This window comes from Glycine soja, chromosome 1 (assembly GCF_004193775.1).
Source record: "Glycine soja cultivar W05 chromosome 1, ASM419377v2, whole genome shotgun sequence".
Classification (NCBI taxonomy): domain Eukaryota; kingdom Viridiplantae; phylum Streptophyta; class Magnoliopsida; order Fabales; family Fabaceae; genus Glycine; species Glycine soja.
Genome location: NC_041002.1, coordinates 47,190,281 through 47,257,908, shown reverse-complemented (window position 1 = coordinate 47,257,908; position 67,628 = coordinate 47,190,281). Strand labels below are relative to the sequence as shown.

Genomic DNA, 67,628 nt, shown 5'->3' with positions numbered 1-67,628 from the left:
AAGAAGCTTAGAGAGGAAGCTTCAATGGAGGAATAGAAAGAGAGAGGGGGAACAAAAAATTGAAGGAGGAAAAGAGGGAGAGAAGTTGAACTTTGAAGTGTGTCTCACAAGACTCATTCATTAAAGTTACAACAAGTGTTACACATGCTTCTATTTATAGTCTAGGTAACTTCCTTGAGAAGCTAGAACTTAACTACACACACCTCTCTAATAACTAAGATAACCTCCTTGAGAAATTTCCTTGAGAAGCTTCCTTAAGAAGATTCCTAGAGAAGCTAAAGCTTAGTTACACACACCTCTCTAATAACTAAGTTCACCTCCTTGAGATGAGAAGCTAGAGCCTTAGCTACACACACCCTTATAATAGCTAAACTCACTCTATTCCAAAATACATGAAAATACAAAAAAGTTCCTACTACAAAGATTACTCAAAATGTCCTGAAATACAAGACTAAAACTCTATACTACTAGAATGGTCAAAATACAAGGTCCAAAAGAAGGAAAAACCTATTCTAATATTTACAAAGAGAGTGGACCCAACCTTAGTCCATGGGCTCAGAAATCTACCCTGAGGTTCATGGGAATCCTAGGGTCTTCTTTAGTAGCTCTAGTCCAATTTTCTTGGAGTCTTCTATCCAATATCCTTGGGGGTAGGATTGCATCATGTAGTACAAGAGAGGGGAATATATATACAGTTGTAAGTTGTAACTACCTAATCAAACCCAACTGACTCACCATACACAGAAAAACAATGTACAAAGGATAATAGAAAAACTGAAACTGAGATATACTCATTACATAGAAGAATTACATGATGAATCTGAAAATTTTAATTGGGAAACTGAGGACAATAACAAGGCTTTCAGAGTTCATTTTGACAATAGGTAAATTATGGACTTCAACTTAGACCTCAAGGGTATGCTTGGGAGTGGGGTTTTAGAGGAAAAGGGGAAGGAGGGAAATTTTTTAATTCTAGTAAATATTCTCTATTTTGATTAATTTTTAAAATAAAACAAATAAACTTATAGATTAGCATTCACTTAATGTCCTGATCTTTTATTTGTTTCATGAAGTTTTTTATAGCCTTTCTGTTTCTGTTAAAAGAAATTGGAGGGTGTTCATAATCTATATGCCCATATATATGTATTGTCCTGTTGTCTGTGTTTCTGTTTTCTTTCTTTAGTGTCTCGCCTTTCCTTAATTCCTTATCAACACCTTGTTTATTTTTGAAAACTTAAATGTCCTCATTTTTTTTACCTGTACTATAACTTTCCAAACAAATAGTAGAAAATGTTTCAAATATTCCCCAGAACTGTTTCAGTGAACAAAGTTCAAGCCAGAAAAAAAGCAAGCAGAGGCTAAAGAAGTATATCTTATTGTGAAGAGTAATCTCAATTGGTTAATTATCGAATTGTATCATTTTACAATAGAAAATTAGAAGTGGGTTGATTAGTTTATACGAACAATTATTTAAATAGGGTTGATGGTGTGGTTAATTACTGATCATATGTTAAGACTATGAGTCGATGACCAGCCTCAGTGCAGTCATTTTAAGTTCCATTATTTTTTAATTGTGCTTATGTTTAACTTTGTCCTTCTTTTAAAGGGAGATGTAAAATTTGCTGAAGTTCTTGAAAAGATGGGAGCTAAGGTTACATGGTCAGAGAACAGTGTCACTGTTTCTGGACCACCACGAGATTTTTCTGGTCGAAAAGTCTTGCGAGGCATTGATGTCAATATGAACAAGATGCCAGATGTTGCCATGACACTTGCTGTTGTTGCACTATTTGCTAATGGTCCCACTGCTATAAGAGATGGTATGGTTTAGCTGTTTGTTTTTGCTCAAGAGCTTGTTTTCACATATTTGTGGTCAAGAGCGGTTTAGCTGTTTTTTTTTTTAAATTGTGGTTAATGAAATTATTATAATTATACTAATATTGAAATTGGATCACTAACCATGTGAAATGCTTGAATTTTTAGCTTGAAAACTTCTTTTGTGGATGATTTTTCTTTTATCTATGTAGTGTGGGGCATCTATGTTGTTCCTTTAAGCTTTGTGTCATAGTTGTACAACCTGGTCTGTGGGCTGGTCCAGTTCTTACTCATGACTGTCTTTTGCAGCAAACTGGTTAAACTTGGGTGACCTGTTGACCCACCCAGATTGGCCTGTTCTTTTTTAAATAAAACTCCAAAAGGCTACTTATAAGATTTCAACATGATACTTGAATGACCACCCTTACTTTAAAGGTCATTATGCCATCAGACCCCTTGATTCTCTGTTCAGTTATGTTCTTATTCTTATTATTTTTTAATTTATATTATTATCCAACGATCTGATCTTTGTACATGATGCTGGACAATCATCAAAGCTAGTTTGGTTACATCATATAATACCTTTTTTTTCATAAATTATTTTTTCCCATAATATATTTATATGTATTTTTTTAATACAATATTCTGGGGAAATTTTTTTTTTCTGTTTTCTTTTTTCTGGTTTGAATACTATTTCAATGACTGGGCCTTATTATTTTCTGGTTTGGGTTATACAACTGTCCTTTGATGTACTTTTGAATGCTTCAATAGTATTTTTCATAATCATGGAAGGCACTAGAGTGCAGTGCATATTGCACAAGGTTCTTTAATGGCATCTTGAATTTGTTAGAACATGGAGTTATGATATACAACCATTCCTATGTCTTCATCTAATAGCTAAAGCTTTTGGCGTAGTTGGTTAACATGGTATTGGAATCTTATTTTAAAGGTCCATCTTATTCGCAAGTACAAGGCAGGTGGACCTGCGCATTATTCACGTGCCAGGCTCAAAGGGATTTTGTATGAGGGGGAATTTTTGGAATATAATATATAGAATCATTCATGTGGTTCACCTATCATGTGTCAACTCAAGTTTTTGTCCTAGTTGTATTATTGCAGTGTCTAAACTAGGCATGATCTTCTGTGGAAGGAAATTTAACCTAAGGAACTTGAATGCTTCTTGTTCTGAGATCTTTATTTTTTTTCTCCAATCTTTTTAATACTTGAAAGGTTTTAGTTGTATCTATAAAGGGTGCAGAATTAGGGGGTCAGCTTTTCTGTTGTAAGCGTGAATTAAGTGCATTTTATGTTGTTCCCTATTTTATACATTTGAACTATCAACCATATCATTTAGCAAACTTCTTTGTTGCTCAGATTCCCATTTATTCTTGTTTCCTCTATTTTTTAGTGGCAAGTTGGAGAGTTAAAGAGACTGAGAGGATGATAGCAATCTGCACAGAACTCAGAAAGGTCTTGCTAATTCCTTTATGGTTTCTATATTACTGGACTTTTTACATCTCACTGACCTACTACTGTCTTGGTATTTCAGCTAGGAGCAACAGTTGAAGAAGGTCCTGATTACTGTGTGATTACTCCACCTGAGAAATTGAATGTCACAGCTATAGACACATATGATGACCACAGAATGGCCATGGCATTCTCTCTTGCTGCTTGTGGGGATGTTCCAGTAACCATCAAGGATCCTGGTTGCACCAGGAAGACATTTCCTGACTACTTTGAAGTCCTTGAGAGGTTAACAAAGCACTAAGCATTTTGTACATTGAGTAGGGAAGAGAGAGAGATATATATAAATACTCACAAAGCAGTGAGTATATGGCTTGCTTTTGTTTCTAAACATTCCTTTATAAGGACTTGAGATAATTTGTATTGTTTAAAAGAGCCATTGGTTCTGTTGTATCAAAGTAATTTAATTTTCAGTACCGACTTGGCTCTACTCATATGTGGTGGTGTACATTGCATCTTTGCATTTGATTCCATATCTATTGGGATGGGACCATACATTTTTTGTTTATTATTTAAGTCAAACATATCAGATAATATGTGGTGACCAGAAAAGTGTCTAGCAATCAAATGGGTCTGTGATTGCATGTTTGAGTTCAGGACATTTATTAATGAGTGACAGAATTTTAAAAAGCTCGCCAATAGGAGTTGCCACATCTGATCGAGTCTTCTGTAAACACTAACTGTAACTTGAGTTTGATAATCAGATTCCCCCCGTTGGTAGGTAATATGTAAATTTCACTATAGATTCTTACTGAGGATGATGGTCTTGACTTCGAAGTGGTGAGTGTAATTCTCTAATCTAAACTTTATATATATATAAAAAAAGAATGTTAAAAACTTGAGTGACATACAGCAAATAGCAATGAAAGCATGACCATGGCCTTGGGGGGCCAAATGGCCATGTACCACTTTTCCACCTACTTGAGAGCCATGGTCCTGAATGAGGTCCTTTTGTTTCATTTTTTTTACAATAAAGAAAGTTCATATTCTTGGCAATAGCAAGGCAAATCATTTGTGGAAGTCACATGAAATTCACCATAGGCTTCATTGTTCAAATCCTTTAGTCACTAAGGCAGGGCCTATGTAAGAATTTTGACTACTCTTGTAAATGCTGTGCGGTAAAGACTACGGGAAAATATAAATTATTGCATATCTAGAGGTGAGGTTCATTTCTCCGATCCATTTCTCCAAGTAATAAAAATATATATAAATTATTAATATGGTATGATATGGTTATTTGTCCTTTAAATATGCGATTATAGGTTCAATCTTTGGTTAATCTATCAAATGCATCTCAATATTTTGAGAGAATAGTTTTTAGCTCTTGACTGAGAGATACTTTGAGTTAAAAAAATGTATTTATAAACTATTGTCTATTGAATTTTTATTTTTTTTGTAACACCACATGTGAGTATTTTACTAAATCCATGTTACAATGTACTGAATGTTTTACAATACAGTCTGGTTTGATAATAAAATATGCACAAAGTCCAGCTTATGTAACTCTTTCAATTCATGGAAAATGATGATATGCGAATTGAAAGAAAGAAAACCATAATGTAAGTGTATTTTTTTTTTCTTTCTCTTCTTTAATATTACTCAATATCAGATTGCACATGGGAAGGGTACTGGCTCATGTGGGATATTAATTTTTATCCCTTACCTAAAAAGAGAGAAAGAGAAAATAACTATTTAAAAAGAGTACCACCACCACCTTTTTCGCTTTTAAGTTTTGTTCTGTTTTCACTACTCTTTCATGCGTTGTTTGTTGGCTTCCGATAGTGACGAATATGATAATGATTTTACGTTGAGAAAAAAAATGTGCCATGTAAATTCCAGAGATTGAAATTTTAGCTTCAAATTAATATTTATTTTATTATCTTTTCAAATTGGTTGCATGTGAAAGAATTTGAAGTTCTTCAACAAGGAAATAAACACTTCAATGCTCAATCCTTAGAGTCAGTCACTAGATCCCAAAAGAATGTGATGTTTACACACATTAGTATATATATATATATAAACACAGCTTATATTATATTAATGAGTGATGCGCGAGGACGGTGGTGACACTACATGGCCAAAACAAGAAATGTAATTTAATTTTTTTTTCTTTAAGTATTACTCTATCCTTGAATATTAGTCTTAAATCTTCAAAGACCTTGCGAACGAAGCAATCTTGTCCTGATCCTGTGATTGTTCTACACTAGTCCTTACGTGTACCTAAGCACATGATACTTTGCTGCCCTAACATAAATTGTACCATAAGGATTCTTGGGGAGATGCTTTTGCCTTCATTTTCAAGTTTGTTTACACTTTCAAGTCGTTTTTTCAATGCATTCTCTTTCCTTTCTGGGACCCCTTGTCTTTAACACGCGCGCACACAAAAACTAGTAGACAATAATTAGTACTACTTGGGTTCCATTAAATTGTAACTACATATACATGTGTTTTTTTTTTCTTGGATCAACTGCATATACATATGTTTTATGAGTTTCATTGAATTTATATTTACACAAACAGTTATTAAAACATAATGTAGAGCCTTGTCATTAACCTGATGTTAGGATTATAATTTCATGCTTTGATTTTGATTGTACGTTTTTTGTTTTTATTGTAAAGTGTTTATTTTATTAAAATTTGTCTTGGAGTGCTGTGATCTTTAGGGTGCACCGTTCAAAAGAGAGACGACAAGGATAATACTAATACTAGTAGATTCCACGCATTCAACCCTAGTTAGTTTAGCTATGACAAATTAAGCATGGTAAGAAAAGGGGAGGAGAAAAGTAAGAATGAAAACATATAACAAATTGTGATTGAACTTTTCCATGCCGTAATGAAAACATTAATTTTAAGATAAGCTTCAACTCCTAAGAAGAGATATGTCAAAGAAACTTAGGATTTTTTCTCTATTTATAACGGTAAATTACTCATCCTTTTAAATGATTAATTTGCGTTGTTGAATTCGTTGTAAAGGGAAAATCAAGAAGTCTCTTCACGGGAAAGTTATATCAAAGTATCATATACTAGACTTCATGGCTAGCTTTTACTTTGATTATAAGTAATGCATGCAATTAATGGGCAAATAAATTATTTGAAACCAACTAAAGTACAAATAATTTTCCTCCAAAACCTCTCAAGTTCGCATTGAAATTAAATAAACCAATGCATATTAAGGCGTAAATCTAAACCATGTTTGTTTCATCTTGTATTGTATATCATAGTATTAATAAGGTACTTTGAATTTAGTTGTTATTGACCGTTAAATTTAGGGGTGAGTTGTTTTACTATCTCTTACTCAATTGCTTTTATTCAACGCAAATTCTAGTAGGATTTTCAGCCCAAATTAAAAGAAGTTTTACGGTTTGATTCTCTACAAACTTGAATTGAGATTTCTAATTTCAGAAATCAATAATTGCGGTCTTAATTAACTCTATAATCAAACCTTTTAACCCAATCTTTTTCTCAATTCTCTGAATTAAGACAATCAAAATTTAAACTCACACGAATCTCACACGCCTTCCCACGGTAGAGAAATATAGGGAGTCCCTTAATAGCAAAAGCCTCAAAATTCAGAAAATCTCATCCATTGCATTTGCACATTCAACAAACCACCCATTATTATGTTCCCTTAATAAATCTCACACTTAAAAACCCTCCTCACCCATAATTAACCCAAAAGGAAGTTTCCTCCACACAAAAAATATCCTTAAACAAAGAGCCTCTATAAATCTATTTTAAAAAAACCCCCAAATTTAAGGATCTCCAGCCAATCAAATTAGCATATTATTGCATCTTTTACTACCCACCCCACTTTGCATTGCATTTCCTCAATGAACAGAGCACCTTTTGTTCTTTCAGAGACAAATGGAGGAAACACTAACAACACAAAAAAATACTACTCAAATGCATAATCCTAGTTCATTAAATTAACCTCTTAATCCCCAATTTCTCCAATCTTCTTCATCCACATTTCCTCAAAATGTTCCAACCCCCCCCCCCCCCCCCCCCCCTCTCCCTCTCTATGATTACTATCTTTAAATTTTGAAACCTTTTTCTCTGTAAAACTATAAACCCAAAAGGGAGACCCATTCCTCCAAGAAACTAGAAGATTCCCATTTCCCACATACAAATATTTCTTTTTTCTTTTATTTTTTTTAAAGAAAAATAAACTCACCAAACATCTCCCTTTTTATTTGTTCCCTGTTCTCTCCATCACTTTCCCCATCTCAGAAACAAACAGAACCAAACCACCACCACCATTATAATACACTCCCTGCAAACCCTAGAAACCCAATAATTTGGGGGAACCTCAACCCAATCCCAGAAACCAAAATCGGCCTCGCAATTTAACGAAACCGAGGAAGAGAAATCGTGGGCACCCTTCAAAATTCGAGATTTCCCCGACAAAATGTCCCAACTGAAGCCAATGTCGCATATAGACAGTGCCCCTTCGACCCCAGGGAAGTTCAAGATGGAGAAAGCTTCGTACTTCAACCGCGTGCGGTGGCACACCTCGCTGGCGAAGCTCGCAGTGTGGTCCTTCGTATTCCTGGGCGCGATCTTGATCTTTTTCCTCCGGTCGCCGGCGTCGTCGCCGGTTCCGGCGGACCTCTCCCGGCGGTCTCTGCGGACCTACAACTGGGGCGGACCCGTCTGGGAGAAACGGGTCCGGGCCTCCGCCCAGATCCGTTCCCGAAACGGGTTCGCCGTTTTGGTCACCGGGGCCGCCGGTTTCGTCGGCACCCATGTCTCCGCGGCCCTCAAACGCCGCGGAGACGGGGTGCTGGGACTTGATAATTTCAATGACTATTATGACCCTTCACTAAAGCGTGCACGCCAGGGACTCTTGGAGCGCTCTGGGGTGTACATAGTGGAGGGTGATATCAATGATGAAGCACTCTTGAGGAAGCTTTTTGAGGTTGTGCCTTTCACTCATGTGATGCACTTGGCTGCTCAGGCTGGTGTGAGGTATGCCATGGAGAATCCTGGCTCTTATGTGCATAGCAACATTGCTGGATTTGTGAATTTGCTTGAGGTTTGTAAGAGTGTGAATCCACAACCTGCTATTGTGTGGGCCTCTAGTAGCTCAGTTTATGGACTCAACACTAAGGTTCCATTCTCTGAGAGGGATAGGACTGATCAGCCTGCTAGTTTGTATGCTGCAACTAAGAAGGCTGGTGAGGAGATTGCTCACACTTATAACCATATCTATGGTCTTTCATTGACTGGCTTGAGGTTCTTCACTGTTTATGGCCCTTGGGGTAGGCCTGATATGGCTTACTTCTTCTTTACTAGGGATCTTTTGAAGGGGAAGTCCATCCCTATATTTGAGGCCGCAAATCATGGAACCGTTGCGAGGGATTTTACTTACATTGATGATATTGTGAGGGGTTGTTTGGGGGCTTTGGATACTGCAGAGAAGAGCACAGGAAGTGGGGGGAAGAAGAGGGGGCCGGCACAGTTGAGGATTTTCAATTTGGGGAACACTTCGCCTGTTCCAGTTAGTGATCTTGTGAGCATTTTGGAGAGGCTTCTGAAGGTTAAGGCGAAGAGGAACATAATGAAGTTGCCGCGGAATGGGGATGTGCAGTTTACTCATGCCAACATTAGCTATGCTCAGATGGAGCTTGGGTACAAGCCGACCACGGATCTGCAGAGTGGTTTGAAGAAATTCGTGCGGTGGTACCTGAATTACTATTCTGGCGGGAAGAAAGCTGTTGAGTGACTGATTCTTTTTACCATGTGATAATGTCTTTGAATTCTTGTTCATTATGATTCTTGTGATTGTTCCTTAGCGTTTCTCTGTTCGTTGTACGATCACCGCGTTTCATGTGTCAAGGATGATGCCATATAAGGAGGAAGTAGGAACCTTGTTTCCTGCACTGGGGAAGTTTTGTTGTTGGTGGAGATTAAGGCCCAGGCACCGATTTGCTGTGTCCAAGAAAACCAGATACATCATATTCTCTTTTATTCTTTTTTTCTTGAATGTAATTGTTGTAGTTTTAGAAATGTAGCATTCATGACTGATAGAGCATATGCTGATTGGTGGCAATGTATAATAATTGTTAAGAAATGGTATTAAAATCACACAATAGTTTGATTTCCGGTTTTTGGACTGAATGAGTCAATAAGACATGTATTTTATTTGCTTATGTAATTTTTCAGCTATAAATGGACTCCTGTATTAATAATTCTTGCACAGCTCTACTACTGTGTTGCTATTGCTTTCATTTTGGAGGTGCTCTGTGGCACCAGGCACCCCTTTCTCATGGAAAAGCCAGCGTGTTGTATGTGTTTATCAGTATATTAATAGGAAGTTCTTGAATGTTATTGTAGATGCTTGATTTTATTGTTTGATTAATGGTTTGTAAGTTGCTAGATTTGTAAGAAGCACTTGCAGCTTGCTTTTAATGATTTGTTACCATTTGAAGGGATTAGTTTTTGAAATAATTTTTGGAATTAACTTGCAATTTTGATAGCATTTTGGTCTCGTTATCTGATATTCTTGATGCCATTTTCACAGCAGCCATTTTCTTTGTTTTGCTTGTGTCACCATGTTTTTGTCCGCTTATAGTAGTTCTATGTAAATGTGTGATGTCTTTCTTTTAAGGACATTCTTCTAATATGTGTGCTATTCCTTTTCGTTTCCATTTTCTATCTAATCTTTCTAAATTTAACTTTTCATTTTTGAATACCATTTATTTGTCTTTTCGTTTCCTTTTTGTATAGATTGAAGTTTTCCCCCTTTTGATAAAGATTGTACAGTGTTTAATCTGAGAGAGATCGTTTTGGTATGAGATGTTACTTCCAAGCACACTGTTACTGGATTTCTTAGAATCACCTTACCTTTGCCTTTGTTTATTTACATTTATTTAAGATGAATTTTCCATTTATACGAGTAATGAAGACCTTTTGGTAAAAGCAATGTTTCTACATATACTATTAAGCATGTCATTGTCGTCGTCCTAAATAGGCGAGCAATTTTGAATATTTAAAAGGCATCAAGATTTTGTCAAGTTGGAATCTACATGGTATCAATTGTTGTACTGCCTTTCTGCCATATTGCTTGGAAATATTTATCACTAAGATCTGTCTTCACTATTCAAGCTTTCTATCACATTAGCTATTTAGAAATATTTATCACTAATTAGGAAGCTCATAATCCTCACAATCAGTTGAAGACAAATTATAACGGAAACTATGAAAGCTGCTGAAGTTGGTCTTAAGTACTCAATATATATATGAGAAATCACTCACACCAAAACTACCTGAAATTTTTAACATTTCAATTTTGGTAAACTAATTTAAAAAGGATTGTTATTTGTAAATAAATAGTGTTTTATAAGATTTTTGTAATTAAATAAATAAAGAGAAATAAATGTATTAAAATAATAATTTGAGAGAAAATAAAAAGGTATTTTATATATGCATTTGATAACAAATAAAATAAAGTTTGTTTTTATAAAATAATAAAAATAAATAAAATAATAGGTTGTGAGTACCCTAGGTATAAATAGCGATATGTTAGGTCAGACGGTAACTTTTACGACTGTTCATTCTTTCAATTTCGTTTTCTCTTTCCTCCTCCCTAAAATCCTTTCTTTTTCCCGTAGTCCACTAAACATGTCTAAATTAAATGACGATTTCAGACTCATTCACCGTTGGATCGTCGTAAAATTTGAGCACCACGTTTGAAACCCAATTCCGAGCATTTTCACCGTTGGGAATTGTAAAAACATGTCAGAGCTAAGAGAAGTACCCTTTGCACCCTAGCTTTCTCTTTTCCCGTAGAAACCCAAAATGGTCTTACTAAAACTATGATCCTGGTTTCGTTAATCGTTGGATTTTCATGAAATTTGGATATGTTGTTCGAAATTCAATTGCTCACACTTTCACCGTTGGGATTTTCAAGATAATATTTGTGGAGGGAGAAAAAGGAATTGCATGAAGACAGTACAAGTTGAGACTTCAATCCCTTCTCCGTCTCTCTGACGTTTGGGAACTCTATCGGAGCAGTCGGAGGAAAAACTTGAGGAATCTCAGAAAACCGCTAGAGATGTCGTTATTGCTGTCGGAAGACACATGAGTCCGCTTAGAGGTAAGGGATGAGTTATTCACAATTAGGCATTAGTGAGAACATGTGTAGAGATCCTTAGAGGATTAAATTGGGGTTTTATTTTGGGATGTTTATTAAATTGCAATTTTTTCCTTTATAATTATAAATAAAATATTGATGTTCTGATGAGAATTGCTTGATAAATTGTGCTCTTGATATTTATATATTTTGACCTATGATTTTGATATAATCGTGTAATATTATTTGAGGGGTTTTAGTCCCCAGGTTGTGATAGTCTTTTGGATAAATTGTTATATTGAGGATATGAAATGATGATTCAAATTGTGAGTATGTGGTGAATTGAACATGTGATGAATGATGGAATATATGTATATTGAGATGTGTATTGTGTTGTGAGCTATGAATTGTGCAATCACACAACTGTAAGACCCTTTAAGGGCGACGAGTTTTGCGCGACAAGTATTGTGATGAGATCCATTGTGGGAACCCGACGAGTTTAATCACAAGCTTGACGAGTTAAAATGATTTGAAAATAATTGAGTAGTTGTGTGTATTGCATAGTTCATAGGTAAAGTGAATATGATTCATGAGGTGTGACAACATGCTATTTTGAGATTATACCATTGTAATTGAGATCGAGTGTATGTAATAAACTGAGTATGCACGTGATTGAGATGTTGTGTGCATTGAGTTATAAACTATGGATTGTACAATCAAATGACTATAAGACCCTTTAAGGGCGATGAGTTAATGCTAAGACCCTTAAAGGACGACGAGTTAAAAATATTTGAGAACAATTGAGGAGTCGTGTGTTTTGTACAGTTCATAGATATAGTTTGTGTGCTAAAATGTTTTTTGGGTTGGACCTGAATCAGGAGGGAGAGACCCTGACGGACTCTTCGGAGTGTAGGTCTTGGGGGGTCACCGGATTTGATGATATTGTGTTTTGACTATTTAATATCCGAATGTTGTGAAAATGAATGAGACGTGTGGTGAAATAACGTGAGTTATGCTCAAGTAAATTGTATTTTGTTATATAATATTTATACCTATATGTTGTTTTATTTTTCTCTATTAGTTATGAATGTGATAATTCACTCCTTGTGTGTTGTTTGTGTTTGGATCCTGTGATGATCTCGAACTTTGTGTTTGGGGGAGTAGATGAATAGGTGGATGACTATGAAGAACCTCATGCTAGAGGACACGGAAACACAACGCTCTGATAGGATGTGACATTAGGATATAGGTTTTATATTAATTGTATGAAGCTTAGACGACCTTGTTTGAGCCGAGATGACTTTATTATTTATTTGGACAAGTTTGAATATGATTTAAAAGGAAGGGAATGTGAGCCTTTTATCCCTTTGAAAGGCTTGTATTTAAAAATGTTTTAAAAATACTTTTAATTAATATTTGAATTTTTATTCCTTTATTAGTATATATGTGAGGGGTAGAGGGTGTCATATTTAGTGGTATCAGAGCAGGTCGAACCTTTCGGCCGGTGTGTTATGTGCTTATCCTATTCTGGTGTGCACTCTGTGTGGTTACTTATGACTAGTTTTGATGAACATGCTTGAATTGTTAATTGTATTTTCCTTTGCATGATCAAATGAGACTTAATAAAAATACTTGTATGTGCCTTGCATCCTTAATGTTTGCTATACCATAAATCCACTGTTGAGTCATGAGTTATGAGACTGACCATCTCTATAATTTGTGAAGTACGGTTGGACATTATGGCAAGCCGTTAGGTGATGCAAGTAGTATTGATATTGATTGATAATGTGTTAATGAACCTTTATCTTCCTGTGTGTATGTTGTTAGTTAGCTTATTTCTCTCTTGATGTGTAGATTAGTGTTGTAAGAACCTTTTGAACCATATATATATGTCTTGGATGAGTGAGTCCTTCTTGATGTGTAAACACATGATTACTTAACTCCCTTTATTTTGTGTGTAGTCGTGAATGTAGTTGTTGAAGTTTGTGATTCCTTAATACATCCTTATTAACTGTTTAATTCTTACTTCTTATATGTACGTTATATACTTGTTATAGGAACCTTATAATTCTAAGTATATATAGTTGTAGTATGGTGTTCTACCTTAATTGCATAAAGAGTATGGTTGTTTGTGATTTTTTGTTCTTAGCGATGCTAATACTCTATAGGTCGATTACTCATATCGAGATATAATTCATAAAGAATACTATTTGATTGTACCTTCTGATTCTAGGGCAACCTATTTTTGTGTTGCATGCTGAAGTCAAGTAACTTGATTACACATGCACGCTTGAGTATAATTCATTCTTTGTGTTATGAGCCTACGTCAAACAGTTGGATTATCGATGTTTCTGTCACAATCAAGCGATAATTGATGTCTCCATGTGTGCGTACACTATGATTATGTTTTTGTTTCTAGAATTCATTTGGAATGTCTGTTGTTGATTCTGAATGAGTGATATCTTGATTTAAAAATTATCGTCTCCTAATCATTTAAGTGTTCATTTTGTTATGGGTTGCTCATCTTCCAATCATGTCTAGTTAAACTACTTGATAATCTATCTTCTTGTTACTTCTACTACGAATAGAGAGAGACTTCATCCTTGTCAATCACGTTAAGAAGTTTTGAAAGGAAATACTTGAGTGGGCATTATCCTTGTTACCTATAGATGAAAGTCAACTGAGTAAGTCATGTACTTGTGTTCCTTGAGGATATACTTAGTTACCACTTAAGTGCGAGATTGAGAATCTTATAAGTGTAGTACCCATAGAAAATTGTAACCGTAGTTCCTAGGAGATAACTGGTAAAGAGTTGTTTAAGAATATAGAGTAGTTAAAAAAGTTGTGAAGAATAGTTAAGAGGTTTAATGTGGAACCTTAAGAAGAGTGTAAGGTAGTTAGTAAGGCATTAATTGTTAAGCATAGAAGGATTCAAGAGTGAGTGTTCTTGCGTAAGGTAGGTGACCTAAAAGATTATTGATGATAGTTGTATGATTAGCGAGATAAATATTAGTTCTTTTTACCTTAATATGAGAAAAGTTTGAGGATGCTATGATGACTACCTTAGTACCTGTTGTAGCCTCTAAGTGTACCTGGTCACGTCTAGACAAGATCAATGCCCTTGTGTGTTCATGGGATGCATGGATAGGATCTCCTATCGTGAGTAAGCCCTTGTAATGGTTTCGATTATTAGTGCTCAGTGTGTTTCCAGTTAAGTTGGATAATAGGGTGTATCATAAGGTTGTTATAGACTTTTGAGAATCATGTTTCGTGCTAAGAGTTTTGTTACGCATTTTAGTTAGATGAGGATAACCCTTAGAGTATGTCACGTTTAGGTGAGAGATAACTTTAAGTCCTTCCTAGGAAGAAGTTGTTTTGAGATGAGAGGAAACCTAAGATTAAGATGAAATTCCCTTAACTAGTAATCGAACAAAAAATTTATCATGGGATTCCTTGAATTAACCTAAATTCTTGTTGGAGATGACTCAAGTAAGTTTAAGTTTCCGGGTGAGATCCTTGTAAGGAGTAAGCCATAAGTTCATAGAAAAGTCAATCACTATAAATCGTTGAGTGATATCTTAGCCGCGTAGGTCCTTATTGGTGTAGTAAAATATTTGAAATAATTTTTAAGTTTAGAGGAGTGCTTGTAGGAGGATAAATAATGATCAATGTTTCTTGACAACTTAAGACTTATGAAAAGATTTATCATATGCGTGATTTAGAGTAGGTAACCATGGTGTTCACCATAATGTTTTGGGAGACATTACCGTTAGTTTGATACATTGTGAGGACCTTTGTAGTTGAATCCAAGATAAAAGAGATGGATAAAATTCTCAAGAATCTTGTTATGAGTTTAGTTTCAATCGTTAGAACTAGCTTAGTAATTAGAGCTTGAGTAAGAAATCGTTAGTATGACCAGTGTCCTAGTTATAGAGTTAGACATCGAAAACAACAGTTGAAACCTCAACTTCAAGTGCAAAGTTATAGGGTGGCATGAGTATAAGTGTGTGAAGATTACCTTGAGGTGAACAAGCTTACAAAAGTGAGGAGTAAACTGTATTGCTTATCTAATTAGCAACCAATTAGTATCAGGTAGGCAACCTTAGAGTGGAATCATTACAATTTCTTGAATCGTCCCATGTCTGAAAAAGAGTCGACCATATGATCAGTCGCGTCTCCTTATGTTTGTTTGTTCGTTTCAAATTGTCATTAGTGTTTCCTATGATATTATTCTACTCCAAATAGTATGTCATTCACATTCTAGTATCGTTGAGATGTTACTCTTGCAATAAAACTTAACTTATGAAATACTATCATTAAGTAAACGAGGATCCTCAGATTTAGTTGCCAAGTGCAGAGGAGTCTTATGATCAAAGTCACGGAAAAGAGTTTCAATTGTACACACATCTTGGTATTGGAAACCATATGTGTAATATATTTTTCTCGATCTTTCGGCAAAGTTTCGGGGACGAAACTTCTTTTAAGGGGGGTGAAATTCTAACATCCCAATTTTCGTAAACTAATTTAAAAAGGATTGTTATTTGTAAATAAATAGAGTTTTATGATAAGGTTTTTGTAATTAAATAAATAAAGAGAAATAAGTGTATTAAAATAATAATTTGAGAGAAAATAAAAAGGTATTTTATATGTGCATTTGATAACAAATAAAATAAAGTTTGTTTTTATAAAATAATAAAAATAAATAAAATAATAGGTTGTGAGTACCCTAGGTATAAATAGCGATATGTTAGGTCAGACGGTAACTTTTACGACTGTTCATTCTTTCAATTTCGTTTTCTCTTTCCTCCTCCCTAAAATCCTTTCTTTTTCCCGTAGTCCACTAAACATGTCTAAATTAAATGACGATTTCAGACTCATTCACCGTTGGATCGTCGTAAAATTTGAGCACCACGTTTGAAACCCAATTCCGAGCATTTTCACCGTTGGGAATTGTAAAAACATGTCAGAGCTAAGAGAAGTACCCTTTGCACCCTAGCTTTCTCTTTTCCCGCAGAAACCCAAAATGGTCTCATTAAAACTATGATCCCGGTTTCGTTAACCGTTGGATTTTCATGAAATTTGGATATGTTGTTTAAAATTCAAATTCGCACACTTTCACCGTTGGGATTTGATAGATAATAATTTTAAGGGAGAAAAAGGAATCACATGAAGACAGTACAAGTGGAGACTTCAATCCCTGCTCCGTCTCTCTGACGTTTGGGAACTCTATCAGAGCAGTCGGAAGAAAAACTTGAGGAATCTCAGGGAACCGCTAGAAATGTCGCTATTGCTGTCGGAAGACACATGAGTCCGCTTAGAGGTAAGGGATGAGTTATTCATAATTGGGGATTAGTGAGAACATGTGTAAAGATCCTTAGAGGATTAAATTGAGGTTTTATTTTGGGATGTTTATTAAATTGTAATTTTTCCTTTATAACTATAAATAAAATATTGATGTTCTGATGAGAATTGCTTGATAAATTGTGCTCATGATATTTATATATTTTGACCTATGATTTTGATATAATTGTGTAATATTATTCGAGGGGTTTTAGTCCCCAAGTTGTGATAGTCTTTTGGATAAATTGTTATATTGAGGATATGAAATGATGATTCAAATTGTGAGTATATGGTGAATTGAACATGTGATTAATGATGGAATACATGTATATTGAGATGTGTATTGTGTTGTGAGCTATGAATTGTGCAATCACACAATTATAAGACCTTTTAAGGACGACGAGTTTTGCACGACAAGTATTGTGATGGGAGTGGCCCTGACGGACTCTTCAGAGTGTAGGCCTTGGGGGTCACCCGGTTTGAGTGCTCCTTTAAGCCTATGTTGATCCCATATGGTTGGACCATTCTCGCAAAACACTCTAACCCTGACTGGTCTCCCTATGATATTACCTAGTGAAAGTGATTTGATTTGCTAGTGTGTGATTTGTCTTGTCATGTACTCCTAGGTGCCCAGCGAGGTTTTTCACTAATATGGTACCACATTGTATATATGATTGAGTCTTAGTGTATCTGCTGCATAATGCTTGTGTATTGTTCTATATTGATTGATTTAATGATATTGTGTTTTGACTATTGAATATGTGAATGTTGTGAAAACGAATGAGACGTGTGGTGAAATAACGTGAGTTATGCTCAAGTAAATTGTATTTTGTTATATAATATTTATACCTATATGTTACTTTATTTTTCTCTATTAGTGAGGAATGTGACAACTCACTCCTTGTGTGTTGTTTGTGTTTTGATCCTGTGATGATCTTGAATTTTGTGTTCGGGGGAGCAGATGAATAGGTGGATGACCATGAAGAACCTCATGCTAGAGGACATGGGAACACAACGCTCTGATAGGATGTGACATTATGATATATGTTCTATATTAATTGTATGAAGCTTAAACGGCCTTGTTTGAGCCGAGATGACTTTATTATTTATTTGGACAAGTTTGAATATGATTTAGAAGGAAGGGAATGTGAGCCTTTTATTCCTTTAAAAGACTTGTATTTAAAAATATTTTAAAAATACTTTTAATTAGTATTTGAATTTTTATTCCTTTATTATTATATATGTGAGGGGTAGAGGATGTCACAAAATGATTGTTTAACCTGTTAATTTCCTGTAAATCACACATGATTGGAATGTTCACGAATTTAGTTATTAGATATTCAAAAGGGACGCGCACATAGAAAATCATAATGCTGAGAAGTTACTATTCAATTGTTTCTTAGGATATGTTAGGCTATGACTTAGAATATTTGAATGAAATAATTAGTAAACCGCAAGATCTTGTGGTTTTAATATTATTTCTTATTATAACTTAAGTACGTGAAGTGTATGGTTGTGACTTGTGAACTCTAAGGGATACTAAAAGTAAAGTGAATACTTGCTTTGGGTCAAATCTGAATATATATGTTTCAGGTTTAAGCTGGTTTCTGGTGTATAACATGCTTAAAATGAAGTCCTTTTCATGTAGCCAAAACTGATACTTTGTGGAATCTCATAACAAAATTGGAATTGTTTAAATGTATGACCTAATACAGACTACAAGATACATAATATGGGTTGTTGATCTGTTTGGATAAGTTCTTTTAAAAATATTTCTAAAAGAAGAAAATAAAAATAAAATAATGAGATGAGCTTCTTTAAATTAAAATGAATTCTTCATTAATTAATCATTGGTTATTTTGTAGAAATTTTTCATATAATTTCTCTAAAAGATGAGAAGATATCTATAATAAATAATTATTAGTTAATGAAAAATTTATTTTAACTTAAAATGAATTCTTCATCAATTAATCATTAGTTATTTTGTAGAAATTTTTTCATATAATTTCTCTAAAAGATGAAAGGATATCTATAATAAATAATGATTAGTTAATGAAAAACTCATTTTAACTTATGAAAAAGTTTATTTTATTTTTTCCTCTTATTTTTCTCTCTTAGAAATACCTCCAGAGAAACTTACCAAAATGGTCCTAACACAAGAGATTATTAAGAATTATTCAAAAGCAACAAAAAGAACTTGAGTTATCAGAGTAATATAAACTTGTCATATTTCATTACACGAGCAACTTTTCATAATATTTGTTCTATTAATTGTTGTATTCTACATAATGCTCAAGTGTTGGATTGTATGCTAAACTGCTAATGTTATTGAATCTGTTTAAGATTTTTAATTTTGGCCGACAAACCATCTATTTATAATATATAATATATAAAATTTGAAGTGCAAGTTGTGGAGGTGACATATCAGCATGAGCATTATTCTTACTCATCAAACCATGTCAACATGAACATTCTTTGTTATCGAATCACATCATCCATCCTTTATACATCCATCCTTACCTTTTATTATAATTCGGTTTCAACACTTTTTAATTCAGTGTAAATTATTCATAAATAAGTGATATTAAACTAAATCCCAGAATACATTTCATTTAAGAAAATATAACAATAAAGAAAAAGCGACTATTTTTTTTTTAATTATCAATTTAATTTCCATATTATATTAAAATGCGTTAATTTGATCCCCAAATACATTTCATGAATTTTGCTAAATGCATCGAAGAGTCTCGCTAAGCAAGAATGATTCTTGAGAGGAGCAGAACTATGCTAAGCAAGAAGTTATACTCTAACTGAGTGAGAGCCAGTCCAGAAAGTATAGATTTTCTGCCTATGGTATCGCGCTAAGCAAGGAGTCTCCCTCACTAAGGGAGATGAAGGTGCCTATAGAGAAGAGTGGAAATTGGGAGGTGTAAATAGCAATTGCTTAGGTTAATTAGTGTAGAAAAACACAGGATATTATGCAATGTATTTTTTTTAGTTGATCAAAGCAGCCAAAGGCTCAACGTTATCGTACATATTCAAAATTGCTCTTTTAGTAGTTATACTGCATGTTTGGAAATCAGGTGAAAAAATATGTTTGACATAAAAGTACTTTTGCAAAAGGATCAAGATCATTACCTTTGCTTTCGTTTTGTTTTTATTCATTGAATTACATTGGAACGCACGCCGCAACAATTTCAAATTTTCAATTGCAAACCAAACATGCATATAGTTATCTGACTTTTTTTTTGGTTAGTCTCTTCAGTTATTCTTTTGTTGTCTGTCTTTTGCTCTTATCAGATTTGTCACTAGTAATGTTCTGTTTCTAAAGATTAGTCCTATTGCATAACTGTTAAATAAATACTAGATTAATTCATTCAACTTCTGTTGAACTTTTGGATTGTAAATTCATTCAACTTTCTTAATCTGTTCTACCAATACAATCATTGACTTCCATTTGCAGGCTGTTGAAATTATTTAAACCTATCCATTCAGTTAAAGATGTTCCAGATTCATAATTACCAATGTTACCATAAATTTGGCCCACTTGGATTAATGGTAAACCATGTACAAAAGCAACTGATTCACTGCTGAATTGTATAACTATCTATCTTTGCAAGTCTTAATTGGCTGCTCCTCCCGCCCGTTTAGCTAAATTTTATTTGTTTCATTTTTTGTTTTTGCAACAATATGTGCGGTTTGTGCGCATGAAACGTATTGAAAGAACTTGGGATCAGTTCTAGGATATGGTTTGAGCACATGACAAAAAAATATCTAGTCAATGGGATATTGTGTGCATGTAACATGAATAGAATGTCCATTTCTTTTGTGGTTTCACAATAAATGTAGAAGTAATAAGTGGTAATATAGTATTAAAAAAATCTTATTTATGGTTAGAGAAATGAAAATTTTGATATTTTTCTTTTGTTTTGGTTATGCAAAATAATTTTCCTTCTAGAATATTAAAGTTGGTGGTCAAGTTTAAAATGCAAAAGGAATGACAAAAGAGATGACTATTGCCATTATTGATAATTTGGCTTTCTATATTGTATTAAATGTGAAATCCAAATAAAAAACTTCTAGTTTCAAGTGCGTTTTACCCTTTTTACTTGTGTGTATTTATGATGCCAAGATTGTAGAAGCACTAAACTTGCTATGGTATAAGTTTTCTTTATTCATAGTTAAAAAGAAAAAGCATTACATCCCTAAGATTTTGCCTACAAAGATTTCTTTCTTCATGCTCAATTGAAAGACTATATCTCGAGTCATCAACTGATTAATTGAAATTTCATGAAAAGGCAAAGAACGGGGAAGTTTGGAAGCACAGAGTTCTTGAGCCACTTTGATGTAAACCCATTTGCACAAGGGTTGAAGTTGGATCTTCAGAGGTTTTTCTTTCTTTTTTTTATGAAATTTATTGAATGAGAGAGAAAGTGACGAGTTTATGGAGGGTTGAATGTAAGGTATTTGGTTCAAAGTTTGAATGTGTTTGGATGGAAAATAAAGATGATAACAATGGTGTTCAAGTGGGATTAAAGAATGAAGGTTTAGAAAGATGAAGAAGGAGAATGAAGAAGGGGGTTGGAAGAATCACTCCTCCGGAATTGGTGTCACACACAAGGTGGTGTTCCTTGATAAATCAATTTCTTAAATCACTCAAGTAACTAAGGAGATTCACTCTCACACTTTAGAAGGTGATTAAAAACTCAAATTCAAGGTCTATTTTTTATTAGAAAATGTGCAGCCTATAAATAGGAATGACATTAAATTGGTTACACAAGTGAAATGATCACCAATAACAACAATTGATGGTGTCATTAAACCTAATTAAAACTAGAATTGATAACAACAATTGATGGTGTCATTATACCTAATTAAAACTAGAATTAAGACACATAAACATATGGAAAATTGTGCAACTCCTTGGTCAGCCAAGAGGCAGCCACAATCCTAGAGTTTTCACCTTATTAAACCTTAATTTCTTTGAATTAAAACAAGCTCATAGGTGGTGCAAATCCCAAGAGTATTGACAACCACTTTAACACAAGTTTGAGCCTTTATTTCAACTAACAAAATGCTAATAAAACCACTCAACAAAAGTGGCACCCTCTACTCTTCTTGGAACATGGTGCAATTAACAATCCGAAGCTTCTCCATTTGTAACTTGGGCCTAAATTCAAATAGCATGGTTAACACTTGTTGAAGAACTTCCTTGGCATTCTTTGTTCTAGCCCTTGCCATAGGTCCTCCAAGTCCTTCTAAAGGTTCCTTGCCTTGTCCTCATCACTCTCTCCCTCTTCAAAAGGATTTGTCCTCAAATTGGCTTCTCCATCTACATCAAAAAGAGTTAAGTCTGACACATTAAATGTAGTACTCACATTATACTCACCGGTCAATTCAATCTTGTACACATTGTCATTTATCCTTTCAAGTACTTGAAATGGACCATCCTCTCTTGGTCGAAGCTTGGATTTCCTTTGCTCTGGAAACCTCTTCTTTCTCATGTGAACCCAAACCCAATCTTCGGGTTGGAAAACAACTTTTTTGCGCCCCTTGTTTGCTTGTTTAGCATAGCTCTCATTCCTCTTTTCAATTTGGGCTTTGACTCTTTCATGGAGCTTTTTCACATAGTCCGCTTTGACTTGTCCTTCCTTATGCTTAAAAATTGAAATATTAGGCATTGGCAACAAATCAAGAGGAGTTAGTGGATTGAAACCATAAACAACCTCAAAAGGAGAACAACTAGTGGTGCTATGCAGAATCCTATTATAAGCAAATTCAATGTGAGGTAAGCAAACTTCCCAATTTTTAAGATTCTTTTTCAAGACGATCCTTAGCAAGGTACCCAAAGTCCTATTCACGACCTTCGTTTGTCCATCTATTTGAGGGTGACAAGTAGTAGAAAATAGTAGCTTAGTACCCAACTTCCCCCATAAGGTCCTCCAAAAATGGCTTAGGAACTTGGAGTCCCTATCACTAACAATGCTTCATGGTAATCCATGGAGTTTCACCACTTCTTTGAAGAACAAATCCGCCACATGATTAACATCATCAAATTTCCTACAAGGAATAAAATGAGTCATTTTAGAAAACCTATCAACAACAACAAATATGGAATCCTTATCATTACTTGTTCTAGGCAGCTCTAAAACAAAGTCCATTGATAAATCAATCCATGGAGAATCCGGAATTGGTAAAGGGGTATACAAACCATGAGGCATTACCTTTGACTTGGCCTTTTTGCAAACAATACAACACTCACAAAATTTCTGCACATCTTTCTTCATGTTAGGCCAATAAAAATGCTCTTTCAATGTATCTAAGGTCTTTTGGACCCCAAAATGTCCCATCAACCCTCCTTCATGGGCTTCACACACAAGCAAGTTTCTAGTAGAACACTTGGACACACATAATTTATTTTCTTTGAAAAGATAGCCCTCATATTTATAAAAACCATCTTTAGAAAACTTTTCACAATTTTTGAAGATTTCACCAAAGGTGTCATCTCCTTCATACATTTCTTTCAAGCAATCAAATCCAATCATTTTTGTTTCAAGCATAGAAAGAAAAAAGTGTCTCCTTGACAAGGCATCCGCAACAATATTTCCTTTTCCCTTTTTATGTTTAATAACATAAGGAAATTTCTCAAGAAATTCAACCCATTTGGCATGCCTTTTGTTTAACTTACCTTGTCCTTTTAAGTATTTTAGGGACTCATGGTCACTATGGATCACAAACTCCTTGGGATAAAGATAGTGTTGTCATGTTTTCAACGCTCTCACTAAGGCATACAACTCCTTATCATAAGTAGAATAGTTAAGGGTAGGACCACTTAATTTTTCACTAAAATAATCAATTGGATGACCTTCTTGTAACAATACAGCCCCAATCCCAACATTTGAAGCATCACATTCAATTTCAAAAGATTTTGAAAAATTTGGCAAAGCAAGTATGGGGGCATTGGTTAACTTTTTCTTAAGAGCATTGAAAGCTTCTTCTTGTTTCTCCCCCCATTTGAAAACAACATTTTTCTTAATTACCTCATTCAAAGGTGCTTCCAAGGTACTAAAATCCTTCACAAATCGTCTATAAAAACTTTCTAGGCCATGAAAACTTCTCACCTCGATCACACTTTTAGGTGTAGGCCACTCTTGGATAGCCTTGATCTTTTCTTCATCAACTTGAACCCCTTTGGAACTCACTACAAAACCAAGAAACATAACATGGTCTTTGAAAAAAAAAATACATTTTTTAAGGTTAGCATACAATTGTTCCTTCCTAAGCACACACAACACCGATTTTAAGTATGCAACATGCAAATCAAGGGTTGTGCTATAAACAAGGATATCATCAAAGTACACCACCACAAATTTACCAATGAATTCTCTCAAAACATGGTTCATTAATCTCATGAAAGTGCTTGGCACATTAGTCAAACTGAAACGCATAACCAACCATTCATATAATCCATATTTAGTTTTGAAAGCGGTTTTCCATTCATCTCCTTCTTTAATCCTTATTTGATTGTAACCACTTTTCAAATCAATTTTGGAAAAGAAACAAGCACCATGCAATTCATCAAGCAAATCATTAAGTCTAGGTATTGGATACCTATATTTAATGGTAATATTGTTTAAAGCTCTACAATCAGAGCACATCCTCCAAGAACCATTTTTTTTTTGAACCAAAATTACTGGGACAGCACATGGACTCATGCTATCTCTTAGCCATCCCTTACCAATGAGTTCCTCCACTTGTCTTTGGATCTCCTTGGTCTCTTGAGGGTTACTCCTATAAGCTGGCCTATTAGGCAAAGAAGCTCCTGGCACGAGATCAATTTGATGCTCAATTCCCCTCAATGGTGGCAACCTACTTGGAACACTTGATGGAAACACCTCCTCAAATTCCTGCAAAAAAGTTTTCACACTAGAAGACAATTCAAAGTTGTCAAAAGTGTTAGTGGTCAAAACATAATTTTTGCAAATCAACAAGTATAGAGGTTGTTTTGAATGAAACAACCATTTGACCTTTCTTTTTGTAGCTAGAAAATTCTCCATCACTTTAAGTGTTTCACTCATCTTTTTCCTCTCTTGTGTTTCCCTCTTTTTGTCTTCACTTTTTGAACTCTCAAGTGTTTGGCTCTCTTTTTCTTTTTCTCTATTTTCTTGAAGAATTTTCTCTCTCATTTTTCTTTGATCCTCACACACTTCTTGTGGACTCAATGTTTTGAGCACTATCTTTTTTCCTTGATACGTGAAAGAGATCTTGTTGGTGAAACCAACATGTTAGCCCTCTTATCAAATTTCCATGGTCTCCCCAAGAGTAAGTGGCTGGCCTCCATAGGAACAACATCACAAAGCACCTTATCATTGTACTTTCCAATGGAAATATCCAACTCCACTTGCTTCCTTACTTGCACCTCTCCATCCTCACTAAGCCATTGAAGCTTATACGGCCTAGGATGTGGTTTTGTGACTAAATTCAATTTAGACACAAGTCTTGCACTTGCCACATTGGTACAACTCCCTCCATCAATGATCATCATGCAAACTTTGCCATTGATCAAACATCTAGTGTGGAAAATGTTTTCTCTTTGACTTTCCTCCATAGACTTCAATTGATGGCCAAGTAACCGCCTAATCATCAACAATTCACCCTCCGGTGTTTTCTCCACTTCCTCCTCATCATCCTCACTTTCTTCTCCCTTTTCAACTTCGGACTCACTAATGTACTCTCCGTCTCTAAGAATCATGGCTTTCTTGTTAGGGCACTCATATGCATAATGTCCTAAGCCTTGGCACCAAAAGCACTTCACATCTCGACTTTTTTTTTAGGATTGTTCTTGGAATTTTGGAGGAGTTTTTGATGGTATAGGTGTTGCATTAGAGGTGGCAACCCCTTTACCCTTGATCTTCCAACTAGAAGAACCATAATTAGTGGAACTCCTTTTGGCCACACCTTTCATTTTCAATTGTTGCTCTACTCGGATTGTTTTGTGAAGCAAATCCTCAATTTCAACAAATTTCTACAGCTCAACAATATCACGGATATCACTATTTAAACCATTAAGAAATCTAGTCATAGTTACCTCTTCATCCTCTTTTATCTTGGCTTGAATCATGAGCACCTTCATTTCTTTATAGTATTCCTCAACGCCTTTGCTACCTTGGGACAAATTTTGAAGTTTGAATTTTAAGTCCCTAGTATAGCTTGCCGGCACATACCGCTTCCTCATGATCCATTTCATCTCAACCCAAGTTTCCACCAAAGGCTCCTCATTTCTAGCTCTCTCCCTTTGCAATTTTTTCTACCACACAAGAGCATAATCCGAGAATTCTGCAACTGCTAGCTTCAATTTTTGGGCCTCCTCATAGGTGTTACATGAGAAGATATGCTCTATCTTGAGCTCCCACTCCAAATATGTCTCCGGATCACTTTTGCCTTTAAAGGGAGGAATGTTGAGCTTGACTCCTTCAATTCGGTTTGGCCTTGGACCACCACCATTTCCTCCTCTCCTATCTTCCTCATGACGTTCACGATTCTCTAATCTCTCAATTCTTTCATACAACTCCTTGTTGTTCTCCCTCAATAGTCTTTGCATTTGAGCATTGAGAGCATCCAACAAAAATCTTTGTGCCCCATCCAATTGATGTTCACCACTACCTGACATATTCAAAATAAAAATAATAATAGTTATAAAGAAAATAGAACCTCACAACACTCAATTATATCTCTCAAATATGACATTTTTTAAATAAAAAAAATTGTACACTCTTGCCTTTTTCCACTCTAGAATTCTCCTTGAATTCTAAAGCAATTCAAGATAAAGTTTACACAAAGTTCAACCACTAATTAGTGACAAGGAAAAGGTTTAAGGTTAGGCTAACAAAAGCTTAGAACAAGAACGAAAAATTCCAGCAACTACACAATGGGATTTTTTTTGAAGGAATTAAACTTCATAATTTGGCAATCCAAACCTTCTAACAACCAATTATATTACCTTCAAGAATTTTTTGAAAGCAATAAACATCCAAGAAGAAGACTCAAAGATAGTTACAATCACTTCTATCATGATTAAGAAATTCAAAGGTTTGATTACTTTCATACATTTAAAATCCTTAACAAAATTTATATTCTACACTTTATATATCTTACTACTCTATCTATTTTCTTTTATATATATATATATATATATGGATAACTAAATAAATGGATGGTTAAATTGTACTTAATGTTTACATTAAACGATTCTCATATGTATTTCACTATGAAAATTGAAATTATTTTTCTAAATTTAATTTTTATATTAAGATGTATATATATATATATATATATATATATATATAATTTTTAAATAGCATGTTTATTTAATTTGATATTTATTTATTTATTTGAGATGTTTCTTTACTATCTTAAGTATTATTTTCAATTCAAATTATTTAATAAATAAATAATTTTAATTCAATTAAGTCTATATCATACTTTCTACTTACAATATTTTTTTTATATTTTATTTACTATAATAATTTTAATCTACTAACAATTATATTTTAATAATTATTTTTCAGATAAGTATTCAATCAACTCAACTTCAAGTATAAGGATCTATATTAATTTGGACAATCCTGATTTTGCAAAGTTCAAGATAGAGTAAAATGAACTTCCTTCTTTTGTTTTATTTTATTATACACATTTTGTAACATTTAACAAACAAATTCATTAGTTTATTCTAATTCTTTGATTGATGTAGCTAAAAAATTATAAATTTTATTTTAAATAACTACTTTGTAGAAAAAACTGGAGCAACATCAAATAAAAGAACTATCCTCTCCAAGTTCTGCCAACATTGATCTTAACAAGAGAATGTAAAAAAATAGAAGATCTTTGCAAGATATGATGTTCATGAGATGGGTATCAGAATTACATGTATGCTAACCTACCATGACCTTCATATTCGTAATATTCAATAATACTTTATTTTTTCTTAGTTTTAACATATATAAAATAATAGGATAATGTGTTCACAATTCATGCATCAATCAATGAGATCAACGATTCGATTGGAATCTTGAATCATGTTACATGTGAGAGATGTCAAAAGAAAGTTACAAAAGAGGGGAATCAATACACTTGTAGAGAATGCAAATAGCTATCCAAGTATCCAACAACAAGGTTTAATGTTTTGTATATAATGAATTATTTTTTATAACATAATTAAATAAATATTAAAAAATTTAAAATCTTTTTTATGCTTAAGATACAATTGAAAGTCTATGATGACACAAGTGTAGCAACATTCGCAATGTTCAATCGAGATGCGTAACAAATTTTAAACACAATAACATTTGAATTCCTTCACACCCAAACTACAAATAAGGCTGACATACCCAGTCTTAAATACCCTTTGCAAACGCACTTTCATTCACTAATTAATATTTTTATTAAAAAAAGGAGTTCACTTCACCACAATAAATATCATTCATGTGAAGAACAACTTATAAGTTAAGCCAAAAGCTACAACCATCCAACAAGTCAGAAGGTGCATCTTCATCATCTAATGAAGAAGTTTATCAAATCTCACAAAGTCCATTAAGAAAAAAAGGCAAATAAACAAATTTTCACATGTCAAAGTCCAAATCTACAACTATCCAATAAGTCAAAAAGATGCATCTTCATCATCAAAAGAAGAAGAAAGTCTATTAAAGAAAAGTGTGAAAAAAGATCTGTCGTAAGTAAAAGCTCAAAGTTACAAGCATCCAATAAGTAAAAAGATGCATCTTCATCATCAAATAAAGTTTATTCAATCTCTGAAAGTCCATTAAGGAGAAAGAAAATAAACAAGTTGGTCTGAATAAGAGTCAATCTTACTTTGAAGCTTAGAAAGGAGCACACCAAAGAAAACAAAATTCAATAACAGGTCATTGGCAAAAGGAAATAAATACAAAAATTATATTTAAATGAACATTTTTTTGTGTTTTATTCGCATCATTTTTATGTTTTTTACCATTATGGTTGACTATTTTTTCTTTCATTAAATATATTTCTATGGCTGCTTTATTACATCGATTTCACTTTATTCTTATATTGCTCTTATCAAATTTATACATAATACTTATCTTCATGTTAATCAACTTTAGTTGAGTGGTCAGCCTTTAATTTTAAGAATATTTCCTTATAAATATATTGATAAATAAAAAATATCTTAATTTATATGTAATTTCTTTTATCTCCTTTAACAAAAAATAATATAAAATATCATTGAAAATTATATTTTTAAATTTAATTTATCAAACAAATAATTTATTTAATTATTTATCAACCCGGGCAATGTGCGGGTCTATGTCTAGTTAGCATGAACTTACAATTTTATCAAATATTTCTTGTGTTGCATTAGATGCCATTTGGCCATATCTCTTGGTGTGAGTCATCTTCCACTTCACATGTCTAGCAACTAGGGATGGAGGGTCGATAATCATTGTTGAATCCTTAGTATACTCAGCTTGTTGTTGTCTTGTCAATCACTGTGTCCCTTTCTTTCTTTCTCACTCATACGAGTCTTATTAAGAAAATACTTGCTTTATTTTCCTAACTCATATTCTTACTTAAGCATCGCAGTTCTTTGTCTTGCAAGTCCCCTTCCTATTAAAGGCATCTCTCCAAGCCGGTGTGTGAAGTTTGGAACCCCACTCAACCACGTACACCCTGATGTGTCATGATTTCAAATTTTGGTAAGAACAATATATATCTTTCATTATTATTAAATTAATTTTTTTTTAATTTTATAGTTTCATTTTCTTTTTATTTTTATCTTCTTTACTTCCTCACTAATAAAAAATTAACAACTAACAACTGCTTGTAAAAAAAGAATACTTATTTGACTATGTTGATGGTGTTTAAATATTGATCAAAGGAATATATTTAACTAGTTTCGAATTTTATTTAATATAATACTTTAATTATCACTTTTTTTCATTTTTTAGTTAATTGTGAAAATAATGATATTTAAGTGTTATTATTTTTTACATTCTTTATTATGGAGGTAACAATATTTTTTATTCTTTTTAGACAAGTATTCTTTTTTTATTTGTCTATTTTTTTTGTTAAAATATAGTATGAACAAATTAATAGCATATAGCAATATCTGTAGATTGCAGGGAAGGGAGTTTCAATTAATCTCATCATTTGGTCTATTACAAATTTCCAAAGTAGGGCCAGGAAAAGAAAGAAAGAAGCAAAAACATCTGAATATGATTACTTTGAAAACACTACTACTCTAAGAAAAAAAAAGTATAACAAAAATAGAGAGCTCAGAAACATGTTCATTCATCCAACTGTGTGGAGATGATAGTAATCGACCCTTCAATTACAAAGAATTCTCATCATAGCTCCCAATGATGATGCACCAGCCGGGAATCGAACCCGGGTCTGTACCGTGGCAGGGTACTATTCTACCACTAGACCACTGGTGCCATTTGAAAATATTAGAACAGAAAATTAATAAAAATAATAGTTTTCATCAATCTATTTATACCACAACCTCAGCTAGCGCTCTCAAGTCCGCTAAATCCTTTCCTACAAAGTCACGATGATGGCATGATGCTACTACAAGTTCAATGCATAATAACATATATAATATCCACAATTTCTAAGTATAATATTTTTTTTATCGGCAAAGATAATAGTATTAATATATAACCTAATATAATACCATATTTGAATACTTTTAAAATTATGTGACTACCTCAACCGTGATTTTCTCCAAAAAAAATTATGTTACTTCATATCAATGGTGGCCCTCAGGACAGTTTAGGTAATCGATTGTCCAGGGTTTCATTTTTAAAGTTTTTTTTTATTTAGTTTTAAAATTTATAAAAAATAAAAATACCTTTCAATAGATTTCTCTTAAGAAAATAATACTAGTAATTCGTCAATTAATGGTGATATTATCACTTATCAACAAAATTTATTCACAATTTTGAGAAAAAAATAAACAATTTAGATGTAATGTTCAACATAAAACAGAACATTATCACATTATTTTCTTCTATTCTTATTAGGTTAATATAATTACGAAAACAAATTTCTTGAACCAATGGTTATGATTCAAACATCAATAATGAATCAAAATCAAACTTTATGATATTGAATTGACATTTAATTGTTTTTACAATGCATGTATTACTTATGATTCCTGGAAAACCAAAATACAAAAATTGACTCCAAAAAACTGTTGAAACGAAAAAGTGATTTTTCTTAAGGTTTTGGGCATGGTTTAATTTTCAACATTTTTTTATCGATTCTAATCATCAAAATTATACCGTTGGATTCATTAACAAGTAAACTACGATAAAATTTACCATAATGAAAAACTTTATACTATATCTCTTACACACAAACTTTTATTAATACTTCTAGCAGAACATAATATAACTAAGTCTTATACAGATACATCATTTTCACACTGTAAGTGTAAACAATGTAAACACTTCATGTATTATTTATTCATAAGAACATAACAACACTCTATATCAACTGAAAAGTTGCATGAGTGCAATGAAGAAAGTATCACACACGTGATAGAATATTGATCATTTTGACATCTTTGCTACCATGGCAATCATACGATCAGGAGTGTCACGTTGTGGGTTGTATTCAATCATGTCTCCACCAACAATGTCACCTTTGTGATTTTGCAGCATGTTCGTAACATCTCGGAAAGAAATTAAAGACCTCCTGATTCATAATGGGACACTCCTACAGCATACCCTGGATCGAGACAATCCACATCGATTGAGATGTATACGCCTTTGACACCTTCTCCTAGTTTCTGCAAAAGGAAATTAAACAAATCATAATAAAGTTTGGAAACCAAAAAGGTTTTATATATACATAAGCAAATGCATGTTAACCAGGACATTGACGAAGGAAAAAAAATTATTGGATGCACAAAATTGAATTTTCTATGATTTTTAACGCTCTCTTATAATTTATACACTAATAAATTTTTCCTTTTAATTATTTAATAAAACTCTTAATATATATATATATATATATATATATATCCCCATTCCCTTCCCCCACCTAAACAAATAAAGAAGTGCATATAAATCATGGAAGCAAGGATAATATAAGATGCATAAGTAATAAAGGTCAATTCTTCAATAATTATAGCTATTGCTACAAAGCAATTTCCATATTTGAAATCTAAGAGTTTAATTTTAATAGATGGTAAGTAAAAGAGTTATGTTTTTAAGAGAGAGAGACCAGGTTCTCCAAAAATGGGCGATCTTTCGAAAAATGTCGCATTTCATACTGTTTTATCCCGAACTTTTTGGCTTGTTCACGCCCTTCTTTATTTATTGATCTTATGTCAACCTGAAATAATTAATTTAATGAATAAAAGGCATAAATAATTTGCGATATATCATGAAAATGATGGGTAAAGAGATATTGAAATATTTATCAACATCACTAACCAAGAGAAATTAGATTAGGGTGAAGAACTAACGAAACAAACTAACTAACAACATTTCTATATAATCTAATTACAAAGACAGAAATCAACGAAAATAATTAAAAAGTCATGTCTCTTTTTTTCTCTTGTCATTTCCCTGATAAATTCAGCTTGTTGAAACTATGGAATCTTCTTTATGTTTGAGTGCGTATGCGTGTGTGTGATATTAATTGGTGGTTAGAAAAATATGTGAAAGCATAAAAAGTTTGCCTACAAGAGTCAGCGAGCATATATAACCACCCTCCATGATTCGAGCAAAAGAAGAAGCGCGCGAATAATACTTTCCTTCAAATTTATCATAAAGATCAGGATGTGCATCAAAACGAAGAACATCAACCGGTCCCCCAAGGTTCTCAGGTATGGCTCTAACAACTGGATATAAGATTGAGTGATCACCACCAAAATTAAGGGGAGTAATGGATCCTAGGAATGGATATACATTATGAGAATCAAACTATATACAGTTTAGACAAAACAAAATAGAAACTTATGATCTTTCAAGTAACAAGAAATGCTAGTAAATTATTCTTTTCAACATACATTTTTTTTTAATAGTTGAAATTTATTAAAAATCATAAAATTTTGTGAGTCTCATAACTTATTTAATGAATTTCTATCATAATTTTGTATTTTCAATAAATTTTAACTAATAGGAAAGAATGTGTTATAATATGTATGTTTTACTCTATGTTTCTAGCCATCTTATTAATGTAATAGTATCCTTGTTGCTAAAAAAATGTTACAAGAATGCTTTCCGATCTAAGTGTCAAGGTTTAGGAGAAATAATAGTTGTGCAATGCAGGGACAGTCAAAATTGGTCTTCATGCAACTCTTAGATTTTTTCTACTCATGCTCAAACTATAGTGTAAATATATTTTCTGTTTATTAGTTAAATTAATTAATTAGGATTTGTGACTTTAGGAGTTGTGGATCAAACACTAGTTGAAATGCATAAGCAAAAGTAATTTCTATGACCAATATCAACAGTTTTCTATGTCATCTTTTAATTCCAATGTAATGTGAGTGTTTAAATTAAAGCATAATCTCACAAATTAACAATTTACCTCTTTCATCACTAGCTTGACAAAATCATTAACAACTTTCATCAGTCTCTCATCTTCTATCCCACAATCTCACATTTCTTGAATAGGGATATCACCAACATCAGCCATTATTCGCAAGTCCTTTAAATCCTTTCCTACAAAGTCAAAATCATGCTACTATGCTCATCCATTAAATATCATACAATTTCAAAGTTCAATTTATATTGATAATGAGAGATCAAATTCTATTCTTAAATCTTTATATATAATAACACGATTTGATGCAAAGAATCATCAATAACCATTACAACAAAATTTACAAATTTAGACTATGGCAAGAAAAAGCATTTGCTAGATTACCTTCTTCAGTTGTGGAGTTTGCACTACCACACCAAATACCCTCCCAAATGAAAGGAGGTGCAAATGAAGGTCCTTCACGAAACAATGAATTATGTCCCAAAGGAACTCCAAGAAGAGTTGAAGTTGCTACAGCACCTCCCAAACTATGCACAAGTTCTTTTTGAAGAAAACCAATTAACACTACTGAAAAAATGATATGTAACAACAGTTTTTAAGATCTTTTAACGATGTTTTAGGACCGTTGTGGTAGCTGATGTCGTGAAAAGTTAATATTTTTCACAATGATTTTTAAACTGTCTTAAAATGGTATAATTTCTAAGGCAGTTTTATCTTGGAATCGTCTTAGAAATTATTTTTTTTTTAAAATAAAATAAAAAATGAATGCTTATGAGATAGTTCCTGGAAAAACCGTCTTAGAAGCATAATTTTTTAAGACAGTTTTTGAGTAAAAATCACCTTATAATGTATTTTTAAAAAAAAATTAAGGATTTTAAGACAGTTTTTTCGCAAAATCATCTTAGAATATCTTCTTTTTTTATTTTTTTTAAAGTTGAGGATTTTAAGATGATCTTTTCAAAAACTGTCTTAAAAAATCTAGACTTTTTAAAATGATTCATTGAATAACCATCTTAGAATATTTATTTTTAAAAAAAAATTAAGAGATCATTCTACTAATATAAAACAATTTTCTTTTACATAATGATTGTATCTATGTGCTCAACTAGATGAAAGAAAAGAAAAAAAAATAATAATCACATTGAACTATGCATCTAAATCAGCTTGCCCTTCAATGATACCAATAAATAAGCTCTTTCATCCACTCAACCAAAGCCTTCTCTCCAAATAGGCTCAAACTCTTCACGAAATCCATAAGCATTTTCAAAATTTTATGCGAATAACATCTTCTAAACTCTGCAATTAAATTATCACAACATACATCAACACTGCTTACATTACTAAAATTAAACACTAATAGATTAACAACTGAATTCATAAAAAATAATGAGGGAAGACAATTATAAATACCTTTTTTAATGAGATCAGGTATGTGTCTTTCCATTTCCTCATGTGGCTTCAGCAATTCAGCTTTGATAGGAAAAACCTATAACGAAGATATTTAGTATTCATTATTCACTTCCATTTTCAAGATGAAATAAAATAAATTTATTTTATTTAAATATAACTAAAAAGTTATAAAGGACACCTTCTCATAACATATTTTACACAAAGAAAAATCAGCCATAAGCATATATATTATAAGAAAAAATGATATGGATCTGGAAAGACATATATAAGAAATAAATAGGGAGTATATATATATATATATTTACAAGCTTTAGGAGAAACCATAAAAACTAAGGTAGTTCCTAAACAAAAATTAATTGAGGAAGCTTCGCCAAGTATCCCCATTGAAAAACCTTTATTCAAACCTTTCAAAGTTAGTGAAAAGGCTAAACGAAAAATTAGGGAACTTAGAAAAACTAAATCCTTAATTGAAGGCGTAGGTGACAACCATAGTGAATTACTAAACAAGATTGGTAGTTTACTTAAGGTCATTCCAGATACTCCCCAAGCCTCGGAAAATACTTCCAAAATGGTAACAAGAAGTACCTCCAAATTAATTAATGTTATTAATGAAGATAGTGACCAAAACTCAGATAACACAACTGAGATAGGATCAGTGTCAGAAAAGAATATAAATCCAATTAATTCCAAACACTGGAAAACACCCTCCAAATTATATTATCAACGTCCAACTGCCCCTGACCTTCTATTAGAAGAAAGAGGTGAAAACAATTTTAAGAGTTTTAGTGCAAATAACATCTATGAATGGAACATAGATGCACAAACGGAGTATAATATCATGAATACACTCCAACATATGACCATGGTAGCTACGGCTTACCAAACCTCCCACGAGTGTTCAGAAGAAACCATTATAGATATCTTTAGTTCCATTTGATCCGGTAGGTTATACCTATTGGGATTACGTTGATGCTTGGACTAAGGTGTTTTGGCACCAAAATACCCGCTTCAAGCATTCATGGCTGATATATTTCAAGACCAACACAATTTACAATTTTCCCAATTGGTTTTTGCAATGGTGGGACTTCTTTGGACCAATCCCAGAGATATTCCCAGAAACGGTCCAACAAGGATTTGCCCAATTTAAGAAACAATACAATTCGCAGGAATCACGAATTCCAGCAGATCTTCAATACTTTTCAAGCTTTGCACTGTCATGGATATTCTCATGGCAATATCGTTATAGCAAGACTGAAAAGACAAACCAATATCCATCACTACAAAGACACGCATTTGTAAAATGGTGGACACAATTTGACTCATCCAAAGCGGATCCAGAACAAGTAAAACTCTGGTTTCGATCCCATCCAGAATTCCTCAAAGCAGCTGATCCAGAGACTTCTGTGTTTTTGAACCAAAAGTCTCATCTAACAGCATTTTTAGCAGGATCGACATCAAAGGAGGTCTTAGCTAAAAATCTGAAGGAAGTTCTGCAAATGTTACAGCAGGAAGAAGAAGCTTCATCCTCAAAGAAGGAAGAAACAAGTTCTGCTGAAGAAGAAGAAGAAGATCCCTTTTACCAAAACGAAGATGATTGTTTTGGTATCTGTTTAGATTAAATTTAATTTCGGTCACAAAACCGTCTGTTTGTAATTAATATGTAATTAATGCTAGACAATACTACCTGTCCTGTAGCCATTAAAGTCCCGGTCAAAACTACTTGTCTTGTAACAAACAGTCAAATAGTTGTGTCTTTGATTTTGACATAGAATACATCAAGGGCACCTCAAATTCACTACCTGACTACCTTACCCGTGAATTCTTACATATATATATATATATATATATATATATATATAATTTTGCTGATATTTTCCAACTAAAGTCACAAAGTTAATAATTTAGTTTTTTTTCACATGATGGAATCTCCAACATAAAATTCATTTTATTTATCAATAAATTATTATGATTTTGCAACTTTTTATATTGACACAAGTCTAATAATTTAATCTAAAAAGTTGTGTCAAAAAGTAAAAATATAGGAAATATTAAATAAAATCATATAAAAAATATATAGAAAATATTAAACAAAATTAAAAAAAAAAGTGAAAATACATTCGCTTATTAAATAACTAAATTAAAAAATTATTTACAATTTTTAAAAAAAAAATATAGGAAAGTCATAAAACAAAAAAAATTAAAAATTTATGATTCACGACTTTAAAATCATAAAAAAAAAAAAACATACGACTTTAAAATCGAAAAAAAAATCTTACAACTTTTAAGTCATAATTTTTTTAAAAAAAAATAAGTTGAAATCTTAAAATGTTTTATGACTTCAATTTTAAAGAATAGAAATCGTAATAGATGTTAAATTAAAAGTTGTAAATTCCGTTACAACTTATTCCATGGGGGTATTAATTTGAAATGTACCTCTAAATGTTAAATTAAAAAAAAAAAATGACTCCTATTTGATCGTTTGACCTTTCTTTTTCTCGTCCTCTCAAATCTTATATAACTTTGGTTACTTTTAATTTTTATATTAAAATATCATTTTTTTGTCTTAAATTTTAACTACTTATACCCTTATTATTTTCAATTTTTCGAATTTAATGATTTTACTTTTAATTATTTATTTGTGTTACTTATATATATATATATATATATATATATATATATATATATATATATATATATATATATATATATATATATATATATATAATTCTTTGTTGATGCAATTTGCATGTAATACGTGTTGACTATATTGTGTAATACAATCACGTATCCGTATGTTATTTTTCTTTTTGGAATAATTTATCTCCCCGAATAGTTTTTTAACAATTTCAATTATTATTTTTCAAATTAGGTGGTCCTCGTAGGAGCTAGCTCTTCACTGTTCGATATATATCAAAATAATGGATGGTGAAGATGAATTATTTTCTATATACTAATAAGAATTGCAAACTATTAATTGACCCCTCCGAATATTGATTTAAATTTATATTTTTCATGAGCTTTTACTAATAAATAAATTTTGTTGCATAAAGGGTGAGAGGTTTGTGCAGTCATGGAGACATTTTATTATCACTATGTTTGGATAATTTTTTTCATAAATATTTATAGAATAATAAAATAAAAGGATAAAATGATTTTTTTTCTTAAAAGTTACAACTGTTTTAAAAAAATCTTTATAAGCACTTTTAAAATAAGAAAACAAGAAAATAAGTTAAATTAAATTTGGCTCATAAATTAAAATTAACTTCCACACTTAACTTTTATAAAATATTTTTTATTTAATTTCTCAAAAATTAAGATGCATAAGTTGATTTTAGCTTGTGAAAAAGTTTAAATGTATTTTACTTTTTTTTTCTCTTTTCTATAAGTATTTGAGGATAAGTTTATTCAAAAAGTCTTTATACATATTTAAGTTAACTATATGCATGTTTTCAAGGATTGAAAATGAATCAAGTAAGATCAATTTGAATGAAACTCAATTCAATAAAAAATGATTCGGCTCAAAGTTTGATATGAAGCTCTTTTCTCAATTCGTTTCAAGCTTAGAAAAACAACTCAGTTTATCTCAAATCTCAAACTAATTTTGAATTAATTCAGTTGATTGTCCAATAGACTTCATCTTTTTTAGTGATTTCTACAACCATTTTTTTAAAAAGCATCTTTATAGCTTGTAAAGGCAAATATCACAAGGAGGTTGAACAATAATTTTAATAATTTTTAAAACCTTTTCAAAATACAAAGTTATCGTTTGAAGTAGCTTTTGAAAATAAATAATATATTTTTCACAAAACACTGAATTAGACTATGAAATTAGACTTTGGAAACAAAAACATATTTTAAAAAATCAAAATCAAATTCGAATCCTAGATCAGTTTAAGCATAAAGAAAGCAAGATAACTATAAGACACATGAAATCATATTAGTTCATCTCAATCACCACATCCAGTTATTGATAAACACAAAAGTTTCATTAACTTCTAAAAGTAAAAAGTAATAATTATTGTCACTTATGACTCTATAAACCAAGCTTGAACAACCCAGTATTCTTTGTCCTACCAATTCACTGCTAACTCTAAACAATTCAAAATATTTAAAGTGTATTTGCTCACTGACTAAATCTTAATCGTCTCACAGATGAATATAAACCCTAAGCAAGCTCTTAGTCTTTTCTCTCAAGATGTTTAAAGTATTTTAAGAGCTTTTGATCTTTACAAGAATATATAAAAAGCTTTTTATAGAAAAAATTCAAATGTTAGTGCATAGGTTCATAACTCATCTCTTTAAAGCTTCTAGTATTTATAGGCATTCTTAAGTGTTCATCGTCTCAAAATGGATAGATTTCTTCACGTGAGCTTGCGTCCGATGATTGTGGCCGTTGGAAAATTTAATGTTTGCATTAAATGCATGTCTCATTCATGCTGGAAAACCACTCTCTTTAGTTTTTGTGAGGAATACTTTAGTAGGAAACCACTTCATTTTCATTAGAGCAAGTCTATTATAGCAGGACACGTCTTTTGATACTATTTGGCAACTCCAAAAGTGCTTGGACTTCATGGATTCTTCATTGGATTCGACAAATCCTAGAAGAATATCTTATAAGACAATTCTTGCAAAACAAATCTCAGACACAAAACATTAAATGAAGACTTAAATTCAATCTTTAATACTATATCAAATCATGATGTACATTTGGTGAAAAACACCCTTAATAAGAGATAATGTTAGTGACTTTAGTAACGAGGATCAGGAACACGATGTTCACAAAAGTGGAGAATCAAGCAATCAAAGTCAGTGTGGGTCATCTTCATATTTTGAAACTGTTAATAGCCAACTTTCAGAAGATATACAGTCCTCAAATCCTTATTAGAATAGAGGGAGTGACAGTATGAATGACTTCTATGACCTTTAGGAAGTCATGATATTTGAATCAAAACAAGTAGTTGCGTATGCCATTAAGCAATTTCATTTTCTACATTCATTTAATTATGATGTAGAAGAGAAAAAGAGTGACAAGTATGTTGTTAAGTGTATACAATATGGTAATGAATGTCAATAGAGGGCGAGAGCATCCTTCAGCAAAATACGCATGAGGTGAAAGATAAAACAAATAAATGGTATTCACATCTGCACAACTTCACTCATATCACAAGATCATGTTAAGTTAGACTCATCTATAATTACTAATAATATTGTTCATTTAGTCAAAACAAATCCTGGTATCAAAATCAAAACCTTGATTGCAAACATGTTACAACGCTTTGGTTATATTGTGACATACAAAAAAACATGGACAACTAAACAGAAAGTACTTGAAATTGCATTTGAAAGTTGAGAAGAATCATATAGTTGTATGCTTAAATGGACAACAACTACTCAACACTTTATACCAGGTACAATTGTTAGATGCAAAACATCCAATTCAATAAAGGATGGTGAGGATGATTCTTCTAAAGTGATTTTTAATAATGTATTTGGGCTTTTAAGCCATGCATTGAAGACTTTTAATATTACAAGCCAATTGTGCAAGTGGATAATACATTTTTAATTGAAAAATATCATGGTACTTTGTTGATTGTCATTGGACAAGATGATAGTCAAAACATTCTTGCACTTGCTTTTGCAATTGTTGAGAGCGAGAGCAAAGAAGTTTGAATGTGGTTCTTGCATTATTTGAGAAGATATGTTACACATCAACCAAATTTGTGTATTATATCAGGTAGGAAAATCAATTTGCTAACAACTTTGTGATCAAAACGAGTTGGGTGGACTGGGTCGGATGTAACTTTTGTGTATTACATTTGTCACATTGCATCAAATTTTAATAAAGACTTCAAAAATGTTGACTTAAAAAAAAGTCATCAATATGGGTAAACTTCAAAGCATTTCATGCGTCAAATAAATTATTTATTACGTGTTCAGCGTATTTATTACTCATTGCTCTGTCTTTTGTCATAGGATGAGATGAGGAAACTATGATTTGAGACAAAGTTGCTCACAATGCAATTAAAGTTTTCACGTGCAACAAATTGGTTAGACCAAATTCCCAAGAGTAAATGGATTCATGCCTATGATGAAGGAAAACAGTATGAGCATATGATTACCAACCTTCCAAATGTATGAATTCTGTTTTGAAAGGAGCCCGAGGATTGCCTATTATTGCCTTAGTCAAGGAAACATTTAATAAAATAAATTACTCATCTGTTACTAATGACATGAAAATCATGAATATGATAAAGGTAGGACATAGGTACTCTGAAGAGGTATATGTCATGATGCAATAAAATCGACGCATTGCTACCTCGCATTATATTCGGATGTATGCTCAAGAAAAAAGGGACTTTGAGGTTCAAGAAATTGCAAATACGTGACTTGGGTGATGAGCAATGGCATGCACTATCAAATTGAACAATATTTTCCAGTGGAAAAATGTTTCGACTAATGACAGTCAATAATTACAAAAGCAAGTAGAAAAAGGTTTTGACTACCATCTTGTCCACTGATAGTCAACAAAGTAACATAATATTTTCTAGTTAAAAATATGTCATCTACTTTCACAATCGGCTTGTAATATTGAAAGCCTTTAATGCATGGCTTAAAAGCCCAAAATACACGATTAATAATCACCTTAGAAGAGTCATCATCACCATCCTCCATTGAATTAGATGTTTTGTATTTAACAATTGTACTTGGTACAAAGTGTTGAGTAGTTGTCATCCATATAAGCAAATAAATGTATGATTCTTCCCAACTTTCAAATGCAATTTCGAGTGCTTTCTGTTTAGTTGTCCATGTTTTTTTGTATGTCACAATATAACCAAAGTGTTGTAACATGTTTGCAATCAAGGTTTTGATTTAGATACCAGAATTTGTTTTCACTAAATGAACAATATTATTAGTAATTACAAATGAGTCTAACTTAACATGATCTTGTGATATGAGTGAAGTTGTGCAAGTGTGAATATCATTTATTTTTTTTTATCTTTCACCTCTTGTGTATTTTGCTGAAGGATGCTCCCACCCTCCATTGACATTCATTACCATATTGTGTACACTTAACAACATACTTATCACTCTTGTTCTCTTCTACATCATAATTAAATGAATGCAGAAAATGAAATTGCTTAACGGCATTCACAACTGCTTGTTTTTTATTCAAATATCATGACTTCATAAAGGTCATAGAAATCATTCATACTGTCACTCCCTCTATTCTAATAAGGATTTGAGAATTGTAGATCTTCTGAAAGTTGGCTATTAATAGTTTCAAAATATGAAGATGACTCACACTGGCTTTGATTGCTTGATTCTCCACTTTCGTGAACATTGTGTTCCTGATCCTCGTTACTAGAGTTGCTAACATTATCTCTTATTATGGATTCTTCACCAAATATCTCTGAACAAATAAAAATGCAAGTAAAAATACGAATAATTTATGGAGATCTAACGTTAAATAAAAACATATTGGAAAGATTGTAAAAATGACTATAATGACTTCTAAGGAAAATGTAAAAAGATGGAGAAGATCACTATTGAACTCGAGTACCAAGCATCATCCCTTTTATAATGGAGATGAAAGTCGTTGGTTTAGCATGACTTAAAAGTAATTAAAACCCTCCACAATTTTGAATTAATTTATAGTATTTTTTTATAAATTATAACATTTTTAAATACATAGTAATAATTAAAACCCTAAATTTTTTATGTTATAAATATTTAAAACATAACATTTATAGATAAATAATAAGACTAATTAAAACTCTAAAATATTTTTATTTTAAATAATTTTAACTTATAAATTATAGCATACATTTTTAAATAAATAACTAAACCCTAATGACGACTTTAAAGCCCCGACCATGCTCATAATTTCTACACAAATTGTTAATTAAACCAAATAAAAAACATAAAGTCGTAAAGTTATTGCAAGCTCGTGAAGAATCACAGCTTGCATGATAAGAAGTATGGAAATGATTCTACATATGCGGCAACTTGAAGAATCTTCCTTCCTTCAATGGTGAAACTTATGAATCACAAGTTGAAGAACTAGAAAGACTACACATTCAAGAAAAAGCAAACCTACGAGATTCTATATGTTCAACTTACCATTACCATGTGCCATGAGATTGTGTACATGAAATTCAATCAAGTACATTGCAAAAGTATGAGATTCTTTCTCACGTGAACTCAAAGGCATGAGATTCTCACTCACTAATGACAAATGCATGACACCAAAGCCTACTTCACGTGAATGAGTCACTAGTAAAGGTTATTTTTCTCATGTATTCTAAATTTTCTCCACTTGGTCTTTAATTTTTCTTCATTCTTATTTTGTGAAACTTATTTCTCTTTCTCACATCCCACCTTTTTCATCCTTCTAGTATTCTCTTGTTTTCTTCTTTTGTGAAGCAATGACACATGCACAACCTGAACATATTGATGGCTTATTGTTGCGCTTACAACACAATCATATTTCCAATCAAGTGTGGGAAGGCGAAGAGAAAATAATTCGTCCAAGGTGTAATTTTGTCTAGGCTTTTATACATTTTGATCGTATAGATAATTGTTTGAAAAACCTAATAAATGAAGTTGGTTTTGGTTGTGTTATAACTGTTAGACAGATTGATATTAACCAGCATTTGGTCACTGCATTGGTTGAACATTGGAGACCCAAAACTCACATTTCATTTTCCACATAGGGAGACAACCATAACTTTAGAAGATGTGGTCTTGATGTTGAGCCCCAAGATTGATGGACTACCTGTAACTAGTGTCGTTAATGGTGATGTATGTGTTGCTTGTGAAGCCTTATTAGGGGACATTCTACCTGATAAGTATATAAAGGGAAAAATGATTTATCTAACCTAGTTGTGACAATTTTCAAGAACTTGCTGATGATGTTATGATTGCACATGCTAAAGCTCATATCATGATTTTCTTAGGCGGATGCTTGATGCTAGATACATCAGGAGCAAAAGTTCATTTTATATATCTCTTTTTGTTATTAAATTTTATAGAGACAAGTCATTATAGTTGGGGTGAAACAGTATTAGTTTCCCTTTTTCGAGCTCTAGATCGGGCTGTAAAACCTTTACAAGGATGTTTGTTGTTGCTACAATCATGAGCATAAGACCACATTAAATGCATTGCCCCACATATAGATAATCTATCTGACAAAGAAGTACAACAAGGATTTGGATTTCCTCTTGCAAAAAGGTGATCTCAGTCAATGAGCCAAACAAACATTCTCACCCATGCAATTACATTGATGTGCATCGTATTTGATAGACTACATATGAATGACGTTTATTTTTTTTATTAAGGATTTGGATTTCCTATTACACAAAGGTGGTCTCAGCCAATGAGCCAAACAAATATTCTCACTCATGCAATAGATTGATACGCATCGTACTTGATAGACTACATATGAATAAGGTTCATTTTTTATTATTTATATTAAGTATTTCTTTATGTTTCCTATTCATTAATAAATGTGACAATAATAATATATGTCTTGCAATTCTTGTGAACATATCAAATAAGACGATTAATTAATAATATTAAGGTATCTATGATTCTTCGTGCAAAAATATCTCTCATATGTTTTGCAATTGTGAAATGACATGCAGTAGACAAGGTCATGAGACAATTTGGACTGCGACAAAATATTTCAAATGATCCACCAAACCTAGAAGAACTACACGACATAAATATTAGAGGGAAAACATATATATTTTTTTCCATTATCATCATTATCACTGGACTAATAAATGAAATCACTGGAATGATTATATTGTTCAAGGTGAAATTGACCATGACATTTTGCATGAAATTTCATAATACATGCAATGGTATATACATCGAACTAGGCGATATATATCGCGTAAGGGGACACTATCCACTGAGGTTGTAAATTTACTGAAGAATTTTGATAAATTATTGTTATTATTATTTCTAAGAACTAGGTGATTCTTAATTTACAGTATTGTCCTGATCATTGTTCGACGGCCGACAAGTGCACCGGATCGTGCAAGTAGTATAAAACGGTAAGAATCGAGTATCGAACTCTCGAGGAACTTGTTTTACTTGGTAAAGTTGTGGTTCAGTAAATAAGCGTCTTGTTATAAAAGGTTTGTGTGTAGTATGGACACGTGTGTAAACTAACTAAACAAAGGTAAATAAAAGGTGAGCAGTGATGGGTGTGAAGGTAGATGGTCAACGTGTTGGTCTTCCTACTGGGCGACTGATGTTACTAAAGATGTTCTCTACCTAACAACGTTTTTGTGTTCTATGTTGTCTTCTGGACTGCTAAACCCCGATGTCTTATGCATGTTTAGCCTAATCCTAGTAAAGCGTCATCCTCAAATCCCTCTTGTTGGACTAAACTTGACCAGAACTGCATTAAGACATACATACCAACAACTAGGTTACCTATCCCGATCCCTCGTGAAAATAGGATAAACTAGCCCCGTCCTATCAAGTTCTAAGGATCAAACCATTTCTCAATGTTGAATGACCCTAACTGAGCATTCATCTACGTGATCAAGGCAAAAGCATACTAAAAAGGAAGTACTAATAGCACAGAGAACACATGCAACATCATTAGATAGATATAAGAGTATTTACATCAAGTACCCCATAGGAAGAACCAACTGAGGATTTAGCTCTCCATAACTGGGAAGCTTCTCGTACAAAGATGAAAAAGAGAAAATAAAAGATTAGGAAGTACAAGTGGTGAGGATGTCTCCTTCACCTCTAGAAACCTCACAATCACTCAAACTCTCATCCAATTCTCTGCATGATAACTTCCTCTTTAATCTCTATTGTCCCTCAGGATCTTCACACCAGAAGTTCTCTCCGCCACTCAGACGAATGCTTCCAAGAACAGAAAAAACGCCAAAAATTGAGAACTCCCTTCCATTTCTGATTTCAGGCTATAAATAGTGTTGCTGATTTTTGGTCGTTCGCTCAGCAACATTCTGGTTCGCTTAGCCAAATTAAGTGACATTTGACTTAGTGCGCCTCTTCTTCGCTCAGCCTGGAGGTGCAAGCGGTGCGCTTAGCAAGTTTGACTCTCGCTCAGCACACCTGTATAGGTCATCATCTTCCAGGTTCTTCTATGCGCTCAGCCAGTCATGCTGCGCCTAGCGGATCATGCGCTCAGCCAGAGGAGGATGGTTCAACGAACTGCAAAAATCAACTTCACCAAACTTGCTTATTTTACCTGAAATTGAAATGGAAATGTTATTAAATACACAAAAGTGGGATACTAAGTACTTATTACCTAAATTTACAAAAAAAGTACTTACAATACTACAAAAAGAACTATAAATGGAAGGAGTCGAATATAATTTACACAGCTTTTTTTTACACAAAAGTTAGTCGTATTAACCGACTAACAATCATCCCCATCATCAGTCACATGTTGAACTCAGTGTACCTCTAGTGCATGTTTCTAGATACATGCCCCAACATCATTAATCACATGCAAAATCTATTTAAAAAATCAACGGACTTCTCTGGATATATGCCTCAAGGATGTCAACAAAGATTTTAAACATCGAAATTTTCATCATATACGTCTCAATACTCATTTCAAGTTCCTTCTACCTTAAATGTTTTTGAAGGAATCTCACAAAAGTTTGATATCACTTTCAACACTTCGTCATCTGCATACAACCTCCCACCATCAAGCTTTTGTTATCATCCATCATTATCTACTCAAATGTATGGCATGGGTTATGATGATGAGGAGGAAGATGATGATAACAACAATACCAACAATAATGATGATGGATGGTCGTGGTCGTGGTGGTGATGATGTTCTTCAACAACAACAAACAGTTGCACGCCATCATCTTAGAACAAGAGGACAACAACCACCAATAAATTAAGTACAGTAAGATGAAAGATCTTGATGCATATCAAGAAGAACTCGTTGTGGGATATCATCCCACTATTAATATTTTTGTTAAACAAATATATGTAGTACAATTTAATAGTTTTATTTAAATTTAAGTCTTTTGCATTATTTTTCTAATTTACAAAACAAATAATAATACTTTACATTAGTAAAAAAGATATATTAAATAAAACAATATACAAAAAATATTAAATAAAACTAAAAAAATATTTTAATTCATTAAATAATTAAAATAAAAACTATTTATGACTTTGAATTCATAAACAATTTATGACTTAAAAAAAAACTCCCTTATCACTTTAATGTCGTGTTGAAAAAAAATTGAAGTTATAAAGTTTTTTACGGCTTCAATGAAAAAAGAAAAAAAAGTAAGTCGTAACATAGTGTACAACTTTTTCATTTTTGGGTATTAATTTAAATTTTATCCCCATTTGAAAATTTTGAAAAAAAAATTATCTCATTTCTGTTGTTTCGCCTTATGTGATTGATTGGTTAACTCATCAAAAGCAAAGTCATGTTATCAGTTCTACGGTCCGAGGTCCATAAAATACACGTGGCAAGCTACGTGGCACTTCAATACACATGCAGTCTTTCATGTCAGTCCTGGCTCCCAAATTATCAGGTTATCTCTAACCACTTCATTATTTGAATATGCTATAAATTCCTTATCACGTGACAAATATTCATTTATCTATAAGTCACACATTATCTATAAGCTACAACTATCTACTCACTATTATCTACAAGCTAGCAATTATCTACAAGGGTTGTTACGCCACCGTAAGAGTCCCTATAAATGAGGACACGTAGGTCCTACTCTACTCTATAAGTATTTGGTTCTATTTCACCCTTTTAATCACTTATTCTCACCTAACTCCTAACTCACGTACGTACTTAAGCGACAGAGTCCTTTTTTGTTTGTAGGTTCTCCCTCTTGTCCTCTTAATATAGGATACTTTCGGTCTAATGTGCGAGATTGTAGAGCCTACCTTGCTCACGTTCACCTTGACGTGGGACAACTTTAGATTTTGGTAAATACATCAGTCTTCTAGTGTAGGGAGATTTTGAATCTTTCAAAGGATGTTAAGATTAACCATATTTGTAGCTGTTGCCTCTGGTTTTTTTTTTCTGGCTTTGCCTTTTCGACACTTCAGTTGGTAGCATGATCTCTATTTCACAAGAATTGCATGTTAACCTGATAAAAGCTTTCAGATGAAGAACCGGATTCTAGGATCCCTGAGTTGTCAAATGAATAATTGAACAATTAAAGGATTTGCTAATTGCTAAAGAGTAGCGATTGTACTTTTTAGATGGAGAACCAGATTCTAGGATCCTCTGATTTCCTACTTTATCTGGCAATTGAATAACAGAAACGGAATTGTTAGTAAGTTTTGAATTGTGGCACATATCTGCAGTTGAGTTACACATCTGTTTTTGTCTCACAAAATTGAATATAGAGAAGAGGAAAGACCATTTGAAAATAGTGTTATGGATCAATTAGCTTGAATTTTTATGTTATTCAGTGTGGAACTTGTATGCTTAACTTAATCATGATGGGGGGCAACAGCAGAACTGGAATATTGTAGAACACTATCTCATTATTATAATGAACTTTGGCTGCTCTTCATAACCATTAACTAAATAGATATACATATTCTCTGGAGAAATGAAGTCCTGTACTAAATTGCAAATATTAACAAGTCTATACTTGAACAAACCCAAAATGTGAAACATTTGCTTCCACTGTAACTGTACTTCTTGCATTCTGGAATTAGTATAATTATTGAAAATCTTGTGTTATTTTGCAGTTCATCAGTTGCTTGGATTAAAAGTGTCAACATTCCATAGCCTCTATCATTTTAATGTTGGAGGTCCTGTCTTCGACAAGCGTATAATGAGTCTGTCAGCATATCCAGCCCTGATGTTGATGCTTAAAGCTGCTCTATGACTTCAAATTGCCATTCAATGTTTTGGGAAAGTTACATAATAAAGGGCCCCTTGGATGAATCTCTCTTAGAACACAGTTTCTTTAAATTGTTATGTGTACCCTTGTATATGTGAATTCCTCTAAGTAGGTAAAACCTTGTCTGCAAACACAACTATGCATTTGATAATTTTTTATGACCTTAGTAACAAACTACCTTGTATAGTGAATGTGCAATAGTTGTCATGGTAATAAATCTGAATAGTTATAGTAGTTAAAGGACTAGCATATGTAATGATGAGTAAATGGTAAATCATAGAGCTGTATTCTTAGCTTCAGAGATTCGTTTCTTAGTTTGACCAAACAGTAAGTAGCATATTGTTAATTTGTTACTACATTCTCTCATCTATATAAGCCGCATTGGCATTTTGTATCTTACTTTTTCTATTCAGTGTAATCATAGAGCCTCTATCATTTTGTATCTTAATTTGAAAATGTCTTTAATTTTTTGCTACTTGGTGTCAATATTTTCTTCTAATTTTCTGTCATTCTTCTTTACTTTTACTCAAATTTCCTCACAGTTCTCTCTACAACTATGGTATGGTATTCTCAACGTCAACTTTTTCTTCACGATGATAATTATAATTATTATTAATTTCTCAAATTTAATTTTATTGAATCAAATATCACACGTTTCTTCAAATTTTCTCTACTCAATTTTCTCTATCATATCGTTTCCTTATTTGTCTTCTGTAATGATTAAACTTTAGCATCCTGTTCTGTTAGAGCTCGTAACTGGCATGAAAGATGTGCTTGGAAAAACGGCTCATCAAAGAGGTAGGGTACTGAGTCAGAAAAATACGTAATAAGAAGGTTGCACTGTTGGTGGAGGAGTTAACAAGCAACTATAAAAGGACAAAAGTGGGGCGACACAGCTTTTCTTTTTTCAACAGATCATTCATTGAAAATCAATTTTTCAAATGCATATGCAAATGCTTATATTTACCTAAAATTACGTTAGTTTCAACATGATTATAAAAATTCAACTTGAATTCAAATTGGCACGGTTAATTTTTGAATGAAAATTTGATTGATTTTGAAGTGAGAGGCTTTATGTTTGGATGTTTTTATTATAAAAACAGAGTAATAGCAAAATTCCATATAGTTAAATTATTACAAATAGTCAAATGTTGTTAGTGCTGATTGCTTAACATGCCATCCAGCCATACTAGTTTCAGATTTCAAAATAATTTGCTGGCCACATTTTTTCCCCAAGGAAATGAAAAGCCCACATGGACACAATCAATCAGAGAAATAGTTTTCAAATTCAAGTTGATTTTGCTTGAAACGTACACACTAAAGTTGTCATCCCTTGGAAAATTGACCGGTATTTGTCATGTTAAGGTGCATATAACTTGGTCATCAAGTTAAGTTGAAAATTAAAATATATACATACACATAAAATTAGTCCCAGTAGAATTTTCAGTGCATCTGCTTACGTTCATCAAAGTGATATCTACATCAATTTGTACTGTGCAATGATTTCAGGAGGTAACTGTACATCCAAAATGTATACAGTCACGAGGGATAACTTTTCTTCGTTAGAAATCAATATTGTACATAGACAAGATGGATAGCTTTCCAGAAGATCCTCTAGCAGCATACTGATATATACAAACAAACCAATAAATCAACAAATGGCATTATTCGCAGTTCTTGATGGAGCCTGGAACACATATATTGGTGACAATTTGCATTATTTTGTACAGAACTTAATTTAGTTATCACCGGTCAAGCAGCAGTCTGAGTTTCCTTGGTATGGAAGAGTCAGATCTTTCATGTTGTACAACAGTTCCATATTTTTTGAAAAAAGGCCCATAGTTCCACATCAATGTATACCATTATCTCAAAAGTTAACTTCTCTATGTTACAATTCCAGCAATTCCACTACTAGCAAGGATCTGATGCCAATACAGATGGAAGTATGTGAAACATAGGAATAAGGGGCTGAAGGAGCGTAATGTTGTTCAGGAAGGTGCTTGAACAGAAGTCAGTGGAGGTTTTTCTAAAATTTAAATTGCTGAATGTTTCCAAGTTCCCTAGTCAAAACTAGTGTTAAGTTGATCATAAATATGTATGATTCACCTCATAGCTTGAATGACATAGCTTCTGGATATGAGAACTGGCTTTCAAGGATTTTAACCTTAGAACTTGAACTAGCTCCAACTTTCATGCACTGAATTGTAACTTCTGCCTATATCAAACATAGAGAAACTGCAATGACAATGAGTCAATTGCATAAAAAATGCCAAGCATCATAAGAACACTGAGAAATTTCAATTTCACATGGAAGGGATTGCTGCATCCAATAATGAGATCAAATCAATATTTGAAGGAATCTAAGAAAAGTCCCAGTGTAAGACCAGCCTTCCAATAATTAAACAAGGAAATAAGGCTCCTACTCTTGCTAACTAAAGGAAGAGAAGCCCTGTACATGAGAGCCCCAATGCCTTCCACAACCGCCACAGCCAAAGCAGCAGACAGAATATCCCAGTCACCAGTTTGTCCAATAACAGTGGCAAAGGCCGTTGCGCAATAAAATCCAACCAAGAAGAAAAGCAGCTTCATCGGAAGATTTTTCTTTACCTCCTGAATTTTAGAACCTAACTTGGTCTGAAACTCTTGAATCACTCTAATTATGCGGGTCCTTCCATTAGAGCCATTTGAAGTGGAAGGACTAAAACTGCTGTCATTTAAGCTGCTTCTAACTGACCAAATCATCCTCCTGAAGAGGAACAAAAAGACTTAATATCCTAAGAAAAAGTTTAACAATAAAAAATGATTCTCTTTATATAATTAACTTGTGATATTTACCCCCGAGTGTTTGAAGTGTTTCAAACAGAATGCATTTGCGTCCAGACATGTACATGTTTCATATTTATATCTCAAAATAGCTGAAAAATATCAGCTTTTTTTATGATAAAGCAACATTTACCTACCCTTTTAGAATACAATCTTTGGAAGAATACAGATGTTACTTTATAATTTTCTCATCAAATTAAATCTATTAAGATTTTTGTAATGCAACGCATTTCATCGATCTTATGAAGATAACTGCACCATATCAGAAAAAAAAAAAAAAAAAAAAAACCTCTTCTCATCATCTGTTAAAGACCTTAAAAAGATCCTTTCTTATTACTTTCAATTAATCACACCCAATCAAAGAATTGGAAAGTCTAACCCAAAAAACACTAGAGTAGAACTGTCTAACAACAAAGACAGCTTTATAATATAATCCTGTATTATAATTTATAACTATGCATCTGAGCTCCATGTCAGCATTTATTTGGTAATTGGTACAGAAACTCCAACTATGCAACATATATCTAAAGTCATCTCATTATATGTCCTAGATTCTCTCGAGAATGGAATATCATAAGCATAAACTGCTGCTGACTTACTTGAAATTGACAGTTAAACAAGGTTGAGCAAAACCGAAGAAGCTTGGACAGCATTGCTTCTGGCCAAACGTGGTTTTGTAAAAGAATACAGCAAGACCAACTTTAGAAACTCCTGAACCGACACAATCGAGAGATTTAACTTGTGCACGAGTCATACAACTGGATGACCTCATTCTAGTTGCGAACAACATGTAAAGTCCTCACTCCTGGAGATAATACAAGATGTAAGAAACAAGAATAGGCAGGCAGATTACCACCAGATGCAGAGAATGACAACATACATAATCACAAACAACTGAAAAGTTCCAAATCAACTATATTGGATACACTGAATGGAACAATATGTAATTGGGAATTACCATTTTCTCGTGCGAGATTTTCACACAACATTACATAAAAAGAAAGATAGACACAAAGAACTTAAACAAGAACCACAAACTTTTCACAAGACAAGTTCATGTAAAACTCACATAAGAGAATCCCTTCATGTCAATAAAGTGCCAGGAGATGAAAATTTAATATACAGAAAATATGAAATACAAATAGTCTTATGCAAATCTTTGCTGAACATAACACAATTCAACAGCTACCGAACAGTGCCTTTCAATTTTTGGATTGGGTATTTTTTTCTATCACCTATGTATTTTACAGTAATCTGACTCAATTCAACTCCTCTGTAAAAGATTTTAACAAAAAAGAAATACATCCTAATTTGGGTTATGTTAATTGAAAATGAAGATTAAACTATCCAAAAAAATATATACAATTTTGAAATGGAGCCGAAATCATTGAAAGCAAAGAGCAAAATGGGTGTTTGAGTAATGAAAAGTTGAGGCTTAAAAGTGAAGTTAGAAGCTTACTGTGTGTATTGTTGGTGAGAGCAAAGTGAGAATTCAGTGTGAAATTAGGGTACGAAGTTGTTTCAATTGAAGCTCTTATCATTTCCGAAGAAAACGTACACTTCGGAAAGGAGTGTGTGAATACTGCCACTGGCGTGTGGTTTGGCCACCGGCCATCCCCCTTTCCATAATTCTTTAGTTTTTTTTTTTAATTAAGATAAATTATGTTTGTGGTCTTTGACTTTTTAACATTTATGGTTTTGGTCCTTCAATTTTTCCATCATATATTTTAGTTTTTGTTGTTTATTTTAACTATTAAGTAATAACATGACATTAAATTTATTATTATTTTATTAAATTTTTCGTGAGGTTTTTAACCGTTAGAAATTACTTGCTTAGGCATACAAAAAATTCTTATCTACAAATATCAAACCTAGAGACAACATTTTCAAAAAATTTCATCTCCATTGAATTGTGACTTAAGATCTATAGATCTCGTGAGAATGGATGTTGTAAGGGGTCGGATGTGTTTTGACTACAATCACCTAAAAGTCACTCACTCTTCTTCCTTTACACTCCACTTCACACACCCTTCTTTCTCTCCATTTCACACCAAATCCTTCATCGTGTTGGAACACCTTCCAATCCTTCATCAACGAATTCAACCCCAACATCAACAATCGCACCTCTTGTAGTTTCAGAACCAAGTGGATCTCCAAGTCTGCCTTTGAGGTGTATAGTTTGTTTCTCTCAATGTGTTTGTGACGGTAATGTCATCTCTGATGCAAAGTGTCGCAACCTAAGCCACCACCACCTTCGCAGCCACCAAAACCAACCACCGCGCGCTAGACACCACCACCTTCATGACATCATAGCCACCAAAACCAACCACCACGCGCCAGACACTGTCACCTCTGTAAATGTGTGCGACCCTTCTCCCTACACCATTGTAATCGCGTGTGACCTGTCCCCTTACACCAGCATTTGCATGTGCCACCACCATCACCACCCCTCCGTAAACCTCAAAAGGTACTTGTGCGTGTGTTTGAATTTTGATTTTTGGGATAATGATTTGTGTGCTTGAGTTTGAAGTGGTTACATGGTGAATTTGGATTTGGGGATTTTGTGTGTATGTAAGTGTGTTCGGTTCTGAATTTTAAACTGTGTATGAAATAAATTTGGATTTTAGAATAATCAGTTTTGGGATATAGCAAAATTTGACAGCTAAAAGTCACCAAAATATGTCTGACCTTTCAAAAAAAGTTATCTTAGCAATTTCTTGTGATTTTTAGTTGTCAAAAAATGATTCATATTAAAATAATAATAAAAAAGAGTGACAAATCATCACTTAACAGTCAAAATAAACGGCAATAACCAAAACATTAGATGGAAAAAAAGTTTTAGGACAAAGATTAATCTTAAAAAAGTTAAAGGACCAAAATCACAAAAGTTGAAAAGTTGATCAAAAACATATTTTACTCTTTTAATTATTTTTTTAAGTGTATCTCTTTCAGTGTTTTTAACTTTTTATTTAGAAAATTAAGCTTGGTCATAAAAAGGTTATTTATTTATTTTATGATAATGTAGGTGGATTCTACTAGGGCGGGTTTGTCATGGAGTAGTGTAAAATAATTTAATTTTATATTGTTATCCAATTATAAATTATCATTTGTACAAAGACAATTGTTACAATTTATAAAAATTAACAAATTTAACATACATGGTAATAGTTTGTGATTTGATTGATTGTGTAAAACTATTTTACATTATCACTATCACTATCAGTATATAATCTTTTTTCTCTTGGTATAAACATTAAAACATAGTTTGTAATGATATTATTGAATTAAATGCATATCTCATTAACCCAAGGGTTAACGCAATGGTATAAGGTCCCATTGTGTTCCCATGAGTCGAAACAATCTATTTAGCGGGAGAATTCATGTTCGATTTTCATTGTGTGCAAAATTTTATTGGACCAGTGACAGTTACACATCACAACCGAGATTAATCTCTGATTCAATAATACAACTAAATTGCCCTAAAACTTAGTCTATAATAAAACCAGTCTAACTAACTAAGCCTGTTTGATCTTGATAACTATTTAATATAACATGATATTATATTAATATTATATATCTTAAAATATATTAACTAAAATGAGGAATGCTAGCAAAATTATCATTCTGATAAAGTATTTAAAAAATATCAGAAAGAGTGTCGCTTATAATTTTGTTATGTACAATGTTAAAACTTATATACTAATAAACTAGGTTGATATGTTTTTATCTCTTATTATTGAGTCTTCATCGGATTGACTTTTAGTTTAAATTAATGGCTTGATCAAAATTTTAGGTCAAGCAAGAATAAAGATAAAAATGTCTTGTCTGATTTCAAGGAACACTCTTATTATGAAAAGGAAAAACTTCCCTAGGACATCTCCACCGATGTTATTCCTTAATCTTTCCAATAAGCACCACCACCTCTTAAAACACAATCGTTCGAGTGCAATCTTGTCAACCATCTAGCAATTCTACAAGCACCAATACCTTATTTACTTTTATGGGCCATATGTCGGCTTATGTCAGCTTTTGTGATAAAAAATAAAAAATAAAACTATATGTAGGGATATAAGACACATTTAATAAATTTTTTATAGTTATCAAGTTGGAGATTCGTGCAACATAATATTCTGGTGATTCTAACATTATGTTTAGATTATTTAGATTTACTTTTTATTTTATTTATTTAATAAGTTTACTAATGAGTTGTTCTTTTTTTTCTTTCATTTTTTTAAATTTTGGTGGATCAATCTTATCTAACCCGCATCTCACCATGAATTAGATTAGATTGGGATTTTTAACCCAATCTTAAAATGGATTCAAACTCAACTCATTTTTTAGGGGATTAAAGCCAGATTGAGTTGGATTAGTTCATTTGACATCCCCAGACGCACGTCTTGATCCAAAACTTGAAACCAAAACTCCTTAGGGTGTGTTTAAATAAGCGTTGGATGTTCAATAAACGCAAATCCTTCAAATTTCTTCAGTCACATCTTGTTTCTAGGAAAGTGTGGAACGGAAGCTGGAACAGTAAAAGCACACTTAGATATAAAGGCTCGTCGTATCAGATTCTCTGTTGATAAAACTCAGTTTTGTGGAAGAAAAAAAAATATCATTCTATCCAGCTAGGTTGCTGATTCGTGCTACAAAATTTTGGTGTTAAATATGAAGTTTCAAGTTCAACAACAATCGTTGCTTCAACCAACTATATAGTACTTAAAGGCACTCACTCGTCTCAGATTTCTCCCTTTGTCAGCAAAGCCTGCAAACCCGGGAGAGGGAAAGATTTGGAGAAATCTTTTGGGTCCCTTTGTGACAGTCTTTTTCCCCCACTGAGTGGTATATGCTCATTGAATTAAAATATGTCCAAACTAATCACAACTATAGGTTTTACATTGAAACATGTGCCATAACAAGAAGAATTATGTATTTTTCATTCAAACAATGAGTTCGAACAGAAGATTTGATTTGTAGGATAAATCATGCTTAGGATGCAAAAGTAGATTAATTGATTTCGGCTGCATATGGGACTTTTCACCCTTATGTTTTGTCCACATGGAACAAGAACAAGGGTTAAAAGCTTAAAATTGCATAAATTGTTGATGTTGGCTTCCCATTTAAATGAAGGCATCACTAAAATTATATCCTCCAAAAATGCTTATTTGATATATTTCAATTAATGGAGAGGATATTTTGAAACATTCTGCAAAATACTTTTGTTACAACATCTAAACAATGCAAGTATTCAACATTGTATCATCATTGCACATGTTAGATAGCAGCTAGTGTAATAATGGTCAAAAGTCAAAACAACAATCGGTTGCAAGATAGTAAGACTGCTAAATACAACTATAATATGAGAATCTACATAGAAACAGAGTGAAAATGTAAACTTCAAGCTAGCACTATTACAAAAGGGCCCCAAAAAATAATACAAATCTCCTTGCCTTTGTAGAGTCCTCAATCAAAATTACATATGGTTCTTCTCTCTTTAGAATTAAGATTTCTGGCACGAGATGAACCACTGAGTAAAAAAAATGCCACCTCTTAGAACTCAAAGCAAGGATATCATCGAATTGCTGAAGATTTCTCGTGATGAACAAAGCACATTTAGTTCCATGAGGACATTTAGAGATGTTTCTGATGCCTCTTTATAGAATCAATCCAGATATTATGCCTTTGACCGTCTAAATTCAAACCATATCTCATAGTGATTGAATAGTAAGCTATCATGAGTATGCTTCCCAAGATACTCAAGCCCCAAACTTGCAAGCCTCTTTGTGCATTCCTCTCCTCCCAACCTTGAACAGAACTTTATATTATGTGATACAAAGATTCGTCCATCATAAGGTTTCAATTTAGATGCTAATCTTTCCAATCCAGTCCACACGAGTTTATCAGGCATGTGAAGAAATACAGCACTAGCATAAATCAAATCATACATTATGCCAGAATCAAACCTGCTGAAATCCATGTCATCCCCCTTAACAATCGAAGGCCGTTTGTATAAGAGGCCTTGGGCAGGAAGCTCATACCTAAATACAGCCATCAAAGAGAGCTCATCCCTTTCAAGACAATGAAAGTGTTCAGGATTTAAGTATCGAATGAAATGCAAACCAACTCGAAGAGTGCCACAGCCTATCTCTAGCACCTGTGAGTCTGATCTAAGTTGACTGGCTTCAGCAAGAAACTCAAACACATCTCTTCCCCCGGCCCAAGGTTCACCATAGTTGCTATGGTGCTCTTCAACTAGTAGTTCCCCAGGGCATGGCAAGGCTGTGTGATTATCTGAATCAGGTCCCTCATAGTGAGATATGCCCTTAAATCTGTACTTGGAAGAAATTGAAATTAGAAAACCCAAATGGACATTTATACATCCATGCTAAATCAAAATAAAATTAGAAATTACAACCAATCCTTTAAAAGTATATATATCTCCAAAGAGGCTACCAGAATACTGAGCCCCTTTATTTGGCATGTTATCAAGAGAAAGAGACAAAGACAGGGATAGAAACAAGGAACAAGAGTTCTAAAGTTAAAAAGGAAAACATAATGCAAAAACATAGCATTCTATAGTTCATTCATTATGATAAAAGGTTTGCTCTCCAAAAAAGAAAAGAAGTTTTTGAAGTTTGAACTACATTATATATGTGTTTGAATTTGAGCATCCCAACAATTATTGACAATCAAACAGATAAGTACGGCAAGGATCAGAGAGAGGGAAACCTCAAACATTATAAACTGCCAATTCAAAATTAATAAACACGTTGATTCTAAATATTGTGAAATCAATGTTTAATACAGATTTTCACAGAAAGATGGACATAAAGTAAACAAACTTCACTTTGAAGCATAGCCTCATGTAAATACTATTGGAGAGACAAAAAACAGCAGATTTCAGCACAATTTCAGTTTAACCCAGGAAAACCTATTTCTAATTGTTTTCATGCAACTTCTCTCCCTTTTGCTGACTCCAACACAATTTCAGTGCTATCCTACTGTTCAGCTAGTTAATTTATTTTTCTACATTGGCTAATACATGGAATCCATTTTGTTAGAACTTTTAGAACCAATGCTCCCACCCCATCCATGTGTCTACCAAAAACCAACTTCCAATGGCATCTAGAGGTGGCATGATTCCCATAAATTATCATTCTGAAGACTCTAATTAAATGAATAGGATTAAGAAATATTAATCCTAAAACAAAGGTATGCTCACATACACACACGTGAATGGAGAGCTTGGAAGGGTCTTACTGTCTAAGATCCTCAAGTTGCTGAGCCCGAGTGCGAGGGTTAATACCCTTGCGAAGCACATTGTCATGCATATGAAGCCCATTTGCTTGGATTTGATTCTTCACCCACTCAACATCCTCCTTCCTCGTTGATAACGGAATATTACTGCTGCTAGACTCCTTCCTTGTGGCTAACGGAACATTACCGCTGCTAGACTCAGGAACACCAATACCAACACCAACACTCCTAACATTGGAGGCAGAGATTTCTGAAGGAGTAGGGCAGGAGCAGGATGAAAGAGAGGACAAAAGGAAGAACAGGAAAACAGTAGCCACTAAAGCAGATAGAACCAGAACAGGCACAGATACCACCACACCCTTTGACATTGCCCGTGAAGCTGAGAGCGCCATCTATGACTAACCACAGCTCTTAGTACCAGCCTGTATAGCTAAGAGGCAAATAAAAAATAAGCAAACATGCCATTGCTCAATCAATGCCCAATTGCTCGTAGTTACAATTACATAAATACTAATTGTACCACAACACAAATAAAATTAAAATCCCAACTGAATGGCATCAAAGTTTATTTATTTACTTTAGCTAAGTAACATATCATACATAAAAACAGAATACAGCTAAACAGAACCCAATTGAAAATTCCATGTATGGTGTATATAGAATCATGAAATCCAGCAACTTTACACAACCTATTTGTGTATTAAAAAGTGACCCAGTTGGATAATGAATGCAATGGACAAAACAACACGCACAAATGGCATTATCAACAGTTACTTGAATCCAAATCCAACACACCCGAGACATTGAGCATAGATCATGAAAGTCTGAAGATGAAAAGGTAGAGACATGTTGGAATGCGTTGCAACGAATCGGACAAAGAAGGAAGGTAAAAATTCGTACCGGTTAGAGAGTAGATCTAGGAGGGTATAGCGCCACAGGGTTGGGATGCGTTGAAGGAGAGAGAAAGAGAGAAGAAAGAACAAAAGAACAGCAAGATACAGGGGTAGAAGTTAACCCATGTTTTGTGGTACCGGTCGTGAGTGAAATCATTAACAACAAAAATAATGGAATAAAAAAATGAGATAAAATAGAATAGAATAAAAATTATCCTGTCGCATATTTAAATTAAACAAATAGAAAAGTATAAAATAAAAATAAAAATGATTCAAGCGAACTTATAATCATTTATTTTACTCTTGTGATTTTTTTTCACGCTTAAGAGATGATGAGTGTTCCCAATTCCCTGAGACAGAAATAAATTTTATTCATGGTGTTCGTCATTACCGCGGAGGGAGTTTTGCGCAGGAAGAAAATTAAACCATACTCTCACTAAATAGAATAGCTCGTTATTCACGTATGAATACAACTAAATCTTACACACTGCATTATCTCTATGAGTTTAACTTGTAAATTTATTTTAACAATCTAAATATAAATTAAACATTTATTTTAACGGTCTAAATATAATTTAAACATATGAATTTCTTAAAAAAAAACTCTATTTTATAATTTTTGGTTATGATGTTTATGTATCGGGTTAAGGTGAATTTGACTAAATTCGTTATTTAACTCAATCAAAATTTCACAAGTTTGATTGATTTGTGCATTTTTATCATCAAACCTGAAATGAATCAACTCATTCATAAAATATGTTGTTTCAAGTTGGATCAATCAGGTCTAAACATTTAAAAATTATTTATTACTTTATAAAATTTTTAAAAAATAGAATAATAATTTATTTTTGCTTTAAGCTTTGCAAATATATAAAGATTAAATACTCTTTGAAGAGATCAAGTTGCAACATTATTTGATTAATAGAATGAATTGTTTCAAAACTAATATAGCATTTTGTTTTAGATAAAAAAAAAAACTACTGTATTGGTATGAAAAAGAAAGAAATAGAATAAAAAAATAAAAACAACTAAAAAGAGAAAAATGTAGTGTTTTATATTTTTTTAATTCAATAATTATATATATATATATATATATATATATATATATATATATATATATATAGGCCATGGATTTGGTCAAGTCATAGGTTAAAAAATAGAACTCGTTACTCAAATTGTACTCTAACGAGTTAATTGGATTGGATCAAGTTTGACCTAAATTCTAAAAAAAATTAAACTTAGCTTATTGGATCGATTTGAGATGCTTGGGTTTGGCTTGAAACAAGAAAGTTATAAGTAAAGCAACTAAGAATATCATGGAGAGTTCAATCTTGGCTAAGGATGAATGTTAGCGACATGCCTTACACATACAAGTCAAACAAGAAGTGGTGTTTTCACTAACCAACCAGTGAGTAATGTGTAAGAACCTATCCTTGGGAGGAGAACAATAGTTAAAAACCGTAGGCAGACTGAGGAGCAAAAGGAGGAATATGCTAGAGGAGGGACTCGTACTTGATTAGCTAGTTGGTGAGACAATAACCTACCAAGGCGATCATCAGTAGCTAGTTTGAGAGGATGATCAGAATAACTTGTGAAGGCAAAATGACGTCATAGGGGTGGTTTTACAAACTTTTTTCTTCAGAGGGTCTATTTGCAAACATATTTCGGAGGGGGTCTTTTTTTAAGGGATCCCACCAACACCAATAGCGAGTTAACGTATCCCGCCAGTACGAACAACGGCTTCTCCATGCATGGGGTTCCGCCCCCATGCCCACCATCAATGCATCATCATCCATCCTGCGCACCATCATACCATAGCATTTGGAATTGTTGCTGCCCCGTACACGCCATTCAGAGTAGCGAGATTGGCTGCATAAATATTGGATTATATTTCTCTTCTCTTAAATTGTCTTCTTCACAAATGCCCAGTATTTTAATATCATGCATCTTTTAGAAACATTTGCTAACATGTTTGTGCAGTATTTACATAATAAACTATATAAGATATATACAATATTTTGTTTAACTAACACTTTAACCTTAAATTAATCTTAATTACCATATTTTGTTTGTGCATGAGGATTGATGATACACTGATCAAAGATATAATAATCTATATCCTATTAATAAAGAAAATATTTCTTTTTTACCCTCTACATGAAGCCAGCTCCTTTTTTTTTCTTTTTGAGATATATTCGTAGCACGTGTTTAGGCTTTGAGAAATATGCGTTAGCATTACTGTTAGTAATAAATCATTATGATTACTTTGGGGGGTTATTGATTTCTTTGACTCATTTATTTTGCATTACTGTTTCTAAAACTACCCCTCTGACGTCATTTTGCCAACTTGTAAACACCCTACTTTTAGTCCTTATTCTATACTTATGTAATTTTGGTCATTAAAATTATTTTATTGCACATTTAGTTTTCGAAGTTTTTAAAATTAAGCTATTTTGGTCCATTATTAGTTTGTCATTATTTTTTTAACATGAATTATTGATGTGACCTTGATATGCTAACGTGATAAATAATGCGACATGTCAATTTTTATCCTTAATGTCACATCAATACATTCTCAATTTCATGCAAGGGTGATAAAAAAAAATCAAAATTGATGAAAAATCGAGCTATCCAACTCTACTACCACTCAATAAGGCTGAAACCAAAGACACTTCACAATTGGGTATGGTCCAAAAATATTAATGTTCGATATTGAGTGTTTTAGGCTCAAAACCGACTGATGATTTACGTGTCATGTTAACATATTAGTATCACGTCATCATTAACATGTCATATCAATAATTTTTTCTAAAAAATTGACAATCGGCAAACAATAGATCAAAATTGTTAAATTTTAAAAATATGGAGATTAAATGTGCAATAAAAAAAATTTAGAGACCAAAATTGCACAATTGTGAAATTATAGAGACCAAAAGTGGATTTAAGATTTTTTTTTTAAAACTCAAGACTAATTTTTTAACACTTCCTACGTGTTATTTATAAGATTATTTTTTTCAATGTTTGTTCTTTTTTATAGGATTCTTTTTAAATTTTTTAAATGTATTGGTTATTTTTTTCTAAAGTAATTAACTATTTTTTCTTCAAACATTAATTATTAATTAATTGAATGAGAGAAACAATTAAGTAAAGAGAGATGATTAATTTTAAAAAATTAAGGGTACTTTCAGGGTGTATCCTAAGATTTTATGGGTCCATGACAAAATTTTAAATAAGACCCTCTTATATTTGAATATTTAAAAATAGACATGTAATATCATATATGAAAATATACATTTTATTTTACTAAACAAATAACATAATTTTAATAAATCTAAAAAAGATATATCATATTTTTTTATTTAATTTATTCTTATGTTATTATCTATTATTCAATTTATATCTCTAAAAAGATTACATAACATAAATATTTATATATAAGATAGGCATGACAAAAGAGCTTATCCAAAGATGAGTTTGACTCTTCTGGTCCTCGTCCCCACAAAAGATAAGAATGATTTCAAAGAGGTGATATTATATCTTTGAAACCAATTCATACTCTTGTCGAAATTTATCAACTTTGAATAAAATCGCATGAATATATTTTTTAAAAATATTAATTATATATATTTATGATTTAATTTATTTTTTTATATTTGATTTTACAAAGAAAATTCTCTAGCTCCATCATTATTATTCATCATTGACAAAATATCATTTAATATTAAAGCTTACATGTATTTTGTTCTTTATGAAAATACTAATTTTAGTTTTATTTTCTTTATAATTTTAATTTTTGTTTGTGTTTTTTCAATATGTTGATATATCATAGAGTTGAAAATTCAACCATTATGCATTTATGATTGTAAGACGTTAGGAAAATTAATTAAATGAGTGTCACATTTTTTTTATGTGAACCAAGGTATTCCTCAATTGAAAGCTAATAACTAATCTTCTGAATTTTTGGGATCCATTTAAGGAGTTGATATTTTCCAACAAATGTTTTTTCATACACAGAGTCATAAATACTCGCTAACTCTTACGAGCTTACGAGTCCACTTGTCCTCTACAAGTTGACTCTTTAGTAAACTTTTTTTTAGTAAACTCTCTAAGTAAACTTGGTAGACTCTCGAGTTTACCACCAAGTCAATGAGTTAGCAAGTTAAAAAAATTAGACCAAAATGTAAGTTATTTTTTATTGTTTTTTGTCTGGTTAGCATTCAATATACTTTCATTTAGTGTGTTATTCTCAAATACAAAATTCTCACATCTAATAATATCAAATCCTTGTTATCTAATAACATCAAACCCTCGATAAAAATGATCTACCACTACTATAACTTTTATTATCTAGTAGTGATTCATTATTACTAGACTTGGTTATTTAAATATTCTGAACTTTATAATTTACTGTTTTACTTTATTATATTGTTGAAATGTTTAATTACTATGTTATTTATAGATATCTTGTTATTATTTTTATACGAAATAGACTCTTACGAGTCTACGAGTTAAGTCCACGAGTCGAATTTATGAAATTCTTACGAGTCTACATAAACTCTCGAGTTTGATAATCTCATTCGTGACTTATGCTTAATGTACATGGTTACCTACCAACCATGTCACACTATATTGGTGTTACATTTTAATTTCAATAAAAATAGACATAAAATAAATAATAACTTCAATTTATTTAGATAAATAATACAGAATAATATGAAAAATATATTACAAAACTATATATATATATATATATATATATATATATATATATATATATATATATATATATATATATATATATATTGACGTAGTGTTTATCGTTGAAGTGTTTCAGACAAAGTTGACAAATTCATAACACTTATATTATACTATATATTTAAAATCAACTAAAATTACACTCATAAAAAAAAGAGCACGTTTATCACTTTATTATTGCTCTTGTAATAATTTACGTATTTTTTGGCTTTTGGTATTTTCCTAGACATAATTATGAAAATGATTCTTGGACTACAGTGATAATTAAGTAAACTCCTATTGAAGTAAAAAGAAAAAGCATTTAAATATATAGTTCATACTAAAATACTGAAATTTTAAAGATTAAAAAAAAATACACTATTTTAATTCACATACAAGTATTTTTTTTTTCAATCAAAATTTTAGAAAAAGAGATCATGTCCTACTTTAAGCAAAGCCTTAAAATATATATACTTACCTCAATTAGTGATGATTATTATGTTGATTCAATCCATGCAAAATATATTTTTGATAAGGAACCAGAAGCTTTAGCCTTTAAGAATGAGTAAATTTCCAAAAAAGACTCCCATATTAACTTGAAGGATAGAAGGGAATAACTCAATATTCCACCAAAAAGTTAAAGATGCTAATTACGATAATTAAAAACCGTAACTTATAAAGGTAAATCTCGTAAATCACGATATGATTACCAAATAGAAATTAAAAATTTATTTGATTTAAGAAAATATTTTTTATATTTGCATTTTCATTTACAAATAGTTGTAAAGCTACTATATTATTTTTAGTTGATTTCTATTTTAATATATATATATATATATATAATAATAAAATATATTTTATTATTTTAATTATTTCCTATACAAATTTATAAGAAAAAATAAAGTGATACTCATATAATTATTTATAAAAACTAAAAATAAAAATTCATATAAACTAATACAGTAATACTCTGAATTTTAAGACACTAATAATTAAAATAATAAAAAATTTAAATAATACTTTTAACTTTTTTTTTGACAGAATAATACTCTTAACTAGGAATTCAATAATAAAATATTTTATTAAAATTAATTTAAAAATACACTTAAACCACGCTTAACATTTGTCATTTTAAAAGTTTTTTTTATATTTCAAATCAAAGAGTTCTTATTATCTCATTACTCATTCTAAACAATTTTTTTTTAGGTAGAAGTCTAAAATAGGCACAAAGGTTTAAAATAAGACCAAGATATTATAAAACTCTGTAACATATTCTATTTCTACATATAAAAAAAGAAAAAAAACTGCGCATTAATAATGTAATACAATATCATTTAATACTAAATCATCATTTATATAAATTTATTAATTTTAATAAAATTATTTAAAAAATTATACCAATTGTGAGTTATGATTAAATGATAATGTCACATTACAGTATCATCATATCACTATTAAACTTTTAAAATATTTCATAGAATCTCTACAACTTTTGAGGGTTAGTCTTGTAATGGTTGATTATGAATATTTTGTTTTTCAAAAAAAAATTCATGAACTATGGTTTATCCGATTGAGCTAGATCTCTTGATCATTTTATATTAAGCAAATTACAACAACATCCTCCAGATATTATATAATTTCACATAACTCCATCTTTTTATTTTTTGTTTTGTTATATTAATTTCCTTTTAAGTTTGAAAACATCATACTAACTTTTTGTCATATGTTTTAAAACATTAGATTGACATCTTCTCTAATTTTACACTAATTCCCCCAACAGAGGAGATAAAAATAATGGTTTAAAAAGAAATAAATACTAATATAATTACACGAAATCTCAAAAAATATTACTATAATTTACTCTTTTATATTTTTATACATCTAAACTAGCGAAAGGTCAAATTTTCGCTGCGAGGTGGGGAACATGTCTAAAAAAAAAAGGTGGGAAAGTGAAAAAAAATCTAGTAAAATGAAAATGGAACAAATAAAAACAAAAACGACAACTTGGTAAACGTTTCCGTTTCGTTTCGCATAGGGTTTTTTTTGTTTTGTAATGATACTCATTGTCACCACCAACACGCTTTCACTTTCCTGAACAACCACTTCATCTTCACTCTTCCTTCAATTTTCCAACAAGGTAACCCCAAATCAAATCCGAGTTGTTTCTTGTTTAAGGTTGTTTCTTTCGTGCCCACATGTTCTCTTCTCCTAAATCCACTATTTTTTTATCTTCCCCTTCATTATTTAGGGTTTGGTATTGTGATAGAGACACACGGATTTTTGGGAATTTCTTGTGACACGAGGAAGTTAGAGAATTTTGTTGTATTTTGCTTGTGAATTAGGGTTGGCTGATTCTTTTTGCAGCATTGAAGCTATCTACTCTCTTATTAATATTTTTTTGATTTATTTTTTGCTATATCTAGGGTTCAAGGGTATTATGCTTGCTGGATTCATTCTCTTGCTGAAATGCAGTCTTTCTAGGTAGAATGCTCATTCTCACAGTTTCATTTGTTTACTAAATGAATGCCTTTTCTTTTTGTTTTTTTATACGAAGTTTTGATTTCTTGGTTTGAATATTTATAATTTGATCTTGATGTTGTGAAATTATAGAATTTTGCTGACTATTTAGCCTTTCTGATATGAACTTCACGTGCCTTAGGATTAGAAACTAGAAACCTCTGAGAAAGCTGTTTTAGTTCTTCTCGTAAGCTAATAGTAGTAGCTTCTGAAAAAGAAAAAAAAAACACTCTGAAAAAAGGCTGAATCACATTACTTTTTATTTTATTTTATTTTATTAAGTTTACAAAAGCAGAGCACAGACCACAAAAAGATCCTTGGTGATATACTTCCAAGATTTCTGGACATGTGGCTTGTTCATGTTTGAAATGAATTGGTGTAAGAAGATATAAGACTCAATTTAAATAGGTTATTAATTGCCATTTAGTTTAGTTATTTGATTTTTTTTTCGAACAGCAAACAAGAATTTGAATTTATAAATATGTTTTTGGGGGTATAGGCAAATGATCCAGTGAGTCGGCCTCTCTGAATCAAATTACCATGTAAATCCCTTGTGGGGTTGAAATAATGGAACTCATTTTCTGTATATTATATGCCTGGCATCAACATTTTTGACATACTAGAAGTTGTAGTTGTAAGGTGAAGAACAATGAGAACCTTCAGTTTTAAACATGCTATACTACGATAGGATTGAACGGTTGTACTAGACTTGTAGTTGTAGGGTGATATAAGTTAAGAAACCTTAATTTTTTTGTTCTTGATTTGTTATATTATATACTTTGTCGATAATGTTGTAATTATTTGCTTCAGTGA

At 32.2% G+C, this 67,628-nt stretch overlaps 5 protein-coding genes, 1 non-coding gene and 1 pseudogene across 10 annotated transcripts in view; 3 read left to right on the top strand and 4 right to left on the bottom strand.

Annotated features, from left to right (window-relative positions):
* LOC114417344 (3-phosphoshikimate 1-carboxyvinyltransferase 2) overlaps positions 1-3,770 on the top strand; it is an 8,565-nt gene extending 4,795 nt beyond the window's left edge. The window contains exons 6-8 of the mRNA XM_028382512.1: positions 1,607-1,817; positions 3,221-3,282; positions 3,362-3,770. Of these exons, the coding sequence (XP_028238313.1) occupies positions 1,607-1,817; positions 3,221-3,282; positions 3,362-3,580 (492 nt within the window). The 3' untranslated portion in view covers positions 3,581-3,770. The remainder of the gene's footprint in view (positions 1-1,606; positions 1,818-3,220; positions 3,283-3,361) is intronic.
* A 3,569-nt stretch (positions 3,771-7,339) lies between these two features.
* Positions 7,340-9,537, top strand: LOC114417336 (UDP-glucuronate 4-epimerase 3). The gene has a single exon (XM_028382500.1). It carries the CDS (start codon positions 7,745-7,747, stop codon positions 9,059-9,061), a length of 1,317 nt encoding a protein of 438 aa, XP_028238301.1. The 5' UTR covers positions 7,340-7,744; the 3' UTR covers positions 9,062-9,537.
* A 20,611-nt stretch (positions 9,538-30,148) lies between these two features.
* Positions 30,149-30,219, bottom strand: TRNAG-GCC. The gene has a single exon. It is a non-coding gene; the product is annotated as a tRNA-Gly (tRNA).
* Positions 30,220-31,338: 1,119 nt separating this feature from the next.
* LOC114386751 lies at positions 31,339-34,727 on the bottom strand (annotated as a pseudogene).
* Positions 34,728-50,011: 15,284 nt separating this feature from the next.
* LOC114417325 (uncharacterized protein ycf20-like) lies at positions 50,012-53,074 on the bottom strand. The gene is made up of 3 exons (XM_028382489.1): positions 52,877-53,074; positions 52,017-52,222; positions 50,012-51,340 (listed from the first exon to the last, which is right to left on the bottom strand). The coding sequence occupies exons 2-3, from the start codon at positions 52,205-52,207 to the stop codon at positions 50,938-50,940; spliced, it is 594 nt and encodes a 197-aa protein (XP_028238290.1). The 5' UTR covers positions 52,208-52,222; positions 52,877-53,074; the 3' UTR covers positions 50,012-50,937.
* A 3,585-nt stretch (positions 53,075-56,659) lies between these two features.
* Positions 56,660-59,724, bottom strand: LOC114417307. Of its 3 annotated transcripts, none has more exons than XM_028382460.1 (3): positions 59,572-59,724; positions 58,675-59,101; positions 56,660-57,743 (listed from the first exon to the last, which is right to left on the bottom strand). In XM_028382460.1, exons 2-3 carry the CDS (start codon positions 59,061-59,063, stop codon positions 57,089-57,091), a joined length of 1,044 nt encoding a protein of 347 aa, XP_028238261.1. In that variant the 5' UTR covers positions 59,064-59,101; positions 59,572-59,724; the 3' UTR covers positions 56,660-57,088. The 3 variants fall into 3 exon arrangements, with proteins under 3 accessions (XP_028238261.1, XP_028238278.1, XP_028238270.1); XM_028382477.1 differs by having other exon boundaries at positions 58,675-59,093; positions 59,572-59,717; XM_028382469.1 differs by having other exon boundaries at positions 59,467-59,580.
* A 6,575-nt stretch (positions 59,725-66,299) lies between these two features.
* Positions 66,300-67,628, top strand: part of LOC114417284 (protein GRAVITROPIC IN THE LIGHT 1-like) — a 3,391-nt gene continuing 2,062 nt past the window's right edge. Inside the window, exons 1-2 of one of the 3 annotated variants that reach the window (XM_028382435.1) lie at positions 66,300-66,435; positions 66,722-66,779. The gene's annotated coding sequence lies outside the window, so the exon portion shown is untranslated. Of the gene's footprint in view, positions 66,474-66,721; positions 66,780-67,628 lie in introns of all 3 variants that reach the window. The other 2 variants (XM_028382442.1, XM_028382449.1) reach the window with 2 other exon arrangements.

Excerpts from the sequence above, each read along its gene's own strand:
- LOC114417325 (XM_028382489.1), bottom strand. The coding sequence starts at position 52,207 with ATGTTGTTCGCAACTAGAATGAGGTCATCCAGTTGTATGACTCGTGCA. Across the intron at positions 51,341-52,016 it reads TGTTTAACTGTCAATTTCAA|GAGGATGATTTGGTCAGTTA; the intron begins GTAAGTCAGCAG and ends GTTCCTCTTCAG.
- LOC114417307 (XM_028382460.1), bottom strand. The coding sequence starts at position 59,063 with ATGGCGCTCTCAGCTTCACGGGCAATGTCAAAGGGTGTGGTGGTATCT. Across the intron at positions 57,744-58,674 it reads CAACTTGAGGATCTTAGACA|ATTTAAGGGCATATCTCACT; the intron begins GTAAGACCCTTC and ends TTCCAAGTACAG.
- LOC114417336 (XM_028382500.1), top strand. The coding sequence starts at position 7,745 with ATGTCCCAACTGAAGCCAATGTCGCATATAGACAGTGCCCCTTCGACC.